The 71,588-nt window shown below is 48.2% G+C and overlaps 1 protein-coding gene across 1 annotated transcript; it reads left to right on the top strand.

The window, feature by feature from the left end:
• The first annotated feature begins 12,635 nt into the window (after window positions 1–12,635).
• MYLK4 (myosin light chain kinase family member 4) lies at window positions 12,636–25,496 on the top strand. The gene is made up of 8 exons (XM_027128226.1): window positions 12,636–12,758; window positions 12,832–12,941; window positions 13,831–13,972; window positions 17,470–17,540; window positions 18,314–18,442; window positions 19,089–19,241; window positions 21,924–22,002; window positions 25,412–25,496. Exons 1-8 carry the CDS (start codon window positions 12,636–12,638, stop codon window positions 25,457–25,459), a joined length of 855 nt encoding a protein of 284 aa, XP_026984027.1. The 3' UTR covers window positions 25,460–25,496.
• Window positions 25,497–71,588: the final 46,092 nt, after the last annotated feature.

Below are 71,588 nucleotides of genomic sequence, written 5' to 3'. Positions count from 1 at the left end.
GCAGCTTGTGGGAGAAGAGCAGGTTGGCGTCGGAGGGCTGAGCAGTCCCTGTTCGGGGCAGACGGGGAGACGGCGGTGGCTAGGAAATCAGAAAATACGGATCTGGTATGAGATGTCTCAGGTGAGCTCATCCATCAGCAGTGAGACGAGGGAAAGTCAAATCCTTATGACCCAAGTGCCCAATGTGACTGGATCTTTTAATTTGTTCCAGGTTCATTCTAACCAGTTCTTTTGAATCGACAAAGCCAGGCTGGAGAGGAGGGTGGAGGAGGCCTATATTGTCGGTAGTCTGCGGCTCTGGTCCACAGCCTGGCCCCCCAGGCGGCAGGGCAGACCAAGGGCCGGCGTCTCGCGTAACCCTGGGTCTGCGCAGCCCTGCTCAGCACCCCCGTGTGGCCACGGGGCCTTGGCCGCAGCAGGGGTTGTGGATAAGAAAACTCAAAAGTGTGTTTAGCTTAAGTAAAACCTGTGGTCAGTGAGGAGTAGCCTGACAGCACGTCTGAGCAGTGCGGGCCCCCATCCGTCTTCTCTGGCTGGAGGGGCTGTTCCCTGTGCAGTGTGCCGCCTTTTTGTGGAACTGTCCGTGCATCTTATAATCAAATGAAAGCGGGATTGCCCGCGTCTCTTCCCTTGACAGAGCCTCCGATTAGACTTTCCTGAACCAATGCCTTTGATTCCGGGCTCTTTCTTGACATACACCCGTGAGGAGTCCTATTTCCTTGGTTTCTGGATGAAGCCTGTCCCTGGAATTGTGGACACACCAAGAGGCTTTAGTCTTCTGTCCGATTATCCCCGATGTTTTCCGCAGCCTGGGGAGGGTCCACTCGCTGGGCTCTGAGGTCAGGGTCAGCACTTGCCTTCCTGCCAACGTCAGGTCCTGTCCTACCAGACCCTGCACATCACAAAGGGGGTTGTATCAGCCAGGGACTTTAGGGGCCTTCGCCTTAATGCCCAGGGAATCTGAGTGTGCCCTGAGGATGAAGAGAAATAGATTGCTCTCACAAGTGATCTCTACAATCATCTTCTGTGCTCAGGCGAGGAAACACGGTTTTAATATTTCTTCTGAAAATTCCTCTCTTTGTCTGCTTTTAGCCTCTGTTTTTCTCTCTCCCCCACGAGGATTCTAATCAGAGTTTAACAAGGTCATTACAGTTGTTGTAATTTTGCTTTTGTATTTCTAAGGCATAATGTTAAAATTACCAAACATGTTCATCTTGGCACCTCCATAAGCAGTAATATACCCTCAGCTCAGGATTTATGCGGTTAGTTTAGTCGTGGCCCATTGTGATGTTAAGAAAACAGTTTTCTGAAGCAACTGTAGTCCCCAAATGCAGGGCTGTGGGTGTCACTTAACATCAGCTAAGTGATGCGAAGGATGTGAGAGTTAGTGGCAGGGTGCACGTCAGGTTGTGCCTGGGGGGTCCGGCTTTTCAGTGATGCAGCCTGACACACGGATGTTCTCGCCATGAGACCATTCCGGAAAGCACTTCTTCCTTCGTGCACACGGGCTCACCAGGCACTTCTAGAACCCTGACCCTTCATGTGGTGCTGGGGAAGAAGAGGTGTAGGGAAAGGTCCATACCCCCGGGGCGGGGACAGTACCATAACCCAGGAAAGGATCGTCCAGAGAAGGCAGCAACCTTCTCTGTCTCAGTCTTTCTGTTATTTCAAAGTTAAAGCCATTTCAGGCCTGCTTTCTAAAATAGATTTTTATTGAATGGGAATGAAAGAGGGATTGGGTAAAGTTGTTCAATCGAATGAATTTCGCTTTTGGTTATCCCACCACTCAGGAAAAGTAGGGTTTTAGTGTTGGGCTGGTGAGGCTGGTGGTACACGGCACACACCTGTGCACCCGTGTCGCTTCCTCTAAGGGTCTCGATGCCACGGCAATAAGCGAAACCACAACAGAGACAGGAGTATGAAGTGGTTTACTCTGTCACAAAGGTCATTTGGAGAACGAATCCTGACCTCTTAAAAGCAGTACTTTGTAGAAGGTGGAGAAGAGTTTGCAAGAATTGAGCTGATAGCTCTCATTAGGTACTTGCCCTTGAACCTGCTAATAGAATGATTCTTCTCTAAAGCACATATTTCAGGAAAGCAGAATGTGAGAAACAGTGTTACCTAGAGGGACGGTCTCCGAAGTAGTTGATTGTTCACTGCTATCGGCAAAATATTTCAAAGCATGTGGCAATATTTTACTCTATTTATAAATGATATAAATGGATAAGCAATACATGTATACATAGTTTTATAAACATTTCATATATTACAGACATAAATTATATGTGCTCAATATTACTAATACATATTTTAAAACGTAAGTAAAATATACATTTGAAAAGAATGGAGAAAGAATAGAAATTAGTTCTAACATTTCCTCCATGCCCCTCAAAGACTAGCTGGACAAGCTTGGGAACACAGGTCCACTCAGGACACCAGCCCAGGAAATGGGACAGAGTAGAGAGAGCAAAACTGTGTTTTGAATACTTGGGTATTCGGGCTAAATCCCCTTTCTTTCCCGAGTCATTCTACATCCACTGATATTATAAAAGGAATGGGGAAATGGTTACAAAAGGAATCCACGGGGCTTCCCTGGTGGCGCAGTGGTTGAGAGTCCGCCTGCCGATGCAGGGGACACAGGTTCGTGCCCCGGTCCGGGAAGATCTCACATGCTGCAGAGCGGCTGGGCCCGTGAGCCATGGCCGCTGAGCCTGCGCATCCGCAACCTGTGCTCCGCAACGGGAGAGGCCACAACAGTGAGAGGCCCGTGTACCGAAAAAAAAACCAAAAAACAAAAAACAGGAATCCATGTGCAAATATATGAGTAATGATTAAGTGAACAAATTAATGAGTGACTGTGAGTGAAATGGGGCCCTCGTGCTCGTCTGGTCCGTCAGCATGAATTCAGCAAAGGGCACAGTGTCTGGCCTGATTTTTTTATTCCTTAGCAGACCGTGATCATAATCCTTCCAGCACTGACCAGTCCTCTTTAATCAGTACAGAATACGTTTGTTTTTGGAAAACAAACAAGATGTGCTTACACACCTGTACTTCCTATTTTAGCAACTTCTACATATAACTTGGAAACACTAAGAACGAACTTCATACTGAAGTTGCTGCCCAGAAACAGAAGAGGAGAAATACGTCTTCTGTTTTTCGGGAACTCTTCAGTTCAAAGTTCCTCTAGATGTCAGTATGACCTAGGGAAATGAAAACATAATAGCCTGTGGCAATGAATAAAGACCTTCTTACGTTATCTAAATGGTGAATCATATCTGATATATAATTAAAGGAAAAAATGGTCTGGTTTGGAAGCTTGTTTCTTACCTTCCTCAGAATTGATAGTTCTCCTGTTGGTCAAATCAGAACACTGCACCCAGAGAGCGTCAGCACATCCTGTGGGCACCCACCACTGACACTGAGACGTCCCTGGAGGCAAACGCTGGAGGCTTACAGCCAAATTCTCAATTTTACATATTTTGATAGATTGAAATTAACTGACACACCAGTTTTTTTGTTTGTTTTTTTGGGTTTTTTTTGGCGGTATGCAAAAAATTGGGAAAAGTGGGAAATTGATGAGAAAAAATGTTTAAGAAGGGCTTCCCTGGTGGCGCAGTGGTTGAGAGTCTGCCTGCCGATGCAGGGGACGCGGGTTCGTGCCCCGGTCTGGGAGGATCCCGCGTGCCACAGAGCGGCTAGGCCCATGAGCCATGGCTGCTGAGCCTGCGCGTCCGGAGCCTGTGCTCCGCAACGGGAGGGACCACAACAGTGAGAGGCCTGTGTACCGCAAAAGAAAAAAAAAGAAAGAAAGAAAGAAAAAAAATGTTTAAGAAAATGTTGCAAGCTATACTGGGGTGGGAGTATGTGCTGATTGCTGTTCAAGTATAGAGCAGGGAAACTAAAGGACATTTTCCCGCCCTTTCACTTAGAAAGTTCCAAACTCCTGGGCTCTAATCTCTAGTTTTGGTTTTCTGCAGAGTTACTAAACATGCCTCTGTGTTTGAAGGTCCTTATCTGAAAAATGGAAAGGCTCTGAACCTGTGGGACTGCCCTTTGGATTGTTTAAAAGCTCATTTATAATTTGTCTTGGTGTCTATGACCTGCACTTACATGGTGTTTCATGCTTGCAAGTCACCCTCAGGCAAATTTTACTCTCTTTCCAAAGAAAAAAAGACTGGTTCTTTGGGCATCCATACAATTTCATTAACTTATAATGTATAACTTCAGAACTTATGATAATTTGGGTGGATTTATTTGGTATTTGAAAAGGGTTTGCTTAGCTAATTCAGAGAAACCAGGACTGTGAAAAGAATGTTTATCTCCTTAGAAAGGGGCCATCTGTTCTAAGCAATGTAGAAGCCCCTTTTATAAAAGCTTACTTTACTCTCCTACTTTCTGGTTTACAAAACCCACTGACATATAGCCTCTCATTTTTATTTGATTTATATGTGAACTATATCAAGACAATGCAAACAGAGGTCAAGGGTGACAATCGCGTTACAATATCCTTTATCTATCCATGAAGATGGGCCTTCTTCTACAAACAATGCCAGAGTTTTACAAAATTTCTTTGAAAATAGTGAGGTCATTTGCTTTCAAATACTCTAGTCTGTACAGGGCTTCATTAATTCAGACTGTTCTGCCCTCTAACTTACTATTTATTTTGGTATTTTTTTCTGTGTTTGACTTGTGTAATATAATGGTTCTCAATATGGGGTGAGTTTGCCCACCGGAGACATTTAGCAATTTCTGGAGGCATTTTTTTGGCTATTACACCTGGGTGGGGGAGAGTACTGTGGGCTTCGGGTGGGCAGAGGCCAGAGATGTTGCTAAACATCCTATAATCCTTGTGACATTCCCCATAACAAGGAATTCTCCAGCCCCAAGTGTCAGAAGTGCTGAGGTCGAGAGAGCCTGGTGTGATGTGTAACCCACATTACTCATTACTCAATCGTGTGCCCACAGGCTAAGGAGCAGGTGTGCTCACACCCTGGCCTGAAGGAAGCAGCACCAGACAAAGGCAAAAGGACGGCACCTCCCACAGGTAACCTTTCTATAAGACTAGATATTTGTGGGTCAAGCTCTGTTATACAAGTCGCGAGGTTGTTCTTGTTCAGAGGAAGTTACATGTTCGTGATGCCCTGTGTCGGGTGAAGTGCTGTTTGAATGGCTTTGGGTCCTACTAGTTACAAACTAGAAAGTCTTTGGAGGCCCAGCTGTCAGTCCACTGGTCACGTTTTCTCCTACTTTGCTTCCCCAAAGCTTTTATCTGCCAATAAAGAGAAGCCTGTATAGAGATGCCATTCTGTGAAGCCAAAATTACACCAATCACATGCGTCCTCCGTTAAAACACTGTGTCCTATGGTGGCTTTTAGAGAGCTCTTCCCCGAAGAACAATCTGAGAAAGAAACGTTTAATAAAGCTCAACACGAAATAGGCTTAGAAGACCCCTGCCTCTAGTTCAGAGAAGTTTCACCGCATTTCATACAGAAAGACCACAGGATGAAATAGAAGATTTTGCCGTAAGAAATTCCACAGAGCCAAGAGAAAGTGAAGACGGGAGAGACATTTCATGCCCAGAGAGACTGAGCTGACAAGAAAATAATAGCTCTGGGGATGATAAGCAAGGCTCTGCAGATAAAAATGAATGGCCAGTGTTCAAAGAAGAGAAAAACGGGCTTCGTTCTAAGGAAAAGCCTGGTGACCGAGAAGCTAAGGAAAAAGGAGAATCCGAAATTCCAGATGAAACAGGGCTGGACAAGAGTTCAAATAAAGAGCAGTGTGTTTATAGAACTAACAGTGGTCAATCCTATGAAAGGTAGGGTGTAAAGCATTTGCTTCCACAGCTGACGTTTTCTGCAGATCTATGTGCCGTTGCAATTTAAGTCCATATCGAAGGATAACTGAAGTGACTGCTTTAAAGCAGGCGTTTAGAAGCCACTTTCCCAGCTGTGTGGAGTTTTCTTGGCCACGTTTTCTTGCCGTTATTTTTTCTTCTTGCCTGTGACATTTTCAGGCATTTTATTGTTTTCTAAGTCTTCTACCAAATGATAGATGGATATAATGATTAGTAGTAATCACATCCAGTACTTTTAAAATATCAAGTAAAAGTTTCCTATTTTTAGCAGTATAGAGCACATCCTTCCTGAGATCGATAACTGAGCAATGATCAGATTGATCAGATGTATAAATTGGCTGCTTCCCAAATATTGTGAGGATTGAGTACACAGTAGGTCATTGAATGATTCTTCCTCAACCGTGAAGTTTCACATATAAATTCAGGCAATTATGTAGCCAACTCAATGAATTACTCTACGTTATGATGAGCCACAGGATGTCCGGAACAAAGACCATCCCAGTTCAAACATCTGTGGTATTTTTTAGGGATTTAAGACATAACTCTTATTTCTTATTTCTTTTTTTTCTTTTTTTGGCCGCCCCACGCAGCTTGTGGAATTTTAGTTCCCTGACCAGGGATTGAACCCAGGCCCTCAGCAGTGAGAGCTCGGAGTCCTAACAACTGGAGCGCCAGGGAATTCCCCTTATTTCATTCTTAACTGATGTATTTTGGAAACTAATTGTAGAGAAGTCTAAGTTTCCAAGAATTAAATGTAACACTAATGTTTACTAAGAAAGTCCATCACTGCAGAGATGTTTTTAGTAAGGTCTGGAGCTGTTGGGAAACTTGTTAGGTCAGTTCTTTCACCAGTAAAGGCTGACTCTCTGCTGTTACCACTCAGAGACCACTGCTCCTTTCATTTTGCTTTAACGTGGTCACTTCTATCGTCTTTAAGGAAAGGAACTGAAAAATGGAGATCAGACTAGTTAGGCAGTCATGAAATGACTGCCTTTGTAAAGGGTCCGTGGACTAACTTGGGGTCATAAGGTTGTTAGGGAGGGTCCCCGGGATGCTGGTCATCTCCACCTGTAACCGTGCTGCTTGGGATGACGGGGCTGCATCCTGCTTCATCTCACCCCGAACACTGACATCGCCAACTCTCCATCGCGAAGCTTACCTCCCTTCAACAAAGCATCATCTTGAGGACGCTTTAGTGCTCAGAAACTTGGCCATCTGAAAGTTTTCTCCCGGAAACTTTGAGAGCTGTGGCTGGATTTTATATTCCAGGTAAAATAATGGCAGCAGAAAAGCCATTTTCACATCACGAACCACAGGAAAGTCAGCGACAGGACCTGTTTTGCAGAACTCTCATCCAACAGAGCCCTCGGGCGGCAGTAAGCGGAGAGGGGCAGAGGTGAGCTTGGTCCAGGAGGAGAACAAGAAGAGCAGAATAGATGCGGCAGGTGCAGGTGACAGATGCACATGGAGGACACAGGAAGCCGGAGGCACCGGGGGGACCAACAAGACAAAGTCCTGGGGTTCCCTGGAGCAAAGACCCCCAGGCAGCAAGATCTGGTGACCCCCCCTGGGTAGGAAACGGCTTTTCTTCAGCCCTTTAAAGCTCCTTAACCTTTCCAACAAACATTTCCGACTAAATTTCACTTAGCCTAACAGCCTGGAGGAGATATCATGCCACATTGATGCCATTTGTGTTCATAACTCAGTCACTTTTAGGGTTTTTTTGGTCTGAAGAGACGAATGCCACCAAGAGAATTCTTTCATACCTTCTTCACTTTTCAGCATATTTATGGTGTGAAGGGAGAACGTCCCCATCAAATCAACTGCCCAGAGATTTATATTATCTGAATCTTAAAAAATATGAACACTTGGCAAAGTACCTAGCTCAAGATAAGTGCTCAAGAATAACATTTTGAATAAATGTAAATTTTTGAAAGCGAAGTTATTATCTACTCACTTCCCTTCGTACCCTTTGTATGCACGTAAGAAGCTGCACGCAGTAGATGTTTAAGTAATGAATAAATGGGGAAATGAATAGGTTCACGGCAAGTGACCGTGGAAAAGTAAAAAGGATACTGGAGGAATATTAGTGAGTAACGATGTATTTTAGAGTGGAGGTGGACTGGAGGTTAGATGCTTAGGCTGGAAGGTAGAAGGCGGGAGAAATTTGAGAGCTGTACAATATATACTTCGCCAGTTTTACTGGGTGTTGGATTTCAGCCAGGAAAAATGCACCTTTGCGCCTTAAATGTGTCTTGAACACTGGCTAAAATATTTTGGAAAGTCATATATAGTAATATCAAACCTTTCAATGACATGAAGAAATTTTTCATCTTTTTCTTCTGCCTTAAAGAAAATAATGGGCTTTATCAGTGGTGCTTTTAAAAACATGGGCCAGTTTCTGGGGTTTATGCTCAGATGTCTCCAGTTTGAAAGTAGCCTGTTTGGACTGTACGGGGCTTGGAGATTCGCAGTTGCTTGACGTCTCTGGAAGCTGCCCTGAGGGAGATAGGTGCCACGGCGCAGAGGCCCTGACACCCTTTCTCAAAGGTGTTGCGCGTCACCTTCATGAGCCGTGTATCCTAACACGAAATGAAAACTTACATTCCCTGGATCATTAGAAATCAAACAGGTGGCCACTGTGTTTTCTTATTAAATGAGCACATTTGCACTCAGGCCCAGGCTTGGCCCTCGGGCCGCTTCTCACGCGGCCCTTCTCTCACCTCCAGACGAGGCCTGGGCACCACCTGCGCCGTTTGATCACCGCATCGTGACAGCCAAGCAGGCCGCGGTCAACAGCTTCTACACCGTGAGCAGAACTGAAATCCTAGGAGGGTGAGTAATGCTCACAGCTTCAACACTCTCGCGACAAAAGAGGAAAGAAGAGCGCTTTCAAAGAGACAGGTCTTTTCTGTTGTTTTAATTCTTATAAGTGTTTTTATTTTTATTATTTATTTTTATTATTTTATTTTTATTATTTTAGCTTTCGTACTGCTTCTTCATGTTTTTAAATTTTTATTTTATATTGGAGTATAGTTAATTGATAACGTTGTGTTAGTTTCAGGCGTACAGCATAGTGATTCAGTTATACATATACATGTATCTATTCTTTTTCAGATTCCTTTCCATTATAGGTTATTACAGAATATTGAGTAGAGTTCCCTGGGCTATACAGTGGGTCCTTGTTGTTTATCTATTTTATATATAGTAATGTGTACATGTTAATCCCAAACTCCTAATTTATCCTGCCACCTGCCCCGCCTTTCCCCTTTGGTAACCATAAGTTTGTTTTCTTTATCTGTGGGTCTGTTTCTGTTTTGTAAATAAGTTCGTTTGTATCATTTTTTTAGATTCCACATAGAAATGATATCATATGATAATTTGTCTTTGTCTGACTTACTGCACTTAGTACGACAATCTCTAGGTCCACCCATGTTGCCACAAATGACATTATTTCATTCTTTTTTATGGCTGAGTAGTATCCTATTGTATATATGTACCACATCTTCCTCATCCATCTGTTGATGGACATTTAGGTTGCTTCCATGTCTTGGCTACTGTAAATAGTGCTGCTATGAACAAAGAGATGGATCTTGAGAATTTCATAAGTGTTTGCCCGTCTCAACCAGAGAACCGGAAGCATCATAAGCGAACATTTTAAGAGATGAGAGATGTTAGCCATTTCCGAAAATCATCACTGATGCCGGAGAGGTTGATGTGGTGATTACCCTCCACATTTAACATCTGCTTCACTTCCTGTGCTGTCGTGTCTGGAGTGAGTCCTCAGAAGGTTTAGAAGCTTGAAAACCGAGGAACAGAATGTAGAAATGAGCGAACACTGTATTTCTCATGGCACGTGTTTGTCATTGTTGGTTTCCGTTTATGCTGTTACCGTATGAATTACTATTATTACTGTATTTCAGTCGGTTACTTGCCTCCCAGAAGGACTTATTGGCAGGACATCCACATCTCCCTGAAGTAGGAAGAGTCAAGTCTATCGGGGGCGGGTCGGTCACTGGGGGAAGTTCCTTCTTCTTCTACCTCAGTCACAATAATCCCCCTGCGAGATCTTGGAACTTAAGGCTTAAATTATTCAGTTGACTCCCATCAGCATATCTATGTAAAATAGGAAGAGGAAAGCAGAACATTTATACAAATATTTAGAAATTTACTTACCAACACAGGGAAAACACGCATGGCTACTACAGAGCGCATTCCCGCCTATGGTCCTGGGGGTGAGGTTGATTTTGCAAAGCCCCTCCCCCCCTTCCAATCCCATTTACCTTTTGCCCTTTGTCACGCGGACACACATGAACTTCCTCCTCCTCCGCTGGCCAGCTGATCCATTGTGGCGAAGGCCCCTCAGGCCTGTGAGGATGGGCTGAGGGGGAAAGGGGTGCTTGGGTGGCAAGCCAGCGACTGTTTCTCTAAAGGAGAGAAGTTATTTGCAGAAGCAGCTTTGAAACAACCACCAGGGTTTGCGTGTGCTTCTGATCGAGGTTTGTCAGTGACTCTTAGAGTTTCCTTCCTGCCCCTTTGGGCAGCGTTGACTCTTCTTTGTCATCCTGCAGGCAGGACCAGCTGCCCATCACCCCCTGTTCTGAGCTCAGTAAGTAAGTTAGAGGAACACAGTCAGATGTGTATGTTTGCCTCAGAACACAAAGAGGTCATCAGCAGGTGGCCCTCCTTCTCAGTAGTAGGAGAGTCAACATGCAGCAAATTATCCTGCACTTTGGGCAGAGCTATTGCACCATGGCAAGGATCCCTGGACCCTGCATGCGGTGTCAGGCCCCTGAATTTTCCTGGGGTTCATCTCCCCCGTGGCCTGTAGGGGGATTAGAGTCCCTGCTCACCCCGTTCAGTTAGCATGACGTTATCAGCCTGGTGGACCAGCAGGGACCCTGTGAGGTCACCTCATCACTCAAAGCTTTGCAGAATAAACCAGGCCAGAGAGACAGACGGGGTGGCCCTGAAGCAGAACAGCGACGAGGCGCCACCGCTGGGCCAGGCCGTCTGGGGGCCGTTGCTAATTAAGAAACCAGCCTTTTCGTAATGAACAGCCACAGCGGAAGCGCCTGGGGCTGTAGGTTCTTGAGCTCCAGGAAAGAGACCACGCCTGGGCCGGTGGGCGGGGTGGAAGTCGTGCTCGCCTGTGCTCACCGACCCACCTGCTTCTGCTCAGGGAGCGTGGCTGAGTCGGGGCGATGCGGTGCCCTCGCCTCCACTCCCACCCCTTCCCTGTTGCAGCAGCCCTCTCCTCTGCTGTGGGCTTCTGGCCACGACGTTGGGGAGCTCTCCTTCCACTCCTGCATGCGGCCAGCGCGACACAGGCAGGCACGTGGGTTCCAGTTATTTCACTAAATCAGGCATCACGGCAAGCAAGTCAGATCTGAAGATTGTTCTTGAGTGTGCCTTTTGGTGTGTGAGGATATTTGAAAGAAGCTGTCTTAAGAAGTATATTTAGGACTTCCCTGCTGATGCAGTGGTTAAGAATCCACCTGCCAATGCAGGGGACACGGGTTCGAGCCCTGGTCCGGGAAGACCCACATGCTGTGGAGCAACGAAGCCTGTGTGCCGCAACTACTGAGCCTGCGCTCTAGAGCCCACGAGCCAGAACTACTGAAGCCCACGCGCCTAGAGCCCGTGCTCCGCAACGAGAGAAGCCACCGCAGTGAGGAGCCTGCTCGCCACAACTAGAGAAAGCCCGCACGCAGCAACAAGGACCCAATAGATCCAAAATTAAATAAAATAAAAATAAATAAATTTATTTAAAAAAAGAAGGATATTTAAATTTATATCCAAGCTAAACTGTCAAAAAATCTCACAGGTGATTATGTAATATGTATTTTGATTAAATGTGTCTATATGCAATTTTGTTATTACTTCTTACTTATTTATATACAGTTTCCAAAAGTAATCTGATATGCCTGACCTACAGCCTGTATCACTCATATGCTTACGAAGCCTAGCTTATTACATTCCTATGTATTCAGAAAGATTCTATTTTTTCTGTGACGGAAGTTCTCAAATTTTAGGGTTCATATGAACCACCCAAGGGGCGTCATGAAAGTGCAGCTTCTGGGGCCTCCCCCGGCCTTCCTGTATCAGTAGGGCTGGGGTAGGGCTGGGACATCGCCCCCCAGGGAATTCTGATGCCAGTGGCCTGTATCAGAACTTGACGTGTTCTAGGAGATATTTTTTAAAATTAATTAATTAATTAATTTTTCTCTGCGTTGGGTCTTCATTGCTGTGCGCAGGCTTTCTCTAGTTGCAGTGAGCGGGGCTCCTCATTGCGGTGGCTTCACTTGTTGCAGAGCATGAGCTCTAGGTGCGCGGGCTTCAGTAGTTGTGGCGCACGGGCTTATTGCTCCACGGCATGTGGGATCCTCCTGGACCAGAGCTCGAACCCGTCTCCGCTGCATTAGCAAGTGGATTTTTTATTTATTTATTTTTGCAGTACGCGGGCCTCTCACTGCTGTGGCCTCTCCCGTTGCGGAGCACAGGCTCCGGACGCGCAGGCTCAGCGGCCATGGCTCACGGGCCCAGCCGCTCCGCGGCATGTGGGATCTTCCAGGACCGGGGCACGAACCCGTGTCCCCTGCATCGGCAGGCGGACTCTCAACCACTGCACCACCAGGGAAGCCCCTGTTCTAGGAGATATTGGCTACAGCACGTGCATAACAGGCTTGCTCATTCAAAGTCAAAAAGAGGGGTGCCGGGCAGCTGTATCGTCCACTGGGCAGTGACTGGAGCAGGGCCCTGGTGGGGACAGACCCTCATGCTGGGCCTCGTCCTCTTCTCTGGCAGGGGGCGCTTTGGCCAGGTTCACAAGTGTGAGGAGAAAGCCACAGGTCTGAAGCTGGCGGCCAAGATCATCAAGACCAGAGGCATGAAGGACAAGGTGAGGGCTGTGCGGTGTGGACCCCACCTGGCCGTTGTCCTCACGGCGCTAAACCAGCCCTTCCCTCTCCCAGGATGAAGTGAAGAACGAGATCAACGTCATGAACCAGCTGGACCACGTGAACCTCGTTCAGCTCTACGACGCCTTCGAGTCTAAGAATGACATCGTCCTGGTCATGGAGTAGTATGTCCCCCGCCGCTGCCCCAAACCTACCCACACAGCCAGGGCCCCTTTATATGCGGCTGCGGCTCTGTCCTGCCTCGGAGCTGCTGGACCATGCTGGGGCGCCCTGATTCTGACTTGCATGTGTCAGAATCTCATCCACTTCGGGAAGGAAATTACTCGGGAATTGACGCCTCTATGTGAGATTTTGTTGATAAGTAGCAGGACGACAACAGAGGTTTAGCTTTATTTCCAGGCTGTGCTGTCAAAATCCCGGCTTAACTCTTGTTCTGGGTAACCTGGAGGGAAGTGATTCTTGAGCTGCATCTCACCTTTGACCTAATTGCTAATACAAAGTTCATGTCAAACTCTTACAAGTAGGGCTAAGAAGCTTCTGTTTCAAATTACTTTTATAAAAACCTAGTAAGTGTTTAGTTAGACAGTGAGTCATTCTGACACTGAATCGGTGTTTGTGATTCACATCATTTCCCCACCCCAGCCCCCATTTGGGGTTTTGTTTATCACTGTGCAATGGGGATTTTGGATAATAAAATATCCAGCATCAGCCACATAGAAGCATTTTATCAGTGAAATTAGTCTAACCTTCCCGTGGTATTTGGAATCCCTCTCCCTGCCTTCTTAGCATCCTCTTCATCCTCCATATGGTTAGGAAACAGCAGAGATGGACCCATCCCAGAGCTGTAGCCACTGGATGAGAGGGCTTTGAGACTTTCCATCTGTGAAAGTGATGGTGGCTCAAATAAGGGCCTTCAACGTAAGAGGCATCTCACTGAGAAGGTAGAGACATAGCTGCCCACACACCTGTTGGAAGAGTCAGAGAGGCTCAGACACGAGAAACACATGCTCATCAAGAGGTTGTGACTCAGGACACCCCCCTCTTTCCCTGCAGTGTGGATGGAGGGGAGCTCTTCGACTGCATCGTTGATGACAACTACAATCTGACCGAGCTTGATACCATCCTGTTCATCAGGCAGATATGTGAGGGGGTAAGGCACATGCATCAGATGTACATCCTCCACTTAGACCTGAAGGTAGGGTGTGTTTTGCATCATCTGAAATGTAAACCCTTCCCAAACCCTCCCCTCAGTGAGTGGACTTGGATCAGGGGGCCCTGTTGGGTACTGTACACCAGCTCGGGGGATGGATCCTGTCACTAGGTACATATTCAGGAATTTGAAACTCTGGATTCTTAGCCTCATCTCCCCATTCTCAACTTCTCTCACCTCCTAATATGTGCATGTCTCCATCTGTAGGGAACGGCTATTCAGATTCTTGTAACTTGCCTTTGTTAAAGGAATTCACATGGGAGATGGTTTCCACCACCACCACCCTCATCATCGCCACCACCATCATCACCACCACCATTGCCACCATCACCATCATCATGACCATCACCACCACCATCACCACCATCACCATCACCATCATCACCACCAACACCACCACTACCACCACCATCACCACCACCATCACCAACATCACCACCATCACTACCACCAGCACCATCATGACCACCAGCACCACCACCATCACCATCATTACCACCACCACCACCACGATCATCACCACCACCATCACCATCATCACCACTAATACCACTACCACCACCATCATGACCATCACCATCATCATGACCATCACCACCACCATCACCACCATCACCATCACCATCATCACCACCAACACCACCACTACCACCACCATCACCACCACCATCACCAACATCACCACCATCACTACCACCAGCACCATCATGACCACCAGCACCACCACCATCACCATCATTACCACCACCACCACCACCATCATCACCACCACCATCACCATCATCACCACTAATACCACTACCACCACCATCATGACCATCACCACCACCATCATCACCACCACCATCACTACCATCACCATCATGACCATCACCACCACCATCACCATCATCACCACCATCATAACCATCACCATCATCACCACCATCACCACCACCACCACCATCACCATCATCACCACCATCACCACCACCACCACCATCATGACCACCACCATCATGACCATCACCACCACCACCATCACCACCATCATCACCATCACCACCACCATCACAGCATCCGTGTTGCATCCTCTCATTATTAGGATGAGTGGCTGGGAGAATTTTAGCTAACTCAGAATTTCCTGGTTGTAGCCAAACTTTCCAGCTCTCCAAGAATCCCCAGCACTCTCCTAAAACCTTTTAGGAAAGTGAGGACTTTAGGGATTGTTTTTCTACAGGCATACTAGAGCACAGAGGAGAAACCTATGGCAGAATGGGATACAGGGCCAGAGGGAGGTGCTAAAAGGGTGAGGGGCAGAAGGGGGTGGGTGGGGCTGGGCAGCACCCTGGGAGCAGTGGAAAGCCTGTGCCAACAGCGGGGAGCCAAGCCTTCTTTCTCCTCTTATTCAATGAGCCTTTCCTTTCGCTCTCTCTCCCATTATGAAGTCCCTAGAATTGGACGGTGCATAGTTACAACCAGGGAAGGACCAATAACTCCGACCAGCTCTAATTTCGTAAAGTGCATCTTCTTGTGTGGCTCAGTCATTTTCTCATTTCCCTGTTTGCACAGCGTGACAGGGAGATAAAATATATATTCTGTATACCATACCATCTACTGCAAGTCATCAGGGATTGCAGAGCTAAATAAATGTAACTTCCTTGAATAGGCTTCCACGGGCCGCTGCTCCTCCGACTTGGCTTCCCTTACTCTCTTGATTTATGTCTCTTGCCTCTCCCATTCACAGGCCAGAAGGAAGTGATATATAAAATGACACAGCCAGAGGTTCAAAATCATTAGCAAAGCCCGTGGCTATGAGCTGGTTTGATAATGCATGTTTTCACGGAGCATTTTCATTGAGGGTAGATATTCTTACACATATCCCTAAAGGGCTTTGACTGGCAACTGAAATGAGGACCTGACCTGTCATAAGTCAAACAACTCCATATGTGGCTTCATATTGTTGATTGAGGACTTGCAACGGGCAATTTTAGCTGTGGCTTGTATGTAAAGATCATAATAAAAGCGACAGCTGGATGAGTCATTAAGGGTCAGGCATCCCTTCCAGAAAGCTCCTTGGAAGGAAAGGGGCCCAAAATATTGAATGCTTGTCACTATGTAGGGGAGATTATAGGTGACTTAAGAATGATCTCCTTTATATATTTTTTGTGTTTTGCAAAACTTATTCAATGAATATGCTTTAATTTCATAATTAGAAAAAAAATGTAACTTTTGAAAGTGCCCTCAGAGCTGTTTCTTTACATTCTGCAAATATTTTACGTCACGGTGCTCCTTGGCAATCGGACAGCTTTATACATGATCGATCAGTTATTTAAGCATGAGGCCAAATCTTCTCGTATAGCACCCACTTTTCCATAAGTCGCCTTTTCTTATAGACTTCTGTTTTAGAGATATTTTAGAAAAAAGGCTTCCAAAGACATTATGCCCGACCAAATGGACTATTGATTATTGGCAAGGTGACACTAGGTCATTTCATGAAGTGTTTCTGAGCTTCTGATCTCATTCTAACCTCTTCTCTACCTAGACGGGCAGGGGAGGGGCAGCCATGATCCCACCTAAAGGATGGGACATGAATCCTGGGGATTTGGCAACTTGGCCAATCTCCCCCTTCCCCCCAGCACTTAGGGAAGAGTTGGGGTTAATTAGAGCTTGAAAGTTGCAGGCAATTCTTTGAAATTTTTATTTCTCTTTTTGGGTGACCTGGACCTTAAAACGAATCCCTTGTTTTTCCCAGACCTCGGTTTTTCTATGCTAACAAAGGCAGGTACACTTGTAAGACATTCTGTAAACACGGAGCTGTAGTGCTACCTACCTTTCTCCTCGTCACCCTGAGACTGTCCGGTTGGCGGGGCAAAGTCTTTCCAGACTCAGACTCCAAGGGAACACTTAGTCAAGGGTTTTAGACACTGAGACCAAACTCAGCACAACTCTGGAATTGCTGAGAACGGAGAGTGAACGGGGGTGAGGGAGCCCCTCCTTTCACACATGACTTTCCCACAGACTGAGCGCGAAGGGAACGTCCGGAGGTTAGAGCCGTTCTCGTTACAGTGCATGTTCAGTGTGGCTGGTGGAATGAATCAGGCCATTTCTCCTGGAACTCATAAATCCTCAGGAAAAATATTCCTCCAAGAAGGGGAAATTCATACTTCATAATTTTAGGGGGCAGATGTCAAGGCTGAGACGGCCCCCACCAGTCCGTTTGGAAAGGCCTGAGGCAGGAGGCCTCGGCCTGAACTCAGGCGTGATCGTCGGCGGCAGAGCTGGGGGAGGGACGGGCAGGGCCAGGCGAGCGAGGCAGGGGACCTGCAGCCTTGTCCACCACATAATTAAAGGAGAAAATACCCACGCAGACAAGCCAGCCCCAGAGGGAAAGGCCCGATCTGCTTTTCCCGAGCATCGTTGTATTTTTAGTTGTGGTTCAGGGACAATTTGAGTGAAGGATGGTTTGTTTTCATTGCTAATGTGTCTCTTTCTCCTGGCAGCCTGAGAACATCCTGTGTGTGAATCGGGATACTAAACAAATAAAAATTATTGACTTTGGATTGGCCAGAAGGTATGTCAGTTTGGACATAGGTGTATGAACTGAGTTAGGGAGCACGGTGGTGCTCATTCTTTGCAAAGAAAAATCTGACGTACCCCTTGGTTTCATATCCCCATTTAGAATTAACCAAAGTTCCGTTTCAGCTTTACCTCGCTGGCTTCGGAATTCGAACGTGTAGGAGTTTGCACAGTGCACGCAAGAAAAATATGGAATATTAAAACCTAATACAGCGCAGTTATTAAACTTGAAGGCGTTAATTCAGGATTTGTAAGAGTTTGTCTTAGTCTTTTATATTTGTTCCATGTGTAAAGAGAATATTTACTTAAAAAAATTAATAGTGTGACCAAGATTGCAAAGGGTTCTGGCTCAGACCAGCCTCTTAAGGGAGCAGAGACTCTGCATGGACCTCAGCGCATTAGTGAAAATATTAAATGGTCGTAAATTACCGCATCTTCTTTATTCATTAAAACAGGCTCGTTCAGGCCATCAACACGTCACAGTCTGTATCACTGCTCCTTTTGTCGTGTTCCATAATTTGTGCTCGAAATTATTCTAAGTGGCTTTTCTCACAATTATTTCAGATTATTAAGGCTTTCTAGTGGGAAGCTTCTTTACAAGTTGTGGACACTGTCTCTTCAGTATGGGATTTCCTTTATCGTCTCTTTACTTTAAATTTGCTGTGTGGCTGCAGTTCTTTTGCTCGTAGACCGCATCCTCTCCACTTCCGTGCTTTTTGACTTTTGACTGACCCTCTCCATTCCTCTGCACTGTCTCCTAAATTTCAGATACAAACCCAGAGAGAAGCTGAAGGTGAACTTCGGAACGCCAGAATTCCTCGCCCCTGAAGTTGTGAACTATGATTTTGTTTCCTTTTCCACGGACATGTGGAGCGTGGGAGTCATCACTTACATGCTGTAAGTGGACCCCCAGCCCCTCTGACGCTTGTTCTCAATCGCCCCGCATATTCTATTTGCTATTTTGAATAAAAACCCTAATTTAGGTCTTTCGAAAATAAATAACTCTGTTCCATAGTCAGATACTTCCTAGGTTCTGTTGACTCCCGTGGGTGAAAGGAATAAACTCTTTCCCTGTACATCCCCTGAAAAAGTGAAAGGATGTCTTCTTCATTAATCACCCTAACCCTAGGACAACACCTAGTGCCCCCAAAGAAACTAGAAGAACACAACCGCCCCCAAACTTGTGTCCTGATCCCTGAAATGACTCAGTAGCTTTACTCTTCAGAAGCGACGTTCCTGGCGGTTGCCGTCTGCGGCTGTGACAGCACTTTGCTAGCTGTAAAGTGCTTTAAAAAGGCAGTTTTACTCTTCTCTGAGATTCATACCTGAGGGTAGCTGCCGCCTTCATTGTGACCTTGTTTAGGTTAGGAGTTGGGTGGGAGACATAGCGCTTCTCGATTGCAAAGACACGTTGTAAAATGATGCTTCATCCTTGCTGATTTGCCTCCTTTCAGTTTTAAAGGACAGAAACGAGAAGGCAACTTATCTGTACAGGGTTTGAAGGTGTTTAAAGACTACTCAACCCGGACTCCGTGTCTTACAGACTCAGCGGTTTGTCCCCCTTCCTGGGAGATAACGACGCCGAGACCCTGAACAACATCCTGGCCTGCAGGTGGGATCTGGAGGATGAAGAATTTCAGGACATCTCGGAGGAGGCCCGGGGGTTCATCTCCAAGCTTCTGATCAAGGAGAAGAGGTGATCACATCCACTCTGTGCTCAGGAAGAAGTAGGGGTAACAGAGAGGCACGCTCCACCAGGGTTGTGAGAACTCATGTCAGAGAACTACCACCCCCTCGGTGACACCTGTGTTGCACCTGCAGAGTCGTAGTTAGAATGAATTTGATGCCCTTGACCCCGTTTCCTGAGATCTGGGACTGCCGTGGTCACGAGGCTTGAATGGGGCTGCAAAAACCCATCCTTCTGCCTTTTCCAACAAGGCAGTTAGGGTCTCTTGCTGGGCCTCTGTGCACTCACCCTCCAAATGAAGGGTTCGGGACAAGTTATTCCCATGATCCCTTTCACATCTACGAGGCATATGTGGCTCCATGCAGGTGAACACTTGACGATCATTTCATTTGAGAGTCTGCTATGGACCAGACTGTGCCAACTGCTTTACAGACATTATCTCTTTAACCCCACACAGCCCCATGGGTGGAAATTATCAATAATATTCTATGCGTGAGACTCCAAGATCGTACGGCTAGCTAAGTGGCAGAACCGACGATCAACACGAGGCCGTGCACTTAACTGTTAGGTATTACATGGACTTTTACTTTTCTGCCCTGCTAAAATCACGTAATTCAAACTTCGGTGGACGAAGAGTAGTGATACTGAAATATAGGGGCTTGCATTTTAGAACCATGGGGGTGATGGGGGTCAGGGAACGGCAGGGGTAACGGGTCTGGTGCAGAGCCTGACATACTCCTTCATGCAGCACTTCACTGACTGTCTCCAAGCTGCCAGGAAATATGTCTGGGGCTTTGAGAACAGATGCATAAAGCCCAGTCCCTGCCTTTAATTAAGTCATGAGCTAATAGAAGACACGGGTATATTTTAAAAGAGGCAGTGAAATGTGGTTAACATTTATTAAAGATGGAGTATATTAACTCGGGCCAGAACTGAGCCTGAAAGGTGAGGAGGGCTTAGCCCGGCCGGAGCGTCGGTCGGAGAGCTCTTTAGAGCCAAGAAAGACGAGGAAAGACAGCGTCACTGTCTGCATATTGTACCAGCATCGCTGGTGATGTAACCGGCATCGCCGTCTGTACATTGCTGAATGCCAGCAGAGAACAGACGCAAAATGTCATCTCCGTCAAATCTTTGGAGGCTGAGAAATCCACGCTTACTGAGAACCTATGTTACACACGTGCTCTTCTGTGTCAGCTGGTTAATCCTCCAGCTGATCCGCTGCTATGTGGATGCTGTCACAGTTACTTTACAGAGGAGGGAGCTGAGGCTCGGAGCAGGGAAGCAGCCGCCCAGCTGGCTCAGGGGCTCCAGCACCCTTGCTCTGCCCACCCTCAGTCTGAGGGCTTCGTTCTTTACCTAAAGAGCAACAATCGCATGTTTGGGCAGAAAAACAACTGGCTGAGCATTCAAGTCAGTGCATGAATGAAACCAAGGCCAATGGCGACCATTACTATCATAGAATAAATTTCTGGGCTACAGAAGTAAACTTGAAATTGTATTAAATATTTAATTATTAGTACAATGTTATAGTTAACTTTTTAATAGTCGGCTCTTGAAAGTTTGACACTGGAGTGCAGGGATAATTTTTTAGCACTTTCAGCTGTTGGAATGCTTCTGAGGTCCAACATGGAAAATTTATGGTAGTCAACAGACTAACTCTTCCAACTGAAGTTGATGGAGGTCCAGAGTTGTTCTTTTAATTATATCTATTCATTTAGGGTCCTACTGGTGATGTTGTCACCAAGTTATCCTTCATTGACTAAAGTAAAGGCTTCTCTCCTCTTCTTCTTTTTAATTGAAGTGTAGTTAATTTATAATGCTGTGTTAGTTTCAAGTATACAGCAAAGTGATTCAGTTATACATATATATTCTTTTTCAGATTCTTTTCCATTACATCCTCTTCTTATACTTAAATATTTGGTGTCTAATGAAGCAATTCTATTGAAGCAGTTCTATAGACTGAACTTCATGACGGCTTGAAACTACTTTCTTGATACTGTTTCAGAAGCAGACTTCAGATTATTGCACTCACTCATAATGTTTAAGTTTGAAAGGTTATTTTGTTTAATGTGATAAACATTAGTACACAAGACAGGTTTACAAAGCTTAAAATTATGATATATAATCTTTATGATTCTTCCTCATGTATTTTTTAATTGTATAAACCTTTGTTGGCTCAAGACTTCCTAATATACTCTCTCTCAATACTTACATTGACGTTCCATCTACTTCTCCATTTATTTGACTCTCAAAACTTAATTCAAACACTAGCAATACACATTATTCAAAAGTTTTGACACATACATTGCTTTTGCAATCATCAAGAATCATAGTAGAGTTTTGTCTTATATTAATAAATATATGTTGATTCTTCAACTGACTGAGAGAAGTTCAATTTATGAAGCTCAGACATTCCATCAAGAATGGTTACTTCTATCTGAAGATAAATGTTCAGTTAGGAACAAGAATTCCGAAGTATCTGCCTTGCTTTGTCCTGGACATTCGGCCATCTGGTCTCCCAAAGGCAGTGGTCAGAGCCGAGGTCTCTTTTGCCGTGTTTGGAGCCTGGAACCAGGCCAGCCCTAGACTATCATGTGAGAGAGAGATACATTTCTATCTCGTTCAGAGCCTTGGGTGGAAGGGGAGGATCCAAACGCAGGGGATGCACTAACCCCCTGCGTTTCCCTTTAGTTGGAGGATAAGCGCGAGTGAAGCCCTCAAGCACCCTTGGCTGTCGGATCACAAGCTCCGCTCCAGGCTCAGCGCGCAGGTAACCGTGGCTCCTGGCTTCCCCTCTTTTCTAGTCGGCTTCAGTCTGCTGACGAGCAGATGCTAGAGGCACCTTAGCCTTGAGTGAAGTTCTCTCTAATTAATTTCTCTTGGGCTTCAAATCTTGTGCTAAAGTGTTAAATTGCTTAAAATGTGTTTATTGAGCAACTTATGTTTTTAATGACTGCTAATTACATTGTTTAGTAGAGCATTATTTTCAGCAGAACTATTTGTTACATTTATTATTTAATTACTGTATCCATTGCACAGTGAATTGTATCACTGTAACTGTGCCCACGCCCGCATATAGCCTAGGGTCTATAAACACGTAAAGCTTTGGCGAACACGTGTTAATGTACATTCAAGGTAAATATGCTCCTTCAAACACAACTCAGAATCCCAGCTTCTGTGCTTACCTGGTTTAGTCTGCTTCGGGTGGCAAAAACCCTGCGATATTCAGCTTGGTCAAGAGATGAATACAAGTACTCAAGACTCTTACCAAAGACTAAATGAAGGGGCCCGGGGTGCACGTCCAGAGTAACTGAGCACTGCCCTGCGGGCAGTTCCTGAATGGAGTCCCCATTGGCTCTCTTTGCCTTAATTACTGTTTACACCCCAACTTCCTCGTCTGCCTCTTCAGCGCAGATTCCTTTCCTAAGCTTCAGATCCGAACAGCCCCCTGTGCGCTGGGCATTTCCACGCGGATGTTCTCAGCTCTAAACGGAACTCACCCCGCCCCGCCCCGCCCTCACCTCATTCTCAACCATCCTCCCAGAGCGGCACCTCCCCCGAATGGCCTCAACTGGACCCCAGAGCATCTCTTTGCTTCCTTCCTCTCCCTCAATCCCCTCATCTCATCTGTAGTTTATTTCCAAGTTTCTATACGTGATTTCCCCCAATTATTTCTGGAATCTGTACAATCCTCTCCGTCTGAGTGGTTATCTTGCCCGGGACGCCTGTCACCTGAATTACTGTCACAGCCCGCTTCAGACCATCTCCATCCAGATTCTGTGGAATACACCAATAACACAGAAGCAGATGTGTAATGTTTAAGTAACTTTGCTGAATACTCAGGGTGGTCAACGGGGCAAGAACACAGGCCGTCAGGCCTCTCTGGGGACGCGGGCCTGGCGTGAGTAGCAGCTGAGACGGCTGCTGTCGTGTCCTGGTGCCGGATGTGCCTGATACACTCTCCTTTCCTCCACCTTTGCTCCTGCACCCCCTGGGGCTTCGGAATGGAGCTTTTCCACTGACCAGAACCCTGGGATGACTGTGCTCCCAGTACTCACTTTTTCCACATCCAGTTTTTATTGAAATTAACTTCACTTCTAAATTCAGCATGGGTAGTAAGTTTTCTTTGTGTCTGAATATACCTTTCCTTGATAATTGGTACTGATGTCAAGTAAAAATAGGCTTATTCCCTAGCAGGTGCCTCACCCAGACTGCGTAACCTGCTTATTAGGGTTACCAACCTATTCTGGGCCAATTTTCCACTGATGTATTTTTATCCAAGCTTATTGGTGTCCAAATACACTTTGACGTGGTCGACAATATGGAAACCACAGCAGATAATTAATGACGTTATACAGTTTAAAAGTGTTTAAAAATATTTTTTAAACCATATAATGACAACAACAACAAAAATCCCCTTTCTGTTACTCTGTCCAACTGCCGGTGCCTCAGGTGAACAGACATTTCAAGAACAGTGAGGACTTTTGAAAAATTCCATTGTATAAGTCCAGTTAGTTTCCATGAACGTTATAATTACACAGCGCCGTGCCAGGCACCGTTCTAACTGCTTTACGAAAATTAGCTCATTTGGTCCCCAGGCCAAGCCTCCGAAACGGGCGCTGTTATCATCCCCGTTATGTGGATGAGGCCGCCGAGGACAGGGTTAGGGGCTCATCCAGCATCCCACGCAGGCAGCAGGCTCGGGAGTCGGACGAGGGTCCCCACTCTGCCATCCTGCTGTGACGATGCAGGAACCATCCTTGTAGGACATCGTTGCTGTTCCTGAAGGCCAACACCCAAGCTCAATATAGTTTATTCTTCAGTGAAATATTGAGACTAATTTTTCCCAGAAGACTCATTTCTGGAATCATCTTGGTTCTATGTTCTATAGAATCAGAATTCAACTCTATGTTGAAAAGTTAACGCTTACCCAAACTATTTAAATCTAAATTCTATTTTTAAAAGTTTTCTTAATAAACTTTTATCCCTTTTAAGTATTTCGTGCTTAAAAGCACTTCCTGTTTCGGAACTGCTGCGCGTGACTGTGGTCAGTGAATTTAGGAAGGATTTTCCTTCTTAGACGCTGAGGCCCTGGAGTTCTCTGCCTTCTCTGTTACGCTTACAAGACTGAGGTTCCCACCTTTGCTCTGTGTCACCATCCACACGTAACCCATCTTCCATCAGAAACAGCTCTCACCTGGGACGGAGCAGAGCCTCACTGCAAATCTGTGGGAACTTAGCCAGCACCTCCTGTATTCCATGCTTTGTGGCCAGAGGAAGGAAAACTGAACAAAGGCGACGTGATTCTTTCCTCCCAGAGCTAATGACCTTCCACCTTTCCCTTCCGCGCCCCCGTGCACCTGCCTCAGCTCTCGTCCTTCTTCCCATTCAGTGAGCTAATAAGATAACGTTGGAGCTGATATTCAACCTCCGCCCACTCTCTTCTCTAATTCACCAAATCATCATTTCATTAATTACAGCTCTGATTATACGATTCCCTGATCAGGAACTCTTCCGGTCTTTCCCCTCGTGCACCATGAACACACACACCCAGCAGTTCGGCCCCAGTGAATCCCGAGGTCGGGCTCCCAGCCCCATCCCCACGGCTCCGTCCGGATCAGCCCGAATCCCAGCCGGTGTCTGAGGCCCACTTTCACTGCCACCTCCTCCAGGACGGCCTTCTCAAGCCCCAAGCTGGGGACGCTCTCTCCGTCCTCTCGAGACTCTGCCCTGGCACTTAAATCTTGCCAGCTGGATTTGAGAACGTCCGGGAAAAGCAGTGTCCGTGTCTGACTGTCCGTGTCTGACTCATCCTTTGGTCAGTCTGTCTTGACTTCTGTGCTTTGTCGAAGTGAGCATTTGTTGACATGAGTTTTGACAAAACACACACGTGTAAAAGTCAAGCGTCATGAGGTACAAAGCTCTTTGTCTGTGACTCTGAGAGGAAGGGTGGTGATGACGGAGCTTTAGGGGAGAGTGGGGACGCCCTCGAGCTGGACTCTGGGGCCGGTTGGTGCGTCTGTAAGAGGCCGTCAGCCGTTCAGCCTCCAGGGGCGTCTCTGCAAGGGCAGGACATACCCGGTGACAAGTCACTGCCTCTTCAGGTGTTGTCAGATCTCAAGTCAGGAGCTGATGAAAGGTTCTAATCCTTCTCGAAACTCACTTCTTGGTTCCCCTAGAAGAGGAAGAATTGCTGCTCTGACGCCCAGGACCTGGTGGCCAAATAGTCCCCGGAGGCGCCCTCTTGAAAGGTTGGTCTCGGGCCTTTTCCTGAAGAGGCGTTTGAGCCTAGGGAGGGGAGGGGAGGGGAGGGGAGGGCCTTCTGACTGTGTGGGAAGTGGGGCAGCGTTTCCTCTGGGGAGACCCTGAAACCAGGCTGCTGTGTTTGCACCCCGTCTGCCATTTTCTAGTGCAGAAACCTCCGGTTCCAGATTTGTGGTCCAGAAATAGTCTCACTTCCTATGCTTGTTGAGTGGCTCCAATGAGATCATCCAAGAAAAGCCCGGAGCCCAGGGCCTGGCACACAGTAGGTGCTCAGGAAGTAACACCTGCACAGAAACGGTCCTTGGGAGTCTTTGCAACAGCCGTGTGAGATCAGGGGAAATGATACCTTCTTTGTAGAGATGGGAAAACCTAGGATTAACCCCCCAAGACCACGCCCCTAGTCAGCGGTAGAGCGAGATCCTACCCCAAAGCTCACGCTTCTTTTCCCCCTGAGCTGCCTCTGGGTCTGGACCCACGCTGGGACCCCAAGGCCCCACCTCTTCCTGCAAAGCCTCTGCCCTGCTTAGAATTTTGTCAGAATTATTCAGAGAGAGAGTTTTACATGTGAATATCTTCTGTCATATCAATAAATGGCCTGATTTATGGCCTAAAGGAGAGGCCTAGGGAAGTGTACTTATTACAGAGGACGTTTAGAAATCCCAGCGTTTGCATCCGGTGCGGGAGACATTCACCCCCAGCCAGCTCCCTCGTCTCGGGCAGCAGGTCCACGGCCGGCTGTGCAGCTTGGCGTCAGCCTCTCTGCTGGACTTGCGCGTGTGAGGCTGCATTCTCGCTGCCCACTCACCTTAATCTCTGATTCTGATTCATATTTACTCTGGTCCTGAGGCTTTTTTTGTCTGTTTGACTGTATGTATTCTTGTAAGCTGCCTCGAATCGGTTGTAGAATAAGATCGGGTAGAGCAGAAATCATTCCGTAAATCATCGTAAAAGTCACGAGCCAGCATGAGGCAAGCGCTCAGCCTTTGGTATGAGGGCCACTTACTGAGGATTCTGTCGCTTATTTAGACACTGATGAGCAGTCAGCAGGGATGCTTTTGCTTTCTACGTACAGAGACCATTCTTGTCTGTCCAGAATAGCAAGGCCTCAGGGTTTAGGCACAGGAGGAAGTCTTGTTTTGTGTCTGGTGACAGTGTGGACAAGGGCGCCCCGCGCCCCGGGGCCTGGGATGAGCTACAGCCCGGCCTCGCTGTGAGCCGGGAGCCCTGGTGTCCGCACACAGCTGGGCCTGGTCGGTCCTTCTCTCTCCCCCCCGTCCCTCCCAGAGGCAGCTTTGTCCCCAGCGACCACAAACCCCAAGGGTTGACCACAAACCAGCTTCCCACCATAAGCACTGGGGTGACTCTGGAGGCCTGGAGGGAAGGAATTCAGTGGGGGACAGAGAGGCAGGCCTGTTGCCAGGGTCTGGGGGGGAAGGATGAGGGGAAAAGGCGGTGGGAGATGGCTGAGTCCTTCCAAGGAGGTTGGCTCTTAAGCCCAGGGCGATGGAGGGTGGCAGCAGCCGGGCAGTGCCACAGGCATGCGGAGGACAAAGACAGAAGCATTGATCTGGTCCCCCTGGCACAGAGAGACGGCATCCTTGTGGGAGATGCTCGGGGAGACCTCGCGAGACTTGGCCGGGTCCGCCTCGCGCCAGCCGCTCGGGCTGACTGCCTTCCTTTCCCAGGTCCCCCCATCCCTCCAGGGGCCACACAAACCCACCCGTTACCACTGCATGTCCCTGCGATGTGGGTGCTTCCTGGTTTACTTTCCCACTGTTTTTTCTTTTTCAAATGAAAATGTAAGCTTCAGATACTTACTCTGGGAGCAGACCCCTTTGAGAAGAGTGTCGTGTTAGAAAAGTAGATCACTCTTCACAACCTTTCCCGCCAGGCTAAGTTACGGCTTTTGGCGACATACAACATGAGGAAAACCAATTTTGAGATAATATTGATTTTAAAAATCTGGTGGCTGAAAATGATTCCTGCGGAAAAAGAAGGCTCCCAGGCCTTATGATAGGGCCTAATCCGCAATGTAAATTGAGGCCTAGGAATCTCCTGCAGTTGGTTCGAGGTTTTTGGATGGGTTGAGGAAACGCTCTAAAAATCAACCAGGTGGCGTTTTCGTTTCTCGTTTCCGTGGCTCTGTGCCAGGCCGTGAGACGTGCACTGGGGACACGCCCTCAGATCTATAGGAATGATGTATCGATAGATGCGGCCCTGGGTCACATGTGGTCGTAAAGCACATGGGAAGATTCCCACGCGCAGCCCAGCCTGACTTCGAAGCAAATCAAGCTGGCGGCAGCTTTGGCGCTGGCTGTGCTTCAGGTGAAACAAAGAGGTCTTGTCCTTCGCCGCGGCAAATAGTATTAAAATAGCTTTGCGTGAACTAGATCAACAACAACGGAAAAAACCGCCCAGCTCTGGTAAGCAGTGGATCCTCCAAGGGGTTTCTTTTTATTCCCTCACAGACACACACACATGATAAAAAGTCATCTGTGGTTTTCCTAAGGGGCACAACCAACTAATTACAATTTTAAAAGCCCTGCTGAATGAACAAGACTCATATTTTGTTTGCTTTGCAGGAAAACTGCTGCGGTTGCTGCTGCTTTGAGAAGATTTTTGGAAAAATCAGCAGTTCTGATGCCTTGACCCCTAAGGAGACTGGTGGCTCTGGGGGAGGGGAAGCCGCCACACAGAACTCTGAGTACCTCTGCCAGGCTCGCGGGGCCGGGGACACCCAGAGCTGCGGCCCAGGGGGCAGGCAAGCCCGCTCCCTGCAGCAGTGCACACCCCAGAAGACATTTCCCTGCCACCCTGAGCTTTAGAACTTTCAATCTCAGTCAATGCACGGGGTGCATTATTTCTGCAATTTCTCAGATCCCTAGAGCAAAATCATACTGGAGATTTCGTTGAGATTTTAAAACATGTTGGATGCAGAGGTTAACTATCATATATAGAATGAATAAACAACAAGGTCCTACTGTAGAGCACAGGGAACTATAAACCATAACATAACAGAAAAGAATAAGAAAAAGAAACCATAACAGAAAAGAATAAACCATAACAGAAAAACCATAACAGAAAAGATAAACCATAACAGAAAAGAATAAGAAAAAGAAAGTATATATATGTAAAAAAAAGCCAACCGTGTTGGATACATTTAGAGGGAGAATTGCCTTTCAAAGCGGTGAGTACGACGCCAGAAAAAGTCCTAAGTCTGGTGCGCCCTTGACCACTTAGTTTCTCAGACTCTATTACCTGGATTTGGTCTGAATCAGGTGAATCCAGCTGATAAGTCATTTGCTCTCTGGAACCTAAGCTTTCTTTGAATTCTGAGGCAAGAAGCATCAGACAGTCTACCTTCATTTATTCTGAAATCCCCTCCAAGAGCAGCAGTGTCTTCTAAGCAGCAGATCTACTTCCAAACGAGGCACGTGTGTTGTCGCCACGCACCCCGCTCTCTTCCGAAGGAATCTTCATCCACGTGGAGCACACTGGCTTTGGGAGATGGTGTATGGCTAGTCTTTACAATCAGGACCTTTGGAATAACGTTAACAGTCCCGAGAGCTTCCCTCAACGTGGCTGAAACAAGAAGAGATGGGTCTGGTGGGTCCTGAGGGGGACAGTGCTGTGCTTCCTGTGAAAGTGACCCAGGTAAATGCCAGCCCGTGTGAGGACCAGTGACCTCACCTACGTGGCGTCTCTGTGGCTCAGCCCCATGCAGGGAGCCTTGGACACTGAAGGCCAGGGGCACCTCCACTCACTTTGGGGATGTGACACTGATTTCCAGTTGGAAGCATCTTCTTGTTCCCGAGCTCGTGTGCCATTTTGTCACAGACGTTTAACAGGGGACGTGAGCCCTGCTGCAGGATTGGGCGTTGTTTCTTTACAAAGCAGAAGCGATGCAGAGGGATTACACGCCCAGCACCACGCCCACCACCAGCATCTTAAGCCTCCCTCACATTTTCCACTTCCAAGTACCTGTTGTGTTGAGATCAGCTATAATAATGTCTTTATTTTTAGCTTAAATCGTTCTAGCCTGCAGTTGTCTCAACAGCGACAAAACAAAATAAGGGCAGCTCGGGGCTGCCTGGGCCAGGGCGGACCTGACGTGCGTTGGCTTTTCCCAGCATCCCACCGGTGAATCCTCATGGCCTGCCCACGGAGAGCAACGCGTGCAACGTCCTTTTGCTTGTGTTTCAGTTACGGGGGAAGCAGAGGCAGAAGACGAGGTGTCATTAGTTCAGGCCACAAGCCAACTTACTGGTCGTGCTGGCTGTGGAAGGTCCTCCTGTGCGGCCTCTGCTCTTGCGTTACGATGCGCTCTTTCTTCCTTGGGCCTCTACGCATTTACCCAAGGTCGGCTTCTCCTGTTCCTGTTCTGTGACTATGTTTCCAATGTTTAATTTAGTTTCCTTCAAATACACACACATACACACACACACACCGCACACACACACGCACACACACACACGCGCACACACACGCACACACACACACCACACACACACACACGCACACACACCCCCCCGCACACACACACACCCCGCACACGCACACACGCGCACACACACGCACACAGCCCTGTGACTGAAGTGTTATGTTACCGCGCTATCTTTAGCTGCTGGTACTCATCGAGTCTGGAAAAATACAAGCCGGTGCAGGCTTAATACTCAGCCCGCAGAGAGCTGGCATCCACTCAAATGCTGAACAGGACACGGGGTCTGGTGTGTTCCCCTCCGGCCCGAGCAGGGGGCCTTTGCAGGGCGTGCAGATCGCATCCACCCCGGCCCTGCTGCATGCACATGAGGGGGACGGCTTCGGCCAAATGAAGCAGTGATTTCTTTGCCGGATTCATCCACTGATGACCCCACGGTCAGTGGGTGTGATTTTTTTTTTTAGGGGTTTAGAAAGGAGACTCTCCTTAGAATTTGTAGCTATGTTTCCACCTCGGATGGGGAGGTGGTCCCATGCCAGCGGGGGGCCTTTTATATGGGAGCGGGGGAGAGTCTGCACTGCAGAGCTGATTATTACAGTCTGCAGTTACGGTGAAAGGGGAGAGTTTCGGTCTCCTGCTCGGCCGGTCCCCTCCCTCTACGCCTTGCAGTACGTGGCCGCTCTGATGGGAAATGGGCTTTGCACATCGGAAGAACCAAACCAGATGCGAGCGTGGACCAGAGGAGTGGAGTCTGGCTGGACTGGGGTTATTGTGATCAACTTTTCCAAGAAGTCACGAGGACTGGAGGCTGTATTGCTTCTCCACCCTCTTCATGGACGTGACAACCTTGCTCCCTCCCCTTAGGCCGCCGCCGTTCCTCCAGTAAATGCAGGAAATTAAGCACCAGTGGGGCACTTCCTGCTGCCTGGAGAGAAATAAACTTCACAAGCTATTAAGGAAAAAGCACGTCACATTCGTAATTCGTAAGATACCAACAGTTACCCAGAATCTGTTGCTGTTTAAAAATCAGGGAGAAAAGAGCTCATGCCCAATTTGTGACATAAAACCCTCTGGAATGGATTCTCACCTTAACTTGGGGAAACTATTTCTGGGTTGAAGTTGGGTAAGTCACATCTGTTGAGTACCGTAGGTTTGCTTGTAGTCGCTTTCTTTCCTCAAAAATGTAAATTGGCCTGGGGCACTGTCACGCCGAGGCAGACGCTGATGTGATGTGGTCTGAAGACATGTGAACGCCAAGGTTTTCACCGTTTTTATGGAAATTAGTGCAGCAAAATTCTTTTCTTGTTTTAGAATCAAAATATGGATTTTGTATTAGGGAAATGAGCGAGGCTCTCATTTAATTCCTCTTTTGTTCTTCTGCTCCCACTACCCTGACGCTCCCCCCCCCCCCCCCCCGGGGTGGGGGTAGGGGGGCAATCTCAGACATGAGCTTCTTCAGTATGAAATGTAGGCCAGTCGAGGGGACCTCATCTGGAAACTGATTTGTGAACCGGTAATGAGGGCGGGGCGGGGACCTCAGCGGCCGAGGTCGGGGGCTCAGCTCAGCTCTGTCCCCTGGCGATTCCATAGTGGGTTCAGGGCGCTCCTCCATGTCTGCGCCCTTCTCAGCAGCCAGGATGCCACCCGCTTTGCTTTTGCTCCATCATTTTATTTTTTTACTTCTTTCTCTTTTTCTTAAGTTAGAATCAGAGTCCATCTTCTTATCCATCACCGTGCTCCTCTAGAGCCTCTTTGAGATGAAAAGTATGTTTCCAAAAGTCAAGTTGCTTTTTCTGTCCTAAAGGAAACGTGATGCGGCTCTTACAGGATGTGGCTTCCTGGATTAGGGTGCCTTCCGTGCGTGCCTTCCGTGCGTTGCGTGAAATCTACAGCCCGCCTTAGAAGGTCTGTGTATTTCTCCCAGCTTCTGACGCAGCCCGGGGTGCTTTCCCTAAGTGGTCTTTGTATGGGCAGTTTCACCTTCCGTGAAGGCTTCTAAGTCACCCCCTACTGCCCACTCGAAGGAGTGGAAGACGTCCTACCCCCGCCTGTGCCTGTGTTGCCTCCTGTGTGTTCTGTAGTTGTTCCGGCGGATAGATGCCAGCGAGCCCTTTGGATGAGGTTTTTCAGTGGCGATAAGAAATAAAAACGGAGCCAGAATGTGGTGGTTGCATATATTGTGTGTATTTTCTATTTCTGAACGTAGTTTCATTCAGCTGTACTCTTTTGCCTTATAAAGATGTGTAACAGTCATATATATGTATTCCATTGAAGAATAAACTTGGACCTGTCTATCCTTTGGTAAATGAGCTAATTTATGCAATGACGTGGACATTGCAAATGGCATCCGAACGCTCTCCTTCGGACGAGGCTGACGTATTATGTCCCGCGATATCAAGAACCCAAGCTACACTTGCAGGGGCCCCAGGACCGTCCGCAGGAACCCTGGGGAAAACCGCCCCCCTTTTGAAAACATAGTGTTTACGACGAACCAACACAAGGCTCAGGTCTTTCCCCCTAATTTTAACACAAAAATATTGACTGAGATATCCATATGCAGTGTCTAGTGCCAGAGCAGTGTGTGACAAATTATAAAGGCGATTAGCAGCAGCTCACTCTTTAAAGTGACTTCGGGCAGGTTCTTCAGACCCAGAAAGATGTCTGCCTCAGAAGACCTACCACTGAAAGACTCAGGACGAAACGGCCCCCCAGCGGGGGACCACCAGGTCACCTTCTGGGCCAGCATCCCGGCTGCAACGCTGCTGTGACTGGTCAGCTCTGAGCCGTGTGTCTGAGGAGGACCTGGGGCCTCGCCAGTGTCCCCACTTTATCCCAGCAGGGACGGGGTCCTCCACCCGCACCACCTGGCTGAGACGGACCTGCTGGGTTTTCTGGTGTCTCCGTCGGAAGCACAAGTGGGCCCTGTTCACACAAAGCCTCCCTTCCCTCTCGTTCGAGCCTCAGTCTTTCGTACCCAGCGTCCAGGCGAGGCCTTCTGACCTCCTCCCCAGAGGAGAAAACCTCACAGGCCGTCTTTGATGATGCTGTGACGTAAACACAGCTGTGCATTTGCTCTCGGTCCCCGGTTCCTGGCACAGGGCCCCTAAAACCCTCAGAATTTCCTGAGCAGCCGCACCTGAGCTGTTGCCCCTCAGGTGACTCTCAAAGGATGAGGCTGGCGGTCAGTGACCCAACCACGTGATCAGAGGGTTGAAACCTTCAGCCCCACCCCTGCTGCCCCCACCTCCGGGGAGGGGAAAGAAGCCAGAGATTGAGCTAGTCACCAATGGCCCCTGAGTTGACCCATCACGCCTGTGTATTGAAACCTCTATTAAAAACCCTAAATGAAGGGGTCTGGAGGGTGACGCACCCCAGCTCCATGGGGATAGAAGCTCCTGCGCTTTGGACCCTCCTAGACCTCGCCCTGTGCACCTCTACGTCAGCCTGTTCATCTGTGTCCTTTACTATATCCTTCCTGATAGACTGCGAATAGTAAGGAAGTTATTCCCTGGGTTCTGTTAACCAGTTATAAATTCAAATTATTGAAGCTTAGGGAGTCTTGGGAAGCCTTGATGTGTGGCCAAGTTGGACAGAAGTGTGTCTGGGTTGGGGGGAGTCTGTGGGCCTGGGAGCCGGGGGTCTGCACTGACTCCAAGCAATGAAGTGTCAGGACTGTTCCTGTGAGGGAAACCTGCACGTTTGCTGTCAGAAATGCTCCGAGCAGAGAAGCACTTTTCCTTCAGCCTCTGGTATCGGCACAAGGCAGGTCCCGGAGTCCAGCTCCACCTTTGCCAAGAACAGTCTCACGGCTGGGGCCTGGGGCTCGGGGACAAGAAGTGGTCACTGCCCTCCCGGGCCCTGTCCTCGCCTTCTCCCGGGGTAAGGGGATGGGGTGGTGTCCCTCACCTTCTCCCCAAGGGGGACACTAAACCCACATCATCACTTCGCCGACCCCTCCCTGCTCTGAAAGGCGACCACCACCCACCGTGGGATCCGGGCCCATCAGGGGAGCGAGGGGCTTCTGAAGTCCCCCCTTCAGTAACTTACTTCTGCTGCCCCTAACACAGGGTTTCCCGAGAGCTTGTGATCTGTGTCCCCGGACATCGCCGTGGGTACAAATAGGTTTTTGGGAAAGATACTCACCTGTGCTTAGGTGGCTCGTGGCCTCCCCTGCAGAGCTCAGTCCCCTCACAGCTCACGCAGCTGTTACTAGAGAATTCTAAAGTACCTGTACACAAGCTTAGGAGCCAGCGCGCCAGGGAGAGGCGTCCACCCGCAGCTCTGGTCCCCCGACACCTGCTGCCCTGCCGAGGGCGCTGCTTCCTGGCAGCCCCCCAGGTACGCGATGTGGTGTTTCCCGGAGCCCCCGTCACTCTAAGGTTGTATGCAGAGCCAGGCAGCCAGGGGGAAGCGCGGAGAACGCTCACCGCCTGTCCGCCTCAGTCTCTGTGCTCAGACCTGAGCACACCAGGCCACCACACCTGTTAGGCTCTCGGGAGCTGCTACCAGCAACCAGCAGGTAGAGCTGAGTGAGCCTCCCCCAGAACCTGGCTGCTGGGTGGTATTTGGTCCAGTGACAGCAAGGTTCAGGCTGAATTCTGCCTTTCCTACAAAAGATGGCCGCAGAACAGCCAGAGTTATATAAACTGCTGTGTGAGCCCAGTGGAGCTCCAGCTCGTGGGCCTTGCAGGTGTCGTGACAGTGTCTTGTATGGGAGGGTCACTCAAGACAGATGTGAGGGCTTCCCAGGTGGCACAGTGGTTGAGAGTCCGCCTGCCAATGCAGGGGACACGGGTTCGTGCCCCGGTCCGGGAAGATCCCACATGCCACGGAGCGGCTGGGCCCGTGGGCCGTGGCCGCTGAGCCTGCACGTCCGGAGCCTGTGCTCCGCAACGGGAGAGGCCGCAGCAGTGAGAGGCCCGCGTACCGCAAAAAAAAAAGAGACAGATGTGAAAAAATTCTAATCGCAAGATCCAAGTTGCTGTTTAGTGACATCAGATGACAGCATCCTTGCTAAAGGTCTGACGTCAGCCTCAACACAGCTCTGATGCCTGGGGGCCTCTCCCAAGCGTACAGGCTCCTGAGCTTGTTGGATTCTTATCATAAAAGGATTATGACACTATTATTATTATTCTAATATTCTATTCTATTCTTATTCTTCATTTAAGAGTGGAAGTGTCTGTACAACATTTCTAGCCAATCCATACTCTAAACACTACTTATTTCACCAATCAGAAAAAAATCATTTTCTAGTATCCATTATGTCCATTTCAAACTCCTCTGGTGTTGAATGGATATGAGGATAGAAGAAGAGATTGTACAAATCAGGCTTCTTATGTTGACTTTAAATGCTACCTACTAAGTCCTGGAGTGTAAATTCTTGATTAGGGTAACATCCTTCAAATGTTAACTAACTTCTCTGTCACAGTCTTTTCCAATAAATCACAGACAAAATCATACAGGTTGGCTATAGCATTTCACACGATTCTTCCTTAAAAAAGCTCTCCAGCCTCTGTGTTTGGCCCATCACTGAGCTGGTTGAGGAACGTACAGCCCCCTTCCTCTCCCTTCTTTCTCATGAAGCTCTGTCCTGCTCCAAAGTGCACATCTCATAGAGCCCCCTGGATCCCTGTGTGTTACCTTTGGCGACATCTCTGCCACACAGAATCAGCTAACGCTTAGGGATCAACCACAAGCGCTTTCTGTCCCTCTTAACGGTCTAACGATGCATGTCCCTAACGTAGATGTGAAGCCCAAGGAAGAATCCTGCTGCTCTAGGAGACTCGAGGGCCACACTCATCACAACCAGAGGGATGGCCCCTCTGAGCCCACATTCCTCTTAAAACTAAGATCCTGCAATTTTCTGTGGAGGCTTGGGCCTGTGATGAGCACCTGCCCCTCTCAGGTCACCTCCTGCTTCTTCCCTCTCCATCCCTCACCTGGGGGCACCTGCCAATGCACACCCCGTACTTCATAGCCCTCCCGGATTTCACAGTTAGTCTCCTGGACTCAAGTCTCTTTCTCCTCCAATCCTCCATGTTGTTAATTTTATTTCAAAAACACAAATCTAATTATTTATATCACTTTAAAGTTTAAAACTTTAGTCTCAAAAAAAAAAATTAAACTCCTTAATGTCAGCTTTGAGACCCTCACATGCTAGTGGGATCGGCCTTACTTTTCAGCATCATTTGCTGCATTCCCCCACTCCCACCCTAAAGACACAGGAATTATCTCCTAGGCGTCCAGCAGGGTCATAATGTGGTGTCTCTGACCAGGTTAGGGCTTTGCATGTGTGTCCTTTGGGACACCACGGTTGCTAAAATTTTGAAAGTAACGCCTTTAGACCCTTCAGGGACCAATAAAGGGTTCACACTATGTGTGCGCTGTTTCTCTATCACAGACAACTCGTGCTAGAAAAGACCGCGACTGGAGGAGGACCTGTTTCCCAGACGGCTGGATCGCAGAGCTGGCAAATTGATGCTGGTTTTCGGCAGAGGCCACAGCTCCCGGCCAGGGGAGCCTCTCCACGGCGCGGCTCCTGTGATGCTGGCTTCTCAGAGCAAGGAATCAAGGAGAGAGAAAGATGGAAATCCCGATCTCCTTTATGACCTACGCCCTCGTGTCCACAGTGCCCTGTTCCACATGGGGAGGGATGACACAAGGTGAGAATCTTGAGGTGAGAATCATGAGGGGTCATTCTGAAGGCTAGTGACCGTTGTCTGCCCTATGGCCCCTCAGTGGCTCACATCCCTCCCACATATGCAAAGCACCTCACCCACTCCAAAGGCCCCTCAAGGTCTCATCCTGTTATGACAGCAGCTCAGAGTCAGGCATCTCACCATCTACATCGAGTCGGGCTGTGGATGAGTCTTCCTTAGTGGAGCTCCTTAGTGAAGCTCCTTGATCCAAAGTCATGTGAACGAAAGAGAAAAGCCACCCCTCCCCCACCACATACACACCTAACCCGCAATGGTGGACAGGCATAGGACAGCCACTAAAATTCCTATTCAAAATGAGGGCAAAGGGACAACGTACGAGAGTGACTGGTCCGTAGCAGTTGTGAAATTCCGCGGGCGAGTGTTGGGAGCTCCTTGCTCAGGACTCAGCCTCACCCCTCCCAGGAATGACTCGCCGTTGACTCTTGGCTCCGCCCTCCGGGATCTCAGCTTCACCCTCTGAGTCCTCCTTCCTCGCCCGCGAAAGCTAGTCTGTGTGCAGCTGGGTAGCTTTCTCGGCCTTCTTCCTGCTGAGAAGTTGGAGGATACAAAGGTCTCTTTCCTCGTCGTGTTCTCTCTGCCCATTTCAGTCCAAGCGGGCAGTGCACCTGGCAATAGAAATCTCTTAAAAACTTTACAGGTCACCTGTGTATTTTATTGGGGTTTGACTCCATTAGAAAAAGGCCACACCCACAGACCTCTGCCTCACACGGGGCAGCACCCTCCCACTTCCCAGAAGCCCTGTCGTTCGGCTGAACGCTTCTCTGATGGATAGTGGATATTTCTTGGATATTCTGAGGTCTTAGCAAAGGTTCTAAATTCTCGGCTTCGCGGGCAGCCCACGTTTTCTTCAGAGCGCCCTGGATCTGATCTTGACTTGGAAGCCATTCCTTAACCGTAGCATCGTTTGTTGTCTGGAGGGGCTGAGTTTTAAAATTGCTTTTTATTTAAAAGTCCTTCCTGTAGTGTAGCTGTCTCTTCTCACATTTTATTACAAGCAGCAATTACAAGAAGAAACCGAGAAGTACTTTCAACAGCCCCTGGAAGTCTCCTTAGCTAGACCGCACAGCTCATTTGGTAAGTTTTCCACCTCCCCCATTAAAACAAATTTTTTTTAAGTCTTTATTGAATTTGTTACAATATTGTTTCTGCTTTATTTTTATGTTTTTGTTTTTGTTTTTAAGGCCATGAGGCACGTGGGATCCTAGCTCCCTGACCAGGGATCGGACCCACACCCCCTGCATTGGAAGACGAAGTCTCAACCTCTGGACCGCCAGGGAAGTCCCCTCCGCCTCCCCCATTACTGCAGGTAACAGTGTTGCTAAACTCTCTGCCTCTCTATAGCAAAGATCATTTTCTTCCAGTTTCAAATAACATTTTCTTTGCTTTCGTTCAAGCCCTCACTCTCAGCCTCTTCCAAGGGCATCAGGACTTCATGAAACACTCTTCAAGGCTCTTCACGCTTCCAAGGTCACTCTCCCCAGAGTCTTTCCAGGTTCTTCCCACGGCCTGTTTCCAAAGCCTCTCCCATCTTTTGGGTTTTCGTTGTGGTGATGCTCTACATGCTGACAGCACCGGGACAGTACACCTGCTTATGATTCGGAAGCTCTGTACATCCTCATCTCTCTGTCTGAAATGTTCTCCACTAGTCTCTCTACCTGATAAGAACCCAAATCCCACAATGTCTCCCAATCCAGGGCAAAGCCCTTATGTCCTTGTCACACCCTCTATATGTTTCTCGTAGCAGTTGTCACATTACTTTCTAGCTTCTGCTTTTGGGGTCTGGTTTCCCTCCTCCTGTACGTTCCTTGAGTGTAGGATGTGGGGTCTTCTTTGGGGCATAATTATCCTTTTCTCTCCAAGTTTCAAGAGAGCTAATTTTTGAGTACATGAATCCTTATTTTGCTGGATTTGGAATGAGAACGTTTCAACACTATTAGCCATACTTATTGACTAAATTTTCAAAAGTATTAGAATCATAGTTTTCTTTCAGTTTAGACCCTTTTTTTTTCCTTCTACAGCTCATTAAGTGATTGATGGCAAAAGTACAGAATATTGTGAATAAGTAAGATTTTATTTTCCATGTGTACTCATAATTTAAAAAATGTTTCCTCTCTACATATGCTTAAAAATATGTCAACTTGAGAGAAAACAACCTAACAAGGATATTCATAATTCTTGCTAATTAATGTCTGAACGTCTTTTCCCCTCAATTACTTCACACACCTGTTCACTGTAAATTTCCTTAGCAATTTTCATACCATATTAATGTTGTCCAGAACTTGGACCCATACCTGAGGTTTTTCTGAATTTTAATTGTTTTCAAATTAATTTTAATATTCTGAGTAATTTCAAACTTACCCACATGTTTATAAAATTGAACTTTATATTTCAAAACATTATGAAGTTTTCCTAAGGTTTCAAAAGACAATGTATGGTCTGCTTTTATAAATGCTTTTAAAATCATCTTTAAAAACCTCTTTCACTGAAAATCTACCTATTTGTCTCAAATCTTACCGTTCCATAATTCATTTAGCAGTTTTTCTTGTGTGCAGTAGCTCGCAGCTCTCCAAGGTGATCCGTGGTTTTCACTACTCTCTCAAGCCCACCTTCTGCTCACGCCTAGGGCGTCAGATGCCACAGTTTTGGTCGGTTTTCCTGCAACAACTTGCACTTCGCCTCCGTCTCACTCAGGAGTTCTTTTGGTCCCGGGTGTGCTCGCTTACACGTCCGGCTAACATCCAGCTGCTTCTTAAAACATAAACTGTTTGGTTGGGATACTTTGCCACATGAGGACATTACTGATAACACAAAAAGGAACAAACTGGATAATGATGGTCCCTGTTGTGACAATCTACTGGGACTTGTAACTTCAAAATAATGCTCTTTAAAGTAGAGGGTAAGCGAGGCTTTGTCCATATCAGCAAAGTAAGGGCTGCATTTCGTCACAGTAAAACAGTGTTTACTGTTTAGCCTTTAAACAGGAGTTTTATTGCATAGTAACTTAATAGCCACTTTTATTAGTTATTGATAATTACTATGTGGTAACATTACAGAGGCAGCTGGGGACAAAAAAATTAGGCTTAGATGGGTGTACGAGGGAATGGACTTTCTGACCTTAAAAACAGTCTTTTCTGAATGTTCATGTATGCACGTACACACACATCCCTAGACTTATGAACAGACTATCTATTGTCAAGACAATGGAAAGAAATTAAGAGTAAATAAAAACTCATTTAATCAATATATACTTGACCTAAAAGATCAAACTCCTAGGCCAATTCTATTCACCATTTCCAGTTTTCCTTTATTGCAACAGAGGCAGATATAATGATAATCACCTGGAAACAATGGAATACATAAAGTAATTAATGAGATACTGAGGGTACTGACTTCAGAAATATACCTAAAACGTATACATTTGAATGACTGTTGTACTCGAAATAGTCATCCTCTGTAGCTGTTCATTTATTCCAATCATGTTTTCTTTACTTCACACATGTTAGGATTCCTGTTCAGGAACTGCTCACTGTTCTGTTTTATAACATGTACACTTTAGGTTTTGACATGTGTATGTACCTGTGAAACCATCTTCACAGTCAAGATGATGAACACAGCCGTCGCCCCCAAAATCTCTTTGTGCTTCTTGGTGAGACTTCCTCCTGTCCCTTGAAGCTCACTCCTACCTTCTGATACAAACAGTGGTCTGTTTTCTAACTGATCAGATACTTATCAGTTTGCATTTTCTAGAATTTCGTATAAACAGACTCATAGAGTATGTACTTATTTTTTGTCTGGCTCTTCTCATGCAACCCACTTATTTTGAGATCCATCCCTGTTGTATCAGTAGATCCATCCATGTTATATCAATAGTTCCTTTACTTATATTGCTCAGTATGGACCCATTTTATGCATCCACCTGTTGGTGGTCATTTGGGTTTTGTCTAAATTTGGGCTATCGCAAGTAAGGCTGCTATGAACACTCACATACAAGTCTCTGTATGGACACATGTGTTTTTGTTTGTTTGTTTTCTTTAAATACCTGAGAGTGGAATGGCTGAATCATATGGTAGATGAACGTTTTAACTTCTTAAGGAAGTGCCGAGCTGTTTTCCACGTTAGCTGCACCATCTGACGTCCTCACCTGTTCCTCCACACCTTTGTCAGCACTTGGTGTAGTCAGCACTTTTCATTTTAGCCATTCTAAGAAATGGGTAGCGGTATCTCATTGTGCTTTTAGTTTCAATTTCCTAATGGCCATTTAATCTGAGTATCTTTTTGTGAATTTAAGTTCCATCTGTATTTCTTCTTTGGTGAAGTAACTGATCAGATTTTCCCCCCTTTTACTGGTTGTTTGTTTTCTTATTATTGAGTTTTGAGAGTTATCAATATATTTTGGAGGCAGGTCTTTTATTAGATACACAATTTGCAAGTATTTTATCCCTGTCCATCCTGGCTTATCTTTTTATTCTCTTGACGATGTCTTTCAAATGGCAGAAGTTTTTTTTTTTTAACACCTTTATAGGAGTATAATTGCTTTACAATGGTGTGTTAGTTTCTGCTTTATAACAAAGTGAATCAGCTGTAGTGTACATATATCCCCATATTCCCTCCCTCTTGAAACTCCCTCCCACCCTGCCTATCCCACCCCTCTAGGTGGTCACAAAGCACCGAGCTGATCTCCCTGTGCTATGTGGCTGCTTCCCACTAGCTATATATTTTACATTTGGTAGTGTGTATATGTCCATGCCACTCTCTCACTTTGTCCCAGCTTACCCTTCCCCCTCCCCGTGTCCTGAAGTCCATTCTCTACATCTGCATCTTTATTCCTGTCCTGGCCCTAGGTTCTTCAGAACCATTTTTTTTTTTTTTTTAGATTCCATATATGTGTTAGCATACGGTATTTGTTTTTCTCTTTCTGACTTACTTCACTGTGTATGACAGACTCTAGGTCCATCCACTTCACTACAAATAACTCAATTTCGTTTCTTTATATGGCTGAGTGATATTCCATTGTATATATGTGCCACATCTTCTTTATCCATTCATCTGTTGATGGACACTTAGGTTGCTTCCATGTCCTGACTATTGTAAATAGAGCTGCAATGAACATTGTGGTAAATGAATCTTTTTGAATTATGGTTTTCTCAGGGTATATGCCCAGTAGTGGGATTGCTGGGTCATACGGTAGTTCTATTTTTGGTTTTTTAAGGAATCTCCATACTGTTCTCCATAGTGGCTGTATCAATTTACATTCCCACGAACAGTGTAGGAGGGTTCCCTTTTCTCCACACCCTCTCTAGCATTTATTGTTTGTAGATTTTTTGATGATGGCCGTTCTGACTGGTGTGAGGTGATACCTCATTGTAGTTTTGATTTGCTTTTCTCTAATGATTAGTGATGTTGAGCATCCTTTCATGTGTTTGTTGGCAATCTATATGTCTTCTTTGGAGAAATGTCTATGTAGGTCTTCTGCCCATTTTTGGATTGGGTTGTTTGTTTTTCTGATATTGAGCTGCATGAGCTGCTTGTAAATTTTGGAGATTAATCCTTTGTCAGTTGCTTCATTTGCAAATAATTTCTCTCATTCTGAGGGTTGTCTTTTCGTCTTGTTTATGGTTTCCTTTGCTGTGCAAAAGCTTGTAAGTTTCCTTAGGTCCCATTTGTTTATTTTTGGTTTTATTTCCATTTCTCTAGGAGGTGGGTCAAAAAGGATCTTGCTGTGATTTATGTCATAGAGTGTTCTGCCTGTGTTTTCCTCTAAGAGTTTCATAGTGTCTGGCCTTACGTTTAGGTCTTTAATCCTCAAATGGCAGAAGTTTTAAATTTTGAAGTTCAATTCATCAACTTATTTTTTTATGTATCATGCTTTTGATGCCATATCTAAGATACCTTTGTTTAACCAAAAGTCACAAAAATTTTCTCTTCTGTTTTCCTCTGGAACTTTTATTATTTTAAAGTTTTCATTTAGATTCATAGTACTTTTTGGGTTAATTTTGCATGTGCTACACGGTGTGGATAAATGTTTGTTTATTTGCTTGCTTATGGATATCCAATTGTTTAGGTACTATTTCTTAAAAAAAATTCTTTTTGCATTGCACTGACTTTTTCTAAAGTCAGTTGAACATATTTGTGTAGTGTGGACTCTCTTTAGTTTCACTGATCTATTTGTCTCTCTTGATGCTAAGACCACACTGCCTCGATTACTAGAGTTTTATAATGTCTAAAAATTATGTATTATTTGTCCTCTAACATTTTTATTATTCAAATTGTTTTGGCTATTCTATATTCTTTACATTTCCATATGAATTTTTGAATGAGTTTGTTAATTTCTTCAAAGAAAGTCTGCTTGAAGTTTGACTGGGATTTCATTGAACCTATAAATTAATGTGAGGAGAACTGATGTCTTAAAAATACTGAGTCTTCTGACACATAAACACAGTATATTCATATATTTAATTAGACCTTCTTTAATTACTCTCATCAGTGTTTTATTGTTTTCAGTATTCCAGTCTCTTACTCTTTCTGTCAGATTTTATCACTAAGTATTTCATGTTCCTTGATACTATGGTAAATGTATTTTTAAAGTTTTAGTTTCTGATTGTTTATTGGCTGTTATAAAAATAAAGTTGAGTTTTTCAGATTGATCTTATATCCTTTGACTTCACTGAGCTCAATAATATTCATAGATTTTTGTGTATTCCACAGAATTTTCTGAATATATGTTTATGTCATCTGCAAATAAAGACAATTTTACTTTTTTCCTTTCCAATCTGGATGGCTTTTATTTCTTTTCTTATCTTATTGCACTGGTGATAAGTACAATATTGAAAGGCATGGTGAGAGCAGACAACCTTGTCTTGCTCCTGATCTTAGGGAACAAAGCATTCAACCCTTCAACACTAAGTATAATGTTAGCTCTCCAGTCTTCATAGATGGCTTTTATCAGGTTGAGGGACTTTCCTCCTATTCCTAGTTTTCTGAGAGTTTTCATCAGAAATGGACATTGGGTTTTCTTTTAAAAATACTTTAAAAGGGCTTCCCTGGTAGCGCAGTGGTTAAGAATCCGCCTGCCAATGCAGGGGACACAGGTTCGAGCCCTGGTCTGGGAAGATCCCACATGCCACGGAGCAACTAAGCCCATGCGCCACAACTACTGAGCCTGTGTACCACAACTACTGAAGCCCGTGTGCCTAGGGCCCGTGCTCTGCAACAAGAGAAGCCACCGCAATGAGGAGCCCATGCACCGCAATGAAGAGTAGCCCCCACTTGCCGCAACTAGAGAAAGCCCATGCGCAGAAACGAGGATCCAATGCAGCCAAAAGTAAATAAACAAAATAAATAAATTTAAACAAAATAAGTAAATTTATTTTTAAAATACTTTAAAAATGTATTTATATGATCATATGGCTTTTCTTTTCTATATTATTAACTAATTTTTTAGATTATTAATGTGTGAATTACAGTGATTTATTTGCAAATATTAAACCAACCATGCATTCCTCGGATAAACCCAACTTGGTCATAATTTATTATACTTTTGTATATTCCTGGAATCAGTTTGGTAAAACCTTATTGAGAATGTTTTCATCTATGTTCATAAGAGATATTCTGTAGTTTTATTGTAACGTCTTTTGGTTTCATGGGAATGCTGGTCTTACAGAATAAACTGCGTAGTATTTCCTTCTCCCAATTTTCTGCAAGAATTTATGAAGGATTGATGTTATTTCTTCCTTAAATGTTTGGTAGGATTCACCAGTGAAGCTATCTTACCTGGAGTTTCTTTATGGGAAGGTTTATAACTTCACATTTCATTCAAAAATATAGAAATAGTCAGAGTATTTATTTCTTCTTGAGTTGATGTTGGTAGTTAGTGCCTTTCAAAGAACTTGTCTATTTTCTAAGTTTATTGGCATAATGTTGGTTATATTTCCGTATAATCCTTTTAATATGTTTAGAATCTGTGATGATTCCACCTCTTTCATTCCCGATTTGTATCTTGTCTCTTCTTTCCTGATCAATCTGACTTGAAGTTTATCAATTTTATTGATCTTCTCAAAGAACCAGCTTTTTTCCCCCATCAGTCTTCTCTACTAATTTTCTCTTTTCTATTTAATTGATTTCTGTTCTTATCTTTATTATTTCTTTTCTTTTCTTTACTTTGGGTTCAGTTTTCTCTTTTTAAAAAGAATTTCTTGATGAGGAAGCTTAGCCCATTGATTTGAATTATTTCTTCTTTTCTACTATAGGCCCTTAGTGTGAATAATTTCCCTAAGTACTGCTTTATTTGTAACCCCAAGGAAGTCTGTGATACAAGTGGGAGGCCATCAAGGTTGCATCATGAAATAAAATACCCAGCTGTCTCCTAATGGCACTGCATATGGGATCTACTCAGTGGGGGTCCTTGCAGGCAAAACTGGATTAACCCCTTCATGGCTATACACCCTTGGATACAACCCATGGAATATCAGTGTTACTGAGTTTTATGCTCTCATGTACCATTTAAAAATGACTTTCTAATGTGCTGCCCAAAGAAGGAGCCTTGTCCCAAGGAGGCATGCAGGTGCCAGTACAGGTGGGCACTCGCCACCTGCCTCTACAAGGATTAAATGACAACCTGCTGTGACCACTGACCTTCAACACACCCTGAAAGGAGTTTGGGGTGGAGATCAGGAATGAGGCGCCCTGTGCTCTGGGAAAAACTGGCAGAACAGGCCTTTAGGTAGTTAGATATTTTCAGGAGAAGCTTTTATGAGCCCCATTCTTGCATCTCCTCGTATCCAGAAAAGCACTAAAATCCTTCATGGTGACGTCTGCTCCTCGTGACCAGCAGAAATCTTCATGAGACGAGCAGAAAACTTCTGCAAAAAATATGTGCTTGGTTGCATGTACTCCCCTTCACCAAAATCACATATACACTGACCTTCCCCCCTACCTCTTGGTAGCTCCCCAGAGCTCTCTGAGATGCTGCCTCCTGGGCTGTAGTCCTCATTTTGCCCCAAATAAAGCTTAGCTCACAACTCTCTCATTGTGCATTTTTTTCAGTCAACATAAATGTTGGTGCTTCTGTGCATGAAAAGCCATCTGGTGCACCATGTCCATAGTTATCACCATTAATTAAGCAGATAATTTGTGAGTGATCCTGTGCTAGGAGACTTACCCTCACTCTCTAGCTTCCTCTCTGTAGGAATCTGGGCTGTAACGCCACTCTCCACACCAGGGAGCTGATTCTTCTACAGCGAGGTAACTGTGAGGTCACTTGCTTTGAATGTTGACAGGTCGGGGTTTACCCTAAGGTCCTTCTACATCCGAAAAGCCACAGTGAGACATGCTCCCCCTCTACTGTCTCCACTGTCAGTTTACAGGCTGCGCGCTGGTCTGGTAAGGATGGCCCCAGATCACGGGGCAGAGAAGAAACGAGGCCAAAGAGCCCATTCAAGAGACTCTGAAATTCTCTCCATTGTGAAAATGCATCTTCTCCCGAGGGTTTACCGAGGAGAAGCTCCTTTGACACACGTGATGGCCCAAGGGCACCAACGGCACCATAAAGAAACTCTCTTTATGCCCATGTTCACTGGTATTGTTTTCTATTCTGCGTGAAGTTGCACACACACACACACACACACACACACACACACACACACACACACACACACAGAGGTGGGGTATGCGCTGCCTTGTAGCACCTGCCCTGAAGGGCCACAACTCTAAGTTGCAGACGTGGATGTTCCTGGGGGCTCACCTGATACCCCAGCCTTCTCAGCCAGGTCAGTGTTTACCAGGTAGTCGTTCACTGGAAACGTGCCTCTCAGCTTGACTTGTCTGGTGCACTTATCTGTCATCTCCGTGTTAGGATGTGTCTGTCGTTCAAAAGGAAGATGCTCTGTCACGTTCTCACTCTTCCTCGTACTACACAGCTTTGTTCGCATCGGTCAGCCATTCTGGAACTGTTTACACTAGTGCAGGTTGTTTTTGTTAAGTGTCAAGTATGCTCTGGGGATAGGCTGGCCTTGCAGTTACCCGAAGTGTGCAGCCAGGTCCTGGAAAGTCATGATGCAGGGAAACACCATTGTTAACAAAACGTGTTTGTTACTAAGAGCTTATCTGGACTCTGCCTCTCGCCTCTGATTCCCCCTCTGTGAGCTGCTCGGGGGCTTTGGCTCTCCTCCTTCGAGAGGACAAGGGTTTTGTTCCAGGATGTGAGCTTCTTGGAGAATCAGAGACATTTCCTCAGAGCCCCAGGGTGGAGTGGCCTCCGCAGAGCAGGCCGGGTGCATTCAGCTGATACTTCAAAAATGGCAGAAACTGGCTGGTCATCCCCCATCTCCAAAGAAAAGTTCAAAAAGCCCAGATAATCCGTCTGGCCTTTGGTAAAAGCGTCTGGCCGCCCGGAGCTCTTATTACTCACGTGCACACTCCATCTACCGGCCCCAGGAGTGAGGCTGGGGTATCAGGTTCTCCCCAGTGCACCTTGTGTTCCATTTAGATGTGGGGCCTTCACTGCAGGTGCAGGGCCCAGGGCAGGAAGTGTGACCCCAGCTTCCTTGGGAGGAACTGGACACCAATAAATTGAAACAGTTAAACCTTCTCCTCGTGTTTGTCTGTGCGACAGTTTAGCCTAAGTCTTAGGATGAGAGGCACGTGACAACCTCACACCTCTGATTCTTCCAGAGTCAGGGAGACCCACACCGTGACAGGGACACAGGACCAGAGGGCCAGTGGCGACTTGGGAAGCCTTCCTGCCTTGGCGCAGCACGGAGGGGCACCCGAAGTGCCCCACGGGATGAACCCCCTGCCCCCGTAGCGTCGCAGAGGGTGGGGGCTTGGGTTCTCTTTGGCCAGAAAGATTGTTGCTGTCGGTGCCCTTCTTTGAACTCTGACCTGTAGCTGGTGCCACACACCTGGGCTCAGGGCAGCTGCAGGGGCGGGTCCCAGCCCTCACCTGGCTTTCCAGGTGCAGGACCTCTTCCTGAGCCACAGAAAGTGACCTCGTCCACAGCCCTGGAGGAAAACCCCAGGGGACCCTCACTGGGAGCTGGATCAGAGAGAAATGTCCGAAGCCCGCCAGGGAGGCGGGGGCCGAGGTTCATCCTCCCCCAGCCTCAGAGCCCCCAGGCGAGCGCAGCCCGTTCCCAAGAACACGGTGTCCACAGACCCCGCTGCCTCTAGGTCCTCCTCTCTCCTCCCCTCACTCCTTCATGGGACGGCTTTCCCCGTAAACCACTGTGTCCAAAGTCACGTCTCAGGCTCTGCTTTCAAAATCGCTCAAACTAAACAGACCCTCCCCACGTCCTGAGGCAAAACGACCACTGCCCAGGTCACTTCCACCACTCGACCAAGTGCAAGAGAAGGTCAATAGACTTGAGTCAACCATCCACCTGCCACTTGAATGAGCAGACGGCCTTGTGTTTATTTTTGACGCAACGGGAGCACGAAGGCTCCTTCCTGCGAAGGTTTCCCCGCTGCACGTTCCCGCACTGGATTTGCGACCGGCCCCTTTGCTCAGCCCGCACCACCCCTCCCTGCAGGGCCCCGCCACCCCGCGGAAGGCCCCCTGAGACAGCAAGGGGACCTGAGAGCCGCTCTGCCACCAGCCTCTGTCCCAAAGGAAAACAGTTATCACCCGAGAAAGCACAGGGACTGAGCCCTAAACTCGCCACCTGTCCCGTGAGTGTGCGACGCGGGCTGCGAGTGGGAACCAGCAGGTACCCCGCCTAGGCCGCCCCCAGGATAACGTCGCCATGACAGTACTGGAAAGGATGTCGGTGGGGGATTTAATTTTTTCTAGCCTTACTGAGGCACTATTTACACATAATAAAATTCAGGTATTTGAAATGCACACACCGTGCACCTCACACACACTGCAGAGCACGGTGTGATGAATTCTGCTAGCTTTCTCCACAGCCATTGCCACGATTACCCTAAACTCGTCCCTGACCTCTGCAGGCCATCCCCTCTCCTGACCCTAACCCTGCCCGCCATTGACTACCTTTATGTCATTACAGTCTCGCCTTTTCTGGACTTTCATATGGATGGGGTCAAGCAAGATGCCATTTTGTCGGTTTCCTTCGCTCGGCACAGCATTTCATGCTGCGTTGCTTGTGCTAATCTTTTGTCCCTTCCTGTCACTGAGCAGGATGGCCCATCCCATGGGTATTCCAGACTCTGTTCATTCATTTAGCAGCCAAAGGGCGTCCGAGGTGTTTCCAGTTCTGAGTGTCGGTGTTGAGTCTCCTCGTGGACTCATGATTTCTTTCCCTTGGGTAAATACCCAAGCGTGGGATGCCGGGACATAGGTGCGCACAAGTTTACCGTCCGACCACATGGTTTTCCAAAGGAGTTGTACCATTGTGTGTCCCCCCGTAGGAGACGAATCCCAGCTGCTCCCGTTCCTCGGGATTGTGGGTCCAGCCAGCCTCGATTACTTGAGGAGACTGGTGCTATCCGAGTGCGGCTCAAGTCTGCATTTCTCTGACGAGTAACAATGTTGAGCGCCTTTTCAGGTGTTGGTTGTCCAGATATGACTGCCGGTGAGCAATGTCCTAAAATATTCTTAGGGGGAGCATCGACCTAGGTAGATGTTACCGCCGCTAACTGACCCCTGAAGATCTGAAGCCCTAAATCACCGAGTCGAGCCACTCCTGGCAGAGCTGGGGCGAGCCTTCCGAGAAAGTGGGTGCTCCCCCAGGCCACGCGCTCCCAAGGGCTTGGAACACCTGCTCTGAAAGATACGTTAGCAGCCTGAAATTTTGACAGGCTGGTGGCACCTTTTGACATTAGTGTTTTGTCGTATTTTGACGTTACTCGTCGGTTATTCAACACTGCCCCATATTTTGTTCTTTTAAGCTGATGAGCCTCTAACCATCTCTACCAGACTTAATAACTGGCTTAACTAGCAAGGACTGGAAGTTCCTGTGCGGTCAAGTCTCTCCCTCCACCAACTCAGCCCACTTGGAGTCTGCAGGAAGGAAGCCTTGCCTGTGTCCCCTGTGTGCGGGGAGCAGGCAGCAGACACCCCACGTCACTCGATTCTCCCTCCCCGTTCCTTTCTGCCCTGGTAGGGTTGGTCTTTGAAGTTAAGGCTGAGAGCCCTCCGCGAGGTGCTGAGAAAGGGGCCTCGTGACACTGGACTTCCGGTGAGTGCCGGGGGCGTTGGGAGACGTGTGGGTTTCACCCTCAGGAATAAAAAGCTCTGAGGCACTCTAGCTTCCTGGGAAACACAGCCAGAAGCCAGAGCCTGGAGACTGTTTCCAAACATCCTAGAAAAGGCAATTAGGAGTGTTGGAGCCATGGTTCCAGAATTTTCTATACTTTTATCTCCTGTGCTTGCTATTTCTATGACCTCGTCTATTTCTCTGTAGTTTTTAAAAACGAGATTCTCTAAAATCAAAAGAACGTGTAGATTTATTTTTTAGAAGTGTGGAAGGGCCCTGGGAAATAGCGACTCTCAGGGAAAGAGGAGGAGGTTTTTAAAAGGCAAAAAGAAAGCTAACTTAAGGCTGGAAAGGAAGATGAAGATTCATACTCTGGTGATCAGTGCGTGTGTATGTGAGAGTGTGTGCGTGTGTCTGGGTACCTGTGTGCACACATGTATACACGTGTGTGCATTGCGTGGGCGCGTGTGCATGTGCGTGCTGGGGTCACGGCGGGGAGGGATCAAGGTCGAGAGCTCCAGGGCATCACTCTGGTTCTCTGTGGTTATTTACTCTGTGTAGAGAATTAGTGAAAAGTCACACCTAGAGAGCATTTTTAGTGAGGCTGGAGGAGGAAAGTCTTCGGGTGAAAAGGGGGTTCACAAGACTCCACTCTCAGCTTTGGTTTCGCACGTGTGTTGATGTGTTTGTTTTGTGCTTTGCTTTGCTTTCAGATTGCCTAAAAAGCCACGCTTCTCTCCGAGGCCACCTGAACCAAAGAATCTTCGACATGTCCTCTCTTGGGAAGCGTCCTGCTGCTGCAGTTCCCCCCGCAGCTCTCAGGTGTCGTGCGCACTCCCTCTGCGTGCGGTGGTCTGCAGCCCGGCCTGCACCTGCCGGTGGGCTGGGGACCCTTCACACCTGCTGCCCGGCCCTACCCTGGCCACTGCCATCCCTCCCTCTGGGCAGCCTGGGCCCTGAGCTCGTCAAGACCTCCCCGGTGGTCCTCAAGTGTATCAAGGTCAGGGACCACTCACTGCGGAAGGAACGGGGGTGAAAGCAGAAGCTGCAGGACCGTGAAACCCGGGGAATGAGTCTAACTGTAGGAAAGATGGCAACTTGGGTTTTTACTGAGTAACGTGACTCTGTTTATTTCTCAGGTGTGTTTCACTGAGTCCACTCTTAAGGTCTTCACTTGGGGAAGCTCTAACCGTATATGGAATTCCATTCCGTCCCTAAGAGAACAGTCCCCATGACTGTGGGATGCGTGGTTCCCCCAGTGCCGCCACTTACCGCCCTTTGAAATGGGTCCATAACCGAGGTTTGTTTATATTTGCAACACTTTGCAGAGTTAACGTAGACTTTTCAGTAGGAAACTGAGGGAGTAAAGATGAGTGCTGAGAAGTGAAAAAAGAGATGATCCCTTCCGATTATTTTTATCTTGTTTTAAATATTCAAACACCAAAACAGGCAGATAGATTAAGCTTTCATGGGGAGCTGTGCATATCTCCTAACCACAGCAGTAGTCTGGGGTTATAATTCTCTGTCCGTACAATAAAATCAATCAAGTGCAAATAAAAGGCCAGTGATAAAAATGGCCACTTGAGGAGAGCTGGGCCGCAATCACCATCTCACACACAAATGGTGCCTGAGGAGGTCAGCGCTGGCCGTAAACAGGCTCTTTGGGATGACTTTCCATCCCACTCACTCCCAGACCTGGTTGGGGCCGCAGCAGCTTCCCAGGGGTCACTTCTGTCTATCAGGATCTTGTTCCCTTATAATCTGGGGTCCCTCCTCATTCCCAGGTTCCCTTGGGACCCACATCAGCACAGGCCCCCGACCAGGTGGCCACCGGGCCCTGGACCTCAAGGCTGATACGTTTAGGGTGCCGGGGCCTTGTGAGGCGGTGGGAGGTCCAGTCTGGCGGCTGCTGCTCCCTAGGTGCCCCCCAGGCACTGGGTCACATGGGCTCCAGGGTCCCCAAGTCCTGGAGGTCCTCCCTCCACCAGCTCCCAAGGTCCTTTTGGGGGGGAGGGCCGGAGAAGTTGGGGGTGGAGGGGCAGAGGGGAGAGGGACTATCACAAGTCCGTGGTGAGTGAAGCCCACTAACTACTTTCTCTTCTGAAACACCGTGAAAAGAAATCACCTTCTGTAAAACTCCCGGGCAGGGGCTGTGAGTGCCTCACCGATCAGAGGGTGGCAGCCCTGCCACCTGAAACCCATCCAGAGCCTGCATCTAAGAAACAGAAGCCGGTGTATCGGAGCCGTTGCGCGCTGCTGGTGGGAATGCAAAACGTGTAGCTGTTACGGAAAACACTACCGTTATCTCCTAATCAATTAAGCATAGAGTTACTGTATGATCCAGCAATTTCATTCTTCTGAATATACACCCAAAAGAATTAAAAGCAAGGACTCAGAAATGTGCCACGTTCACGGCAGCCAAAAGGTGGAAGCACCCCATCTGTTACTGCATGATGGACAAACAGAATGTGGTCCATCCGCACAATGGAATATTATTTGCCTTAAAAAGGAAGGAAATTCTGACACAGGCTCTACCTTGAAAACATCCTCAGTGAAATTAGCCAGTCACAAAAGGACAGATACTAGATGATCCCACTTGTACGAGGTCCCTGGAGTAGTCGAGTTCATAGAGACAGACAGCAGGAGGGTGGTTGGTTTCCAGGGGCTGGCGGGACGGGGAGGGGAGTCAGCGTTTAATGGGGGCGGAGTTTTGCAAGAAGAAAAGAGCTCGGGTGGTGGATGGTGGTGATGGCCTTAGCGCCACTGACCTGTACACTTTAAGTAGTTAAGATGGTAGATTTTCCTTTGGTGCATTTTCCCACAATTAAAAGAAGAAGGAAGCAGCACTGAGACCGGGGAAAGAAGAGCCCTCGAGGGGGAGGCAGTTTCCCACCTCGCTGCAGGGCTGGCGCCCGCCTGCAACCACAGTAGCCTCTCTTTCTCTGCGCATGGAGGCCTCCGGTCATATTCTCCTGGATCTGAGGACGGAAAGCACCCAGTTCACACACTTTGGGCCTTTGTATATTTCTCTGTGTTTGTTTGGGTTTTACTTTCTCTAACTGTGATACTTCTAGCTCCGTTGGAAAACATCACTTCTTTCTGACCAGTATTTCTATTCATCAGGTGTGTAAGCACCATAACGTAAATGCACGGGGCCACCTGCCTGCTTCCCTGAGGTTGATACATCCGTTTCTTTTAAGGCAGGTTTGAGCCATAGTGTTTAGAGCACTTCTCCTTTGGGAGCACATACCTGCATATCAGTCGCGTTTTTCCTCCCTGACTGAAGTTACTTTCACGAAGCTGTTCCCTGGAACGAAGCTCAAAGTGCTTCATAAGAATCCCTCGCACTAGCCTTTCTCACACAATAATGGGGCGGAGCGGGAAACAGGATTCTTCCAGTTATGAAGAAACAGTCGAGAGTGGAAAATACCAGGAGGAGTGTGCCTTCTTGGACTACGGTACTCCACCCCGATTTCCAGATACGCTTCAGCTTCTTCCTCAGTCTAGACTGGAGATGTTTACAGCGAGCGGTTGAAACTTTAATGAAATGCTCTGTTAGAGGGCAGACTTCTTCAAGCTTGGCTTGCACATCCAGTGTCACGCATGCCGTTCTCACGGGCGTGCGGATGGGAGCAGAAGCCAGGTTTCTGGCTCAGAAAGAACCTAAACTCAGAGGTTAGAGGTGAAGTTCCCAGTCTGAATAATTAAACTTAAAACCCGGCGTTTTTACGTAATGCAAAGGAAGCACAGACTTTCATTCCTTTTAGAGTTTCACAGGCATTTTTGGGCACTCTTATTAACAGAGATAGCAATGTCTTAAATACTTTGTTTATGAAAAGCAGCATTATAAAATGCCCTAAAAAGTCTAGGCTTCTTTAGTGAGCTCTGAACTACTCAGAAATTCGGTTCGCTATTGGGGGACCAAAAAAAATTCAGAGTCTTAAAAAATGGGAGTTTTCTTCTATGCTTCTTCCCAGCCTGAACGCTTCCTGGGGAATTCTGATTGCTCCGCTTTGGTTCCTATGGGGTTTTCGTGGTAACACTGGTCCGCGTGCACCCTCGGGCGCTAGCTCATCTTGGCCACCAGGGGGCAGTGTGGTCATTCGCTAGCGCCCCGCGGCTCCCGCGCCGGCGGGGATGCCAAGGCACGTCCAGCCTCCAGCGCTTAGCCTGCGCTCCGTTATTACTTTTTGATTTACAAAGCGCCATTCCTCCGCAGATTCCCCGCCCCCAGCTGCTTCAGAGAAAGCCCGCGGAAGCTCTACCCAGCGAGGGGAGCAACCCCGGCACCGTGTCAGGTGGTCTGATGGACGCACGCAGGTGGACATCTGGAAAGAAATCTGCTGACACAAGGGCCCTGGCGGCCAAGGCAGCGGCCAGGGTGGGGAGGGGTCAGCAGCAGGGCCACCCGTGTCCCAGCCAGCAGGGAAAGCAGCTCTAGCCAGTGGGGTGCAGGCATGAATCTGTTCCCACAGAAGATAGAGGCAGGACCAATTCTGGACGTGAGCCGTCCGAACATTCCAGCGGGACCTGCTGGGCCCGGCTCAGCCCTGTTCTCAGGACAGGCCTGGGACAGGCTCGGGAAGGCCCTGCTCGGCTCCGGGGAGTCTCGCGCTCCTCGTGGTTTAGGGAACTGATGCAAAGGGGGCCCTGAGCAGGGGCAGGGGGTGCCCGGGGCAGCGCTCTGAGCAGCGCGGAGGTTGCGGATGGAGCCTTTTGAACGGCAGCTGAAAAATTCTAAATCCGGCTCCGGGACATTGGAAAGGCGGCGAGCCGGAGGGCAGCGCGTGGATGGGATAAAAACAAAAATAAAACCACAGACTGGAGCAAGCGCCCACCTCCAGCCCAGCGGTGCCTGCGCCCACGTGCTCTACGTCCCCCGCCCGGCCCATCAAACGTGCTGCATCTACCGATTTTATTCTAAGCCGTTCTCCCAGCAAATCTAGTCAAGCGGCGTTGTCTTCACCGCTTCACAGAGGAGGAAGCCGAAGGCCAGATGGTCAAGGTTACATGGCAACGAGGTACATCTGAGAGCTGGAACGAAGGCCCTGCGCTCTCAGACACCGGGCCCCTCAGCTGCACTTTGCTACTTCCTGAGAAAACTGGAGCCCTAGGCATGCATGTCTACATAGGGCATCAGAAGGGTGTCGCCTTTATCCCACAGGCCTTCCCACCAGCGGAGAGGAGAAGGCGTCCAGAGCTTGGTGGCCCGTCTGCCTTCCTTCCATTGCTCCAGTCTGGAGCGGGGCTGGCCCAGGGCTGCTGTGAAGACCAGGCCCAGAGGGTCTCCTGCAGCCCATCCTTCACCGGTGCCTAGGGGGGAGGGAGGAGACCCTGCTGGACGCACCTGGGAACCTGTCCGACAAGCCATGGAGGGAGGCCCAGGCAGCGTCACCGAGGCCACGGCCTGTGCACCTTTGGTTAAGGGAAGGGGGCAAACTGTGCCCAGGAAAATCACTTCTCTCGGTGTGAGTGCCGTGGGCTGAGCACCTTTAGAATACCTTAGCCTTTTAGCCTACTGCTTGCTACCCTTAAAAACAAGGCCATTGTTCTGCTTTAGGTAGGAAATCCCTCTCTGCTACAAAATTGCAAGCCCTGGGAAAGCCCCAAGAGTGGCAATGTCACAGTAAAGTATCTGAGTGTTCGTAGCAGTGATGAAATGGTCAGTGGAGGCGTAAAACAGGGAGGGAAAGCTTGGGGCCCCGGGAGGAGGGAGATGGGAAGACAGGGAGGCTGGAGCCCCGGGGCAGCCAAAGGAGGTGCGGAGGAGAGCGTGGAAGGATTTGCCGATGACATTACTGATGGGCCGAGTGTGGATTCCCGGCCCTCACGAGGAATCTAAACGGAAGATGGGAAAGACAGAGGAGTTGGCAGGGGGATTCACCTCCGGCCAACCTGCCAACTTCTGGAAAGAGATGGACGGCAGCAAGCAGGAGACAGAGAACAAATACAGAGGGCGCCCGCGGTGAGACGCACAGTACCCCCGCCCCGTGTCCTCCCCCAGCAAGGAGCCCCACAGAGGACAGCCCGGACGCCAGCTTACAGTGGAGATGGGCTTGAGCCACTGCCCCTCTGGGTGAGGGCTTCGGGGTGGGACGGCCAGGGCAGGGGGGGCGGCGCATGGACGGGGGCTGCACGGTGGCTGTGGCTTCAGACACCTTCTCTGGGCTGAATGTCAGTTTGGCTGTGAGAGCCGCAATCTGGTGGGAGATATGACATCACCCTTCGGCTTCCACAGCTGAGTCTTCCCCCTCCCCTTCTCCCGCGAGCCCCCTACCCCAAGCCAGGGTCTTGGAGGCCCTGGGGGGCGAGGGAGAACATGGACCTTCTCCGACTTCGCTGGGGGCGGTCATTGGCCCGTAAAGGAAATGCCTTCTGCTCCGCGGCGGGTTGTTTTGGAGTGTTAAAATGTTTAAAGGTCTTTACTACTTTCCGAGCCCTGTTCTAGCTGTCTTGTGTGCCAGAAGTTATGAAGTTGAAGCTTCAGATAACCTAGGAGGTAAATACTATTATCTCCATTCTGAGATGTGGAAATGAGGCCCTCAGAGAGGATGGGACTCTCTCAGGGTCACAGGTGGTGGCGGCAGAGCCGGGATTTGAAGTCAGGTCTCTGACTCAGAACTTGGGGTACTTCCTCCTTATTTCCATTGTTTTTTCTTATTTTTCTTATGAAAATGACTTTATTGCTTTTGTAAAATAAAGTATGAAAAATCCCTGAAATACCGTCATGCAGGGATAACCAGGAACATTGTAATCAATATCTTTCAGGACGTCTCTCTTCTGCATTAATTTCAAGACGAACTTGTCAGTACCCAGGGTTTTCCTGCTTGAAAACTGGTCATAACACAACTGATCGAGCTGAAGCGGGTGGCTGTTCGGTCTTCAGGTTTGCCCAGCAGAGCGGGCCTGGAATCTCCATGAAGGGATTGCCTCCCTGGCTGCAGGGTGTCCTTACCCGGCCCCGTGTCCGCTCCCCGCCTCGGGCAGGGCTGCTGCTAACATCTGCTCTTCCCAACCTGGTCTCCCATCAGCTTCCAAGATGTTACGGCTTCTGCCCCTGGCGGGCAGGATTCTGCAGACATGGTCGCAGAGATGCCAACCACATCCATCCTCTTTCTTTTTTGATCTGTGGGCAACAGACCTGCGGGGGGTGGATTTCTGTCCAGCCATTCAACTACGATAAGAGCTCAGGACTAGCCAGGCCCTCCGTGAAGCACTTTCAGTACTCGTGACAAATGCCACGAGGCCACACGATTGCTCACCTTCCGCTCGAGGAAACGGAATCGCTCAGGAGATGACACAAGCACACGCAGCCGAGAAGGGCCGGGCTTGGGACCCAACAGCCAACTTCAAGGCTGTGCCCTGCGTCCCCTCGCTGCTTCCCTAAAAGCCATGTCTCCGTCACACGGCAGGTGCTTTGTGTGAGAGAAGTCTACAGAAAAGGACAGCTTGGGGCCAAGAGGGATCAGACTCCACAGAGACACACACGTGCACACACACCTTGCACCAGCACAGGGCCGACCCCCGCTTCGTGAAGAGTGCGTGAATAAGCAGACCTGTGCCGGTCCAGCCACGTGTCGGATGCAACACCAGCTGTGAACGCGGCTTTGTTTCCGTTATTGTGCAGAAGGTGTTCTAAGTACAGTATGCTTTCTGAGTTAGATGAGAGAGGTCCACTGCTGGCTACAAAATGGTGTTTGTGAAATCCAAGTGGCAGAGACCATACATGGATTTTAATGCATGTCTGCTAATGGCTGAATAATCCTAAGGAGAACAGACTGAGCCGAGTCACTCGGAGAAGTTCGATGGCAGGTCTGTGAATGCTGACGCTCCGGGGGGCCACAGGAGCAAAGAATGAGAACAGCTGCTGCAGGGCCTGTATTAGTCAGGAAACACGGGCCACTCTGCAGAAACAAAGAAGCCCCCGGGTCTCGTAACGCAACAGACGTTGACCTCTGTTATCAAAGGGCAGGCCGGCCACCTTGCAGGACGGCTCTCCTCTCAAAGGTGAGCAGGAGTCCAGACCATTCCCCTGCGGCTCTGCCACGGCTGCCACGGCGAGCAAGAGAGGAGCGGGGGCAGGCGGGATGCTTTTAAGACCATATTCTGATGCCAAAACCAGAGGTCTAGAACCACCTTAAGAAGCACAAGATGTAACCTTCACGTTTTTCATGGTGCCTTCATTCTTTCTCCAATATGTGAACATATTTGAAGTCCATGATGGGAAGGGCTTGTCTTTGGATTTGGGACCGACCTGAATCCAAGGTGATCTCACCCCAAACCCCCCACTCAGTTACATCTGCACAGACTCTCTTTTCAAATAACATCACCTTCTCAGGTTCCTTGTGGATGGATTTTGAGAGGGACCAGAATTCAGCCCATGACAACGACCATCTACAAAGAGCAAATGCTGACATCTTGTCCTTCAGGCCTCAGACATTCTTTATGAAACAGCCGTATATTACTCAGGACACCGAGGTCCTTCTTTGGGCCTCTTCTTGGCCCCATTTCTTCTCCTCATCCATCCCCTCCTTCCTCAGAGGCCACAGCTCTGATTCACTTGATGTGTTTCCTTCCAGTCCAAGCGTTTGTAGTTGTATTACACGTCTACTTTCCATAATAAAAGCATAGTATTGTTTTATTTTTTTTTAGTTTACATAAGCAGCACCCTGTCGTGTACGTCGTTTAGGACCACTTTGTATATTCAACATTTTGTTTTCAAAAGCTGATCGAGACGTAAACTTACTTGTTCATTTTAATGGATATTTTGTATTCCTTTATATGAATATATCGGCTCCTAATGTTGGAAATTTAAACTGTCTTCAAATTTTTTTCTTACCAACCAGTTAGTGATGTGACAGTCAGGGTTCTCCAGGGAAACAGAGCCGATAGCGTGTGTGTGTGTGTGTGTGTGTGTGTGTGTGTGTAAAGTAATTATCTACCCATGTCTCTATATATGTAGGTACAGAGCCGTCTCTCTCTCCATATAGATATATATGAAATGGTTGTAATATACACAATGACAACAGTTCTCAGAACGCCCAGATCAGCTCAGCCTTGCCACCTCAACTTCTACATTTTCTAAGATCTCGTCCCCTCAAAACCAATAGTTCTCTAGCTCCAGAAATCCACTCTCAGGAACTCCTCCCACCCACACACACTTGTAGTCACCGGGTTCCTCTCTGTCCCCTCCCTACAGCATCCAGCTCTTCTGTTAGCCTCAGGAACTCTCAGGTATGGCTTTCCACACCTCACCTCATGCTGACATGAGGACTGAAGAGTCCATGCTGGGTGGGGGGGCAGCAGGGGCACCTGTTCTTTGGAGGCTGTTCGACAGCCTCCCTGGCCTCTACCCTCTCGATACCCCTCCCCAGCTGTGAAAATATCAGTTGCTTCCAAACCTTGCCAAATGTCCCATGGGGCAAAATCACCCCCAGTTGAGAACCACTGACTTAATTAAAACAGCAAAATGAAGTACCCGTAGCAGATGGTCTCAGAGAAAATCCTCACCCACCCAGTCTGCCCAGCAGATACTGAGCAGAAAGGAGGGAGGTACTTGCAGACATGGTCTCCTCATGTGTTTCACCCTCTCCAAGGTGGCCTCAATGTCTAGGTTCTGAGTTTATTTCTCTGCCGGCTACATTTAGGAGGAATAATCTCGTGAGCAAAGATGATAATGGTCAAGACAAATTGAGAGCAAATAGAGAAAGAATCTGTCTTTTATTTCTATGGCAGGAAATGGTGGGAGCCTGAAAGGGAGTTTTGCTTAAATTTTTGTCTCCTTAATTGAATTTTCTCCATTGCTTTCCCAGTGGGGACCAGGCCTCCAGATGGTTCTGCTGCCTTTTGATGTCAAGGGAGCTTCAGGCAACCAAGAGTCACAAGGATAAGGGTCTTCCCTTATTTACAGGTCAGATGTACGTCAATCACTACAGTCCAAGACACAGTGAAGAATCTGAAAGAAGCAGAAATGTTTTCCAAAGCTCGGAAATGCACGTCGTGGGGCCCGGTCACAGGCTATTTTGACCCTTTTACTCACAGGAAAGCTTTCTCGGAGGCTGGGCTCTGGGTTCAGCACATTTCAGCACGTCTGATCGCTGGCTTTCCCTGCAGAAGATTCAGATAGAGTGGGTGTCACACGAAGGTATCCCGAAAGCAGAGATGAATGGTTGTTGCACCCTGATGGGAGAAGACAGAGAGCGACAGAAACAGGAGGGATAGAAGCCATATCCCGACCCCAAGACGTTAGGGGCCTGAGGTTCCCTAACATACGGCATAAACGGCACAAACACGTCATTGGTCCCCATCGTGAGTCATGTTACAACACACACAGCGCTGAGCTTTATAAGGGTGGCGCTGAGTCGTCAGAGCAAGGTTCGTTTATGTTAAAAATGATCAGTTGCTACGTTCGGTGGCGATGGTTGCACGACAGTGTGGATGTATTTAACACCACTGAACTGTACACTTAACAGTGATTAGAATCGTAAGCTTTATGTTATGTATATGTTACTGTAATTTACAAAAAATCAGGTATTATGATGGCTGAGAGGTCTGTAATACATTTTGGAAAAAAGTGTAACCAAAATGGATACGATTCAGATAAAACTGTGCTGCTTAAAAGGATGAGCAAGAACTATCTTCACGGTTCACTTGTGAATAGTGTCTCCTTTATCAAAGAAGCCTGCTGTTTACGATGTCACTGGAACTCGCTCAAAAATAACAAGCAGTCGCACCCTCATAGAAAGAATCGGACGTCGTGATCTGGGGACTGACTTTTATTTTTAACTCTGACAATGAAATATGACTACAAACCTTGTGGTTTGATAATGAAACTTAAAAAAAAAAACAACCCACGTTGGACGGCTGGGCTCCTTCTGTGGCCGGAGCCCAGCCTGGCTCCTCTGATGAGTGTTAGCTCAGGGCTCCCAGCACCCAGCAGCAGGGTTGATGGATGGATACATTCACTGTCTGCCTTGATAATGGCAGTCAGGCTCCTGGTGGCCGGCACTGAACACAGCAACCCTTGTGGGCCCCTGAGAGCAACTGCTTCCATTCAGAGACTCGACCACTCAGAGTTAATTGTAGCCTTAATGGCTGTGGCCTTAAAGACTCGCTCACACTAACCCACACTGTTTGTCAAGTTGCCAAGACCAGCCAGGTACTTTCTAAGGAGCTTTGTCATGTCAGACGAGGAGGGTGGATTGGACACTGCGTGCTTCCTGTTGCCTGGGCCTTAGCAGTATATTTCGCTTGACATTTCTGCTTTTCCACATTAAGATGGGAGGAATCCTGAAAGGACACAGATTATTGACCAAGATGTTTTGGGGAACTTAGTTGATTTGTACTGACCACTGGTTCTCCTCGTAACTGTCTTAAAGGCAAAGGAGCTTCAAACCTTTTTGGAGAAAATGAGATGGGGAGTTGGGATTGGAATTTGGGCTTTTTTTTTTTTTTTGCATAGCGAGAAGCTTAATGTTCCGTAAATGACTCTTAAATAGGTATTATCTGATGAGGGCAAGTAGATGCATTCAAAACTTCATTTCCATCACAAGCAAATCTCAAAGTCTGGTTCTCAATTAGGACCAGGAGTTACAAGCACACCTGCAGGCATCCTCTACTCAACGGATAAATCGAATTAGAACAAAAGTTAGAAACTATCAGCCGTCAGTTCACGCGGGAGCTTTGGGGGGCCAACCGGGATGGAATTCTCTGAGGAAAGAAAGGATCTTTCTGAATCATTTCCTCGGGAGGGAAATAATCGCACCAATTTTAGCCTCAAACTTTCTAAGTTATTTCTCCAAATCTTTGGAGCCTTTTCAAACCAGTTCTGAAGGTTTTTATAAAGTCGAAATGGCTCTGAAATCTCCTGTCCAAGTGCAGAGACCCTGGCTGAATGGATGGGGTGTGATGCAGTTTTCTGAGAGCTTGTTTGGATTTCAGGAAGTGAACGAGATAAGCTGAATGGCCTCTTCCTGCTCTGACTCTTTAAAAAAAAAAAAAAAAAAAAAAAGTCTCGCCCAAAAATGCTTGAAAGAAACCACTGACATTTCCTAACTTCAAAAGAACAGAAATCTAACGGGGGAGGAAAGAAAATCACAATTGGAGGCCCAGGATGTAGGAAAGACATATCAAGTGGTAATGCCAACTGAGACGAATTTAGAATAAACACACAACGCTTAAGGTTGTAATTTTATTTGCATTTTGTTTTGTTTTGTATGAACTTCCCTACTGAAAGGATGACAGAGAAGCGCACCTGTACAGTCTGAAAGGTTTCCCTTTTCCCTCTCCTCTTTGCTTCTTTGCTTTGCGTTTCACCATCGGGAAAAGAGACAATCTTGGTGGTGAGGGGTGTGCTGTTCTCGAGATTATTTCAGATAAGTTCTGTGTTGGTGAAATAGGTGGTTTAGAGCTGAAATCCGTTTTTGCTGTTTTTATATCAAACGAAAAGGCAGCCACATTCACTGCATTACATACTTCAACATGGGCAGAATTTCCAGGCAGAGCGCACCACGGCTGCTCCGTGAGCAGCTCTGGGAGCGAGTTTTCACTCTGAGAAAATGTGGGTACATCACACTCACCTTGTCGGAGGAACCTAAGGTTGTAGCCCCCTGTGGACCTCCACCCCAGCCCTGAGCCTTTCGGCAAGACCGGGGGAGCAGCGCCCAGCCTCTCTTTTGAGGGCAGGAAAGAAAAGTCGGCCTCTGCCAGGCCTTGGACGAGACCCAGGGCAACCCAGGTCCCTCATCCAACAAGCCCCGCCATGGCCGCACGAGGTGTCAGGTGCTCCTGCACCGCGCCCTGCCGTGGAAACACGCCATCGGGACACCAGCTGAAGTCTCGCCTCTGGGGAAAGCTCCTAGCCTCTGGATCTCATTCTACAGGTGCATCAAAGGTGCTACGGTGGCCCCTGTACCTCCCGCATCACTCTAAGAGCACGGAGGAAGCATGGTGGGCGGGAGGGGGGGGCACATCCCCACCTGTGGGACTGGGTCACGCGGAGACACCTGTGCTGCACAAGGTGGGGTCCGGGGTGCATGGACCACCACGGGCTTCTGGGGTCTCCGCTCTCTTCCAAGGCAGGGCCAGTGGGATTCGGATCCCAAGAATCCCAGAATGACCATTTCCGGGGAAATAACAATAAAGCCCAACTGTCCCTTTAACTTTATCCCACCCAGGCTAGCAAAATGCAGACCATAAACAGCCCATTTCTCAAAAGGAAGCCTAAGAACACTAAGAACACCGGGGACGAGTCCACAGCCTGGGGACGAGCCCACAGCCCGGGGACGAGCCCACAGCCCGGGGACGAGCCCGCAGCCCGGGGACGGGCCCGCAGCCCGGGGACGAGCCCGCAGTCTGGGGCCGGGCCCGCAGCCCGGGGACGAGCCCACAGCCCGGGGACGAGCCCGCAGTCTGACGTGGCTCATTGACAGCACTCTTGCCCCTTTGACGCCTCCCCCGTGTGCCACCCTCAGCTCCGCGAAATCCATCTCCGGGGCCAGCGGACACGGTGGGAAGGGCGGGGGCTGGCTGACCTGGAAGAGGCCTAAACTCTCGAGAGCTTGTTTCCTCATCAGAGAAATTGAGAGACGAATCCTCCCCGCACGGCAGGTGTGAAGGTCGGTGTAAAGGGCCTACGTGAGATGCTGGGGCACAGGGATCGGGCCCCAAAACACACTCCAGTCTGTCTCTCCCTTTTCCGTAGAACAGTTGCTTCTAAGGAACTGCTCACAGCTCTAGTGGAGGGGATGTCGATCCTGTTCTCCCAGTGTCAAGATTCATACAATTTATGAAGAGATGCAAAACTTCCAGCCGTTGCTTTTAGAGACCCTTGAAAACTCAAGGAGGCTCCGCTCTAAGAGCTAAGAGCCGTTTCCAGGAGATCAACAATAAAACCGTCTATGTTCCTTTTTCAAAGTGGCGTATTCGTAACAGGAGAATGAACATAAGAAAGTAGTAAGTGCTTCATTCCTGGGAGCCCATGGGCTTCCTTCATCTGTTCAGGAACATTCCCTGCTCTCCTGGGAGCAGTGGGGAGGGGCGCCTTTTATCTCATGAGCAGGAAACAGCACTTGCTGGCTTCTCACCACCTGGACAGGAGCCAGGCGGCTCTCGGGAGCGGACATGCCCGGAAGAGCCTTCAGGCTGCTCTCGCCCCCGGCCCCGACCACTGTGTTTCTCCTCCGTCATCTCCCCACACAGTTGCTGTCAGACTTGGAGCGCTTCCCCCTCAGAAACCAACACTGGCCAAGTCACTCCCTGGCATCTGAGAAGCCTGGAGACCCTCTTCCATCAGAGGGATGTCAGAAGTGGCATCCAAAGGAATGACGTCTTTCCTTCCCGGTCCCTGCGATGAGCTCTGGGGCCCCTTGGAGATGCTGGTCCCAGTGAATCACAGGCCGCCCAGTGGCCTCAGGCTCGGGCTGCCTCCTGGGGCTGCTCCCCACACAGAGCCCTGCTTAAAGGAGGGGACCAGCGTCTGCAGCCCCGCCATCCCCACGTCACAGTGCCCCATGGCTGGGGAGGGGGCTGGAAAGGGACAGGGCTCTGCCTTTCCCGTCACGAACTAATTCTCTCACCCCTGGAAGTACTTTTCTGCTGAAATTCAGAACGAAGTTATTTTGAAGCCACGCCAGGAAAAGCTCTGGAAACAGTGATGGGAGCTTGTGCTGGAAGCGGAGGACACATGCTCCACGCTGACTCTCCCAGCCTTATTTATTTGCACGATCTGGACTAATTTCTCAGCTGTAATCTACACCACCCACCACCTATGAACTTCCCAGAAATGTCCGGCAGGGGAGGGGCTGGACGAGCAGGAATGCCCGAGAGGCTGCCAGGCTCCCTGTCCAATCTGTCATGGCCGACTTAATAATTCACTTAGACGATCTCCTCAAAGCAAGCGAAAATATTGGCAGCAAATGGTCAAAGCAAATGTCCCAATTTTATTACAAGACGGAGTCTGTTACGCGATCAGATTGCAGAGTGAGTTAAAGTGTGAAGATGTTTAGGGGCCACTGATACCGCTCCAGCCTGTATATTTTGATGTTTTGTTCATCCTGGAGTTTTTTGCATTAATTTTGATCTTTAAAAAATATTGCATTAGGAAACTTAAAGGCATATCACTAAGTGAAGAAGCCAATCTGAAAAGGCTGCACACGGTATGATTCCAACTCCATGACATCCTGGAAAAGGCAAAACTATGGACACAGTGAAAAGACCAGTGGTTTCCCAGGGCTGGGGGGAGGGAGGGAGGCATGTGCAGGTGACGCCACGAGGAGCTGGGGGGCAGTGGAACTACTCTGTACGACACCCTTATGATGAATACATGCCATTATGCATGTGTCCAAAGCAATGGAATGTATGCCACCAGGAGTGAACCCCGATGTAAACAGCACACTCTGGTGGTGATGTTGTGTCAGTGCAGGGTCATCGATCATAACAACTGTGCCACGATTGGGGGTGTGGATGACGCGGGGAGCTGTGCATGTGGCAGGCGGCGCAGGGGAGAGGTGGGAAATTTCTGCATCTTCCTCTCAGTTTTGCTGTGAACCTAACACTGCTCTAAGAAATCAACTTTAATAAAAAGTATTGCATTAAGATGTTATTTATCTGGGAAGTTGCTGTATGAAGGAGGCAGAGTTTCAGTTTCGAAAGATGAAAAGAGTTCTGGGGAGGGAGGGTGGTGCGGGGCACAGCAGTGTGAATGTACTTGACGCCCCTGAACCTAGACATGGTTAAAAGGTCAATTTCATGTCATGGGCGTTTGGTCACAATTTGAAATGCTATTTATCTTAATGACTGAGCTTTTTGCCATCCCCCCACCCCCCCACCTGTCCTGAATTCTGTGCGTTTCTCACCTCACCGTCGTTCTGGACCCGCTCTCCACCTCTGAGAATCCGAGGGCTGCAGGTGTTGTGGTGTAGGATGCAGAGGGGGCTGTACACGTCTTCCACTGTGGAATAAAGAATTATCGCAGACTGAGTGGTTGAAAGCTACAATTTGTTATCTCAATATTATTAACGTTTCTGTAGATCAGAAGTCCAGCACTGCCTAGCTGGGTTCTTGTCTGTCTGGAGGTTCTGTAGAAAAACATCTGTTTCCAAGCCCATGCTCACTGCCGGCAGAATTCAGTGCCCTGTGGTTGTAGGACTGAGGTCCCCCTTTCCCTGCTGGTGTCAGTGGAGACCTGTTCTCCGTCACAGCGGTCACCTGCATTCCTTGCCATGTGGCCCGTTCCTCTCCAAGTCAGCAACACTGTGTCAAATCCCTCTCCTGCTCTGAATCTCTGAGCCCAACATCAGAGTGAAAGACCTCGTGTGATGAGGTCAAGCCCACTGGATCACCTCCCCATCTTAAGGTCAGTTGACTTGGGACCTCACTTACAACTGTAAAGCCCTTCCCAGCAGCGCCCAGGTTAGTCTTTAACTGAACAACGGGGAGGTGTGTGCGCACCACGGGTGGAAATCTTGGCGCCCTCTTAGAATTCTGCCCATGACAGCCGTCTTCTAAGTGCCCTGGGCTTTGAGATGAACGGCTTTTGGTTCTTCAAGTCATGTGCTGGCTTCAGCCTCATGGACAGCGTGCATTTCACCCTTCATTAACCACGGAGAGCCCTGACACTAGGATAGCCAGCCCTCCAGGAACAAGAATGAGAGAAGTGATTCTTTCTTTGTTCCAGGTCAGTTTGAACCTGGGCCAAGACCACCCGCATAGGTGATAATTGTGACAATTTTTGTGGAGATCAGATTACTGGCTGACCCCATCCCCTCCTGTCATACTAGGCCCCCAAACCTTCATCAGATGGAAATGATTTTCAGAACTTGAGTAACTGTGCTCTAGAGGCAAAGCCCTTACTAGCTGGTTACAAACACCCTTTGGCATCCACTCCCTCGTGTTCTCAGAGCACGCAGTGTATCTTAGTGACAGGCATGATTATTGCTGGGCGATACAGGTCATGGGTGCATATCTTTCTAAGGGAAGTGGTACAAAGAGAGGGAAAACCATGTAGATCACCAAATTTGCAACATGGGTTGGGAGCATTCACTAAAGTTTATTTTCGTTCTCTCCAAGGAGAAAGGCTATGTTAATAGTGCAACTGTGGTAGAATATTCTGCCTACTTAAAGCCATAAAATACTCTAAACAGCTGAAAATCATTTCTAGGTAGTTCATGCAGGAATTATAAACTTTCGCTTGTTAAATAGAGCTCCCGTACCCCCTAGCTCTGCAGGTACCGAGAAGATAGCGCGTCCTGCCTATAACCCCTGACACGCTCACGTGGATAAAATTGGCTGCTGTCATCCAGCCAAAGGACGAGGAAAGCTTTCCCTTCCAAAAGCACGGCCTCGGGTGGGATTTGCTGTCCTTCCCGTCCTCTCCTCACTCCCAGAGACCCGCGCCGCCCTATGAGTGCACGTCGCAAAGGTGGGACCCCTGCAGGCGCCCGTCCCGCTGACGCTGTGAGCCACCCGGCTCTGCTGAGTGGCACCTGGTCCCGCGTTGCCCGGTCAGCCCAGGTGAGCTCACTCCTGCTGTTCTCCTGCCGGGGGACCGTTCCTGCTGCCCAGCCCCTGAAGTCCCAGCCCGTTCTCTGTGGTTCTCTGTGCACTCCTGGCCTTATAACCCCAGGAAGAAGAGGATCTTTTTGGCCTGGGCTTTACTTCAACCTGTCTTATGTCAAAATATTTCCCAGAATTCCTCCAGCTGCTACCCATGGAATCTGGGTCTCCTGCCACCGCTTTCTTCCTCCCTCGCCTGTCTCTTCTCTCCCTTTTCCTTCCCCCCCTTCCCTCAACCCCCTCCTCCCCCCTCCCCCCGCCTCCTCCCCCAGGGAGTCTCTCAACTCATCTGTCAGTCCTGAAATGAGCCCCATTTTGATTAGCACACTCTGCTTCTCCCCCAGCCCCGTGATTTCGTTATTTTTCCAGTCAACGGATTTTGCTCAGCCCCAGTTCCCCTTTCGGCTTTGCCTTCCTCCTATGACACTGACATCTGTCCAAGTCTCTTCAGACTCGCTGGACGCAGGTGCCAGGCCAGAAAGAAAAATGCTCTAGGAGCACCTCTGCCTTTTGTGCACCCACATGTAAGTCACTAGAGGAGAGAAGATTTAGGACGCAGGCAAATGTGCTAGCAGGAGGGCAAGGCTAGAAGAGAGATTCCCTGGGGCTGGGGCACAGCGGGCAGGAGGCATCGGAGAGGCTGCAGGACCACAGGCCTCTGAGACCCCGGCTCCACCCAGGACTCCTGGGGCCCCGTCGTGGTCCTACTGCCTCTCCGATGGCTTCTCCCCACCCACTCACCCATCCTGAAGGCCCCAGGAGGGACCCACCCATCGCTCCCAGTGGCTTTTATGGGATGGACGTTTGCTGCACTATTTAAGAGCTTAGCAAGAAATACAGTTAGCCCGTGTCTAATGACGCTGTTGCTTGAAAGTAATAATATTGCATTTTTTATGACTATAACTGAGAACTTTCATGAACTTAAACCACCCCTCCTGTTAATTATTTGCAAACAATGCCATTGTGCTCCACTCTTCTAGCAACATGTTATACTTTCCATGGGTTTTGGCAAATCTGCCATGTCACACGACCACCATTACAGTATCATACAGAAAAATGTCGCTGCCCTAAAAACCCCCTGTGCTCTACGAGTTATCCCTCCTTCCTTCACCCTCCAACCCCGACGATCACTGATCTTTTCACTGTGGTCTTTGTGAGTGGCTCTGCCTTTTCCAGAAGGTCCTATCATTGGGCTCATACAGCAGGCAGCCTTTTCAGATTGGCTCCTTTCTCTTAGCTACATGCATTTAAGGGGCAGTATTTTTAGGCGGCAGCAGAGGACCAAACCACTTGACGTATCAGGAAAATTAGCATGTGAGTCACTTTGGTGACCAAATGGAATTTACGCACACGATTCCATTAACTGAAGCAAATTAACTGCAACCTGTAAGAAGACGATTATCTCCCTGGCCTCCCAGTAGCATGGGTTATAAGAGGACACACAAGGCACGGTGCGTTTATCTGGAGACAGTTCAAGCCAGCAGCTTGTTCCGAAGTAGAAAAGCTCGTCTGAATGACCGTCACCAGCTCTGAACATGTCGATTGCCTCCCATATGCCAGGTACCCTGCTTAGTGTCTCCCCTGCATTTTCTCAATGTTCACAGCAACCACTGCTTCAAAGAGGGAAAAATGGAGAGTTAGAGCCCTTGCATATCAGAGGTCACACATGCAGCAGATGTCCAGGTTGGGACTGAACCCAGGCTGGTCCACCCCAGAGCCCCTGCGCTCCACCACTGCGCCTCTTACTGAATACGTACAGAAAATATTACTTCGTGCGCCCATGAGGAGAGCTGAGCAATTCCCTGAGCCTGGGTAGATGGTCAGTATGTAGTTATTCTGGAAACCCTCTGCTTTCTTGTCCTGGAGCTCTAACGCGAGTTTCCACCCCTTGATGGGCCAGTGTGCTCCAGGGCTCCCTATCTGGGGCGTTTCTGCTGCAGGAATACACAGCGATGTGTAAGAGCCAGAAAGAACAAAGCATGAGAAAGTCCCCACACAGCCCACTTCCTCAGGATGTGTTTCCATTCAGAAATGCAGACTCCCTGAACGCTCGTGCCGCCGGGAGTCAAGCACAGCGTGGTGCTCGGAAAAGCCAGGCTGAAAAGAGTTAGCCGCGTCCTTCGGAAGCACTGCTTGTTCAGCTAAGACGGGTTTTTTCACCACTTCCTGCCTCAGGCTAAATTCAGAGACTGATGTACTCATTTACCCATCAAATAAGCCTTGAGCTCCTGTACGTGTCAGACCCTGAAGGACGTACGAGTAAACAAAATTACCGTACGGAGGGCACACGGGCCATAGTGGTCAGTAAGGGCCCGACAGTGGCACAGAAGAGGGTCCAGGAGATGCCGCCCAGGAGGTCATCCTTGAGATGAAGTTCCGCACGGGCTGCAGGGACGCCTTACCACCGAGGGGCGGGGCAGGCACCTTAATGCAGCGGGTGGGGCACGTGCAAGGGCACGGGGGCTGAACCAGGCGGACGCTGCACTGTCAGGCGTGCCTGGAGCCCATGATCTCAGGGAAGAACAGGGGCTTGGGACTGGAGAGGTAGTGGCCAGGGAGCAGGGTCCTGGGCAAGGTGGCTCGTGTGTTGAGACTGAGGCAGAGGCATGGAGCTTTCAGAGGGCCAGAGGGACACACTGCAGTTTTAGAGAGACTGTTTCAGGAGGAGGGCTGGAGCGGGGCCGGGCGGGGGTGTAAGCAATTAGGCACGGGGGGCGGTGACGACCCCTCCTGGGTCTGCAGGCGGCAGCGTGGAGGAGGGTGGGCTTCATATGTATGTAAGATGTGAACTGAGGAAGCGCAGTATTTGCGGGTTTAAATCTTTACTTACATCCAGACTTCTTTCCAAAGTTAATAAGAAGGATCTTGTTCTTCACTCCTCACCCTCGATGTCATCATTTCACTATTAAATGGCATGTGGTTTCACTACCACGTTTTCTTGGCTACACACACACACACACACACACACACACACACACACACACAGTGCTATTTTCCCTACAGATGCAGGAAGTCCAGTAGTTTTGAGACAGAAAGATTTAACTTTTAAAACAAAGAATTTCCCCCCTGAGTCAGAACCCAGGAAGGTTGGATGTGAGTCACTGGTCCCAGGCCCGCCCTGGCTCTGCCGCTCGCTGGGGGGCGGCCTTGGCCCACCACCGGCCTCTCTGGGTCCCACCTACCCCATCCAGCAAACAATGAAGTTAGGGCGGACGACCAAAACAATCTTTTCCAGTTCCTGAACCGAACGGCAATTTCAGCAAACTTACTGACCTACATACTAAAACCCATGAGAATCAGTTGCTTTCCTGATTTGTGGAGACAACTTTCTATGTTACAGCCTTTTACCTAACTCAGCTGGGGTCTATCAGAGAAAAGCCAGCTCCGCTGCCCAGGGCGGGTCCCAGCTTCCAAATGGAAAGCACGGTCTCGTTAAATCTCCCAAGTCCTCCACGAAGGCCAGACCCATGGAAAGCTGTACACTGATTTCTTTTCTCTTTTCTGTCTTTCTTCTTAATCGGATGCATTGTGCTTTTAGAGAGGAATCTAAGTGTTTCACAGAGAGCTCAGTTTCCCCAAATCTTAGCATGGTCTGACAAGGTTCAGCACCACTGGCCTTCCCAACGGCCTCTGTAAACCGTCTCATCTCTTATTCCTAAGCTTTCTCAGCTGGAGATGGGGTCATAAGTTAACCTCATTTAATCAGGGACTATCTGTAGGCAGAAGAATGGCCCCCAAAGACGTCCGTGTCCTAATTCCCCCAGCCTTTGAAGATTTTTACCTTACATGGCAAAGGGGACTTCGCAGGCATACTTCAGATAAGGTCCTTGAGATGGGATCATCTGGGTGAGCCCAGTGCCATCACAAGGGAAAAAACAAGATGTGATGGGAGCGGAGGTCGGAACAGTGGACATGAGAAGGACTCAACTGTCATTGCTGGCATCGAAGATGGAGCAAGGGCCAGAGAAAGAAGGAGTCTTCAGATGCTGGACGATACGGCGATGGATTCCCCAGAGCCTCCAGAGGTGTCATCCTCCTGACACCTTGATCCTAGTGAATGAGGCCCATCTGGGACTTCTGACCCGCAGAGCTGTAACATAACAAACTCACGCTACCACGTTTATGGTAATTTGTCATGGCAGCAACTGGAAACTAATACACCAGCACCCTCAGTGTGAGGCTAGTGCCTGACATATATAATACAGCTCAATGTTATCAAAGGAAAATGTGA

Source organism: Aethalodelphis obliquidens, unplaced genomic scaffold, assembly GCF_003676395.1.
Source record: "Aethalodelphis obliquidens isolate GAN/ISIS:26980383/991018 unplaced genomic scaffold, ASM367639v1 scaffold34, whole genome shotgun sequence".
Taxonomy (NCBI): domain Eukaryota; kingdom Metazoa; phylum Chordata; class Mammalia; order Artiodactyla; family Delphinidae; genus Aethalodelphis; species Aethalodelphis obliquidens.
The sequence above is the reverse complement of the archived record's forward strand: the minus strand, read 5'-3'. Positions and strand labels throughout refer to the sequence as shown.

Excerpts from the sequence above, each read along its gene's own strand:
- MYLK4 (XM_027128226.1), top strand. The coding sequence starts at position 12,636 with ATGCTGGGCCTCGTCCTCTTCTCTGGCAGGGGGCGCTTTGGCCAGGTT. Across the intron at positions 12,759-12,831 it reads CCAGAGGCATGAAGGACAAG|GATGAAGTGAAGAACGAGAT; the intron begins GTGAGGGCTGTG and ends TCCCTCTCCCAG. Across the intron at positions 13,973-17,469 it reads TCCTCCACTTAGACCTGAAG|CCTGAGAACATCCTGTGTGT; the intron begins GTAGGGTGTGTT and ends TTCTCCTGGCAG.